The sequence below is a fragment of the Tenrec ecaudatus genome, chromosome 1, assembly GCF_050624435.1.
Source record: "Tenrec ecaudatus isolate mTenEca1 chromosome 1, mTenEca1.hap1, whole genome shotgun sequence".
Lineage (NCBI taxonomy): Eukaryota > Metazoa > Chordata > Mammalia > Afrosoricida > Tenrecidae > Tenrec > Tenrec ecaudatus.
This window is the reverse complement of record NC_134530.1, coordinates 256,033,988-256,106,076: the sequence shown is the minus strand read 5'-3', so window position 1 is coordinate 256,106,076 and position 72,089 is coordinate 256,033,988. Positions and strand designations below refer to the sequence as shown.

The 72,089-nt window shown below is 43.7% G+C and overlaps 1 protein-coding gene and 1 pseudogene across 5 annotated transcripts; one reads left to right on the top strand and one right to left on the bottom strand.

The window, feature by feature from the left end:
* Positions 1-13,514: 13,514 nt before the first annotated feature.
* NQO2 (N-ribosyldihydronicotinamide:quinone dehydrogenase 2) lies at positions 13,515-56,073 on the top strand. 5 transcript variants are annotated; one of them, XM_075531575.1, is made up of 8 exons: positions 13,618-13,785; positions 24,149-24,289; positions 27,149-27,271; positions 27,643-27,807; positions 50,669-50,799; positions 53,054-53,167; positions 54,128-54,229; positions 55,354-56,073. In XM_075531575.1, the coding sequence occupies exons 4-8, from the start codon at positions 27,768-27,770 to the stop codon at positions 55,513-55,515; spliced, it is 549 nt and encodes a 182-aa protein (XP_075387690.1). In that variant the 5' UTR covers positions 13,618-13,785; positions 24,149-24,289; positions 27,149-27,271; positions 27,643-27,767; the 3' UTR covers positions 55,516-56,073. The 5 variants fall into 5 exon arrangements, with proteins under 5 accessions (XP_075387682.1, XP_075387690.1, XP_075387687.1 ...); XM_075531572.1 differs by having other exon boundaries at positions 27,149-27,280; XM_075531567.1 differs by lacking the exons at positions 13,618-13,785; positions 27,149-27,271 and adding an exon at positions 13,515-13,611.
* On the bottom strand, positions 49,563-50,171 carry LOC142426075 (ubiquitin-fold modifier-conjugating enzyme 1 pseudogene; annotated as a pseudogene).
* Positions 56,074-72,089: the final 16,016 nt, after the last annotated feature.

Sequence of the window (72,089 nt, the reverse complement as noted above, 5' to 3'; positions counted from 1 at the left end):
GGATTGTGATACGCGTTGTATGAGCACCCAATAAAATGTTTTTTAAAAACCCCAAAACCAAACCAAAAAATCTCATACCTGTGAGTGTTGCCTCTGAATTCTGGGTAGCCATCGAAGTAACCGATTGAACCAAACTGAGAAACAGAGAATGCCATGAGAGGGATGGTTGGTGTCAGAATAAGAAAAAGGCTGTGGGGTGGAGGCATGTCTGATCTTTGCTTCATAGGCATTGGCCAGGGGGTGGCGCTGTCAGTGATGCTGCTGCCCCATTGGGGAGTTAGAAGTCAGGTGATGTCCTCTGAGCCACTGTTCAAGTAGTTAACGCTGCAGTGTTTCCAGGGAACAACAGAAGGTTCCCATGGACAAAGGACATAGAGCAATCGCCAAATCAGCAACGTTACAGCCATGGCAATTTCCTCATCTCGAATGCCCTAGAGCAGCGGTTCTCAACCCTCCTCATGCCGTGACCCTTTCATACAGTCCCTCATTTGGTGGTGACCCCCAACCATAAAGTTATTTTTGTTGCTACTTCATCACTGTCATTTTGCTACTGTTATGAATCAGGAGACCTCTGGGAAAGGGTTGTGTGACTCCCCAGGGGGTCACAACCCACAGGCTGAGAACCACTGCCCTCGTATCTCCTCCGAGAAATGGACGTAGGCACTCTCAGTGATTCGTGCACAAAACCAGCACAAGTCATGGGTCAATTCTGAGGACACAGCCCAGAAGCAGGAGAGGTGTTCAGCATCCCCTGAAAGACGGCTTAGGGAAAGGCTGGGCCCTGCTCAGGATGAAATGCCCCTGAGCTCACGCTAAAGGGCTCAGCCTCCTTCCAAGGTGCTCTGGGCTGGAGCAAGAGACAAACCTGCCTTCGTTTCTCAAATATCTCAGCAGAGCATGGGGGTGGTGGCTTCAAGGGTAGAAAATAGCTTTCTGGGTGGTTGTTCCAGGTTCTCTCCACCCGACAGAGTGGTCAGGAGCCAGTGATGGAGAAGATTCTGCTCCCCCAATGTCTTCTCTTACTTAAACTGGGATGAGAGAGCTAGAATTGGGGTAAATCCATGGTCCTCAAATATAGCTCTAACATTGCTCTTTTCCTGCCTTGCTGGAATTCCTGGACAGATCAAGCATATTGTTCCTTCTTCCTCTCCCACAAAATCACGCCTGAGTAAGTCACGATGATGGTCAAGGACTGAGAAATGCCACCTGCCCGTGCTCTTCTGCTCTGCTTCCTGTTGTTTCCTTTGGATCGCCTTTTATTGACTTTTCAAACCACAAATTACTTCTTCACATTCAGATGCTTAGCATTTTTTAACCTACAGCCCCCACCTCACTGCCTCCGCCTACTCACAGTAAACTCATATTCTTAAAGCCCCTCCCTCACTAGGTAACAAGCCAAAAGACCACATGAAACAAACTAGTTATGAATGTCCCCTAACTTGTTTGAACATCTATTGTGCTCACACTGCACCAGGTCCCTGAGGAGATGAGAGAGAAAATAAAGTAAGCGCCTTCCTTTCTGAGTAGGCCAGATGGATATAATTTTTAAACATCATATTTTCAGTTTATATAGGGAGCCCCGGTGGCATAGAAGTTACATGTTGGGCTGCTAACTACAAAGTCAGTAGTTCAAAACCATCAACTGCTCCTCAGGAGAAAGATGAGGCTTTCAGCTATGAAGAGTTAGAGTCTCAGGAACCCCTGTCTTATTGGGTAGCCATGAGTCAGGATCAACTCAATGGCAACAAGTGTGGTTTTTGTTTACAGAGGACAGTGGCTCTAATGGAACTGTGTTCACTACCCAAACCAAACTCACTGCCTTTGAGAAAATCCTGACTCATAGCAACCGTCTAGGACAGAGCGGAGCTGTCCCTGTGTGTTTGCTAGACTCTGGACCAGCGTAGAAGGCCGGAAGGAGGGAAAAGGGCAGCTGTGGGCACAGGATGATTCACAGCCCTCTCGGTGGAGCTGAATCGTATGGGAGGAGAGATTTTCCAGTTGGAGGGTGGTAAAAGGATATGCTAGACAGCAGAAATGAATGTGCAAAGGTGTGTTTGTGAAAGGCCTTGTAGTGGCCAGAGTGAATGTGCTGGGAGGGTGGGGTAGAGGCTGTGGAAGGGGAGGGGCCCTGAGAAGGTTGAACAGATTTGAATGGGTAGATGAAAGGTGGACTGGAAACTAGTACTTGGGCCCTTCTAAGGAATTTGAAAGGCTTAAGTCCTGGAACTCGAATCATTTAACAACTGGTTGCTGCCCTAATGACTGTTTAAGTCTAGAAAAATGATATACCGACAGGTAGTTTATTATCTCATACTAGTGAATACTTAAATAAGGACAATAGAAGAGGTAGACAAAACTAGGTTATGAGTTCAAAAATATGAATGTAAATATTAAATAATACTTAACAAAAAACCCATACAATCACAATTTAAGAGATTTCCATATTACATCTTGTTTGGCGTGCTCACTTGTAATAGTCTTCACTTTTAGCTGAGCATCGTAGGCTGTGTGGTTTATCCTTAACCATCTTTTCACTGTAGGAGTACGTCCCCATTCCTTTAGAGGTAGGCCCACTAGACCACAGTCCTTCTGTTTGACATTTGAAAAAGGTGACTTCTTTTTCTCTGATCATATGATGTTCATCTTTGGAAAACCCCTTTCCCCTTCTCGGTGATCCTGACAAGATTGTTAGCTCTTTGACCACATTCAGATTGCATCACACACTCATGATATCCTGTGGCTATTTGGGGCATGGCACAAAGCTGAAGCGAGTGACCGCGTGTCACCTTCGTGTGAGTTGGCACTTTTCCCCTTTATGTTACGTCTTTGTTGACTGAAGCAAGAAATTCAAAGGAATAGAAACGTTGTATTTCATCGAAAGTATTAGTGAGTTTTATGAAATGAGGAACTATTACAAGCATAATTCCTTCTATTTTTCTATAGCAGTGGGCAGAATGAACTTTACTGGGAGCCCTTAGAAGGCAATTGCTGTGTGGATGAAAGTTCACACGAGTACGAGCTGTAAATTTGTGGTTTTCACATTGGCCTGGTCACCCACCTTGGACAGAACCCCGAGGACAGATGCCATTCTAACAGCTGGCCGGGGTTTGGGGCGACGGACCTGTGGCTAGCAGCCCGTCTCATAAATAAAATAAATGTTTAAATAAACTCAATTATCTAGTATTTTAATTATCCCATCCGTTCCTGAATCCTCACTTCGAAATGTAAATTTGACAAAATTTGTCAATGTGATGTGGCCCGCGTGAATCTTGCCTGTTGCACCAAATGGCCCGCGTTTTAATTGAGTTTGACCCCCCTGGTTTTGATCCATGCCCCAAATATTCCTGTACTCTTTGATTCACAACACAGCGAAATAGCAGTTTGGGCACCTTCAAGGGATTCAGAGCATGTTCCTTTTAAATGCTGAGTTTGGGGAACAAAAAGAAATTTGAAGGAGCAACATCCGAGCGATAGTGTAGGTGGGGTATGATTCCACAGGGACATTCTTCCAGGATAACCCTTGCTACTCTTGAAGAATGAGCAGGTGCATTGTCATGGTAGAAGAAGATTCCTCAGTGAGTGCAACTTTCCTGGTCTTTTTCAATTCTCTTTAAACTTCTTCCCAATCGCCCCCCGAACCCCCCCGCCCCGTCATGATCTTTTCTATGCCCTTCAAGGAAATATATGACCCTTTGGGGAGTACACCAAAAAGTCACCCTAACCTTCTGAGCGGAGCACATTGAGGAGCTCTTGTTCTGCATCGCACTTCGTGGCTGGAACCAACTGGGGACACAGGCACTGGCTCAGAGGACACCCCATGCGCTCAGACCACTAAGACCTAAACTAGAGCTGGAGGAGGCCAACTGGTGGACAGTCTGTGGTCACCGAGGGGCTGAGCCCGGCCTTTTTCTGCTGCTCATGTTTCAGTGAATTGTTTTAGACCTTACCAACTCCACCATGAATAAACACTAGGTAGAAACAACTAACCAAGAAGCACAGTTTCTTTTTCCTAGGTAGACCCGTAACGTACAGTAGAACCCCAGACCTCGACGCCACTCTGTTCTAGAAGGAGCGCCGAGATGTGATGCAGTCGAGTCCTGAATCCATTATTCCCATAAGAAATAACTGAAAATGGATTAATCCATTCTTGACCACCAAGTTTTTACCCTAACCTTGCATTTTTATACAAAACGTTACACAGACATTTCAAAGTTAAATAACTTCAGCGTTAAATAATATCATTTAAATAAGAAACATAACATTTAGAAAGTTTTTAACAACTACAATATGGCCCATACCTGGAGATTGATGAGGATCTGGATCTGTGGACAGGGGTGTGGAGAGGAGCAATGGAGAAAAAGTCATTGTTTGGAAGGGAAATCCCCTTGCATAAAAATCAACTGGTCGCTGCTTTCCAGGAGTTCCTCCCTCCCCCCTTTTTTTGCCTTTTTTTCACTAAGACTTGGCTGGTTTTCTGTAAAAAACAAACAAATCTGTCTCATGTGGTCTGCTGTTGGCATATCCTTAACTGTTTTCAAAAAGGGTATGCTAAATTATCATCAACAATATTGATAACACAATTAACCAATTTCTTATCATGATGACTCTTTTCTGTAGGCAACTGGACATCCCCTTAAGGAAGGGTCGTCGGGAGGAGACAGCCAGTCCGGGTGCAGTGTAGCAATGATGAAATATACAACTTTCCTCTAGTTCTTAAATGCTTCTCCCCCCACCCCCACTATCATGACCCCAATTCTACCTTACAAATCCGGCTAGACCAGGGGATGTACACTGGTACAGATAGGAACTGGAAACACAGGGAATCCAGGACAGATGAACCCCTCAGGACCAGTGATGAGAGTGGCGATATCGTGAGGGTGGAGGAAAGGTGGGGTGGAAATGGGGAACTGATTACAAGGATCTACATATAACCTCCTCCCTGGGGGACGGACAGTGGAGAAGTGAGTGAAGAGAGACATCAGATGGTGCAAGATATGACAAAATAATAATAATTTATAAATTATCAAGGGTTCATAAGGGAGGAGGTGGCCGGGAGGGAGCTGGAAAAATGAGGAGCAGGTACCAAGGGCTCAAGTAGAAAACGTTTTGAGAATGATGATGGCAACAAATGCACAAATGTGCTTGACACAATGGATGTATGTATGGATTGTGACAAGAGTTGTATGAGCCCCCAATAAAATGATTGAAAAAACACCCAAAACTCTTAGGACACATGTTTTTTTTTATCTAAAAACAATACAAAAAGACACAAAAACTAAGAAAATTATAGCAAAACACTTGGAACACAGCCTCAAAAGGTTTAAACAATGCACACTAACAGCGCCAACTAACGCTGAGTGACCGAAACACAAACTGCTTTTGTTTACCAAAATCATGTGCGTTGAATTTTCTCCACATTTCGTGTAGAAATCCGATTCTATCGAGTACCGATGCAGCCAAGTACCGGGGTTCTGCTGGACTCCGCACCTGGCACCAAGCAAGGTCCGCGTGTGCTTTGAGCAGTCATTCCCGTGTCATTCACTGCCCTGGAGTGGATTCCGGTCACAGTGACCCGCTGGGTCAGGTTGGACCTGCCACATGGGTCCACCTCTGGCACATTGTGCTGTTCACTTTGGGGAGGGGCAGGGCACCGGTTGAAAGTCTGCTCTTGTCTACACCTGTGGAGGCCCCTCAGCCTGAGGGTAGACTCCTGACCCACTATCTCTGATTAAGGCCTATGACACAACACACAGAAAACATCTGTCTTGTTAAGATGGGTGGCTTTGATTTTTTTTAAAGTTGTTTTGGGAAACAAAATCAGGGCTAAGGCTGGCTGTATAATATCACAACTATGTAGGGAAAAAAAGACAAAACACATCTTAACAGTAGCTGCTTTTTGGTAGTATGTTAGAGTGTATTCTCCTTTTTATATGTAAAAGTTTTAAACTAATACACGTATGAATGTGTGTGTGTAAAAAACAACACTTAAGTATTATTTTCAAAATATGCTTGTTTCACTATCATACCACCACCTCCAGGAGGTTCCCCAGGCTCTGCTGGTTCAGAGAATTGGCATCCTCTTCAGATCAAGCATGACAGCGATGAACAGCATCCCCATGTGGCCATGAGGAGGAAGTGCAGGTGTCGACCAAGAGGAAGTTGGACAGCTAGCCAGCCATTCATTGTTCTTACTTTCTAAACCCCTACTTTTTAAAAACGCATTTTTAAATTTTGTGATAATTATAGAATCACAATCAGTTGTTAAGAAATAATTCATAGAGATTCCATATACCGTTTAGTCATTTCCCCCAAGGATAACTTCTTGCAAAATGACGGTAAATTATTGCATCTCAGGTTTTGGCATTATCACAGTCAAGACCCAGCAGCTCCATCCCTGCAAGGATCCCTCATGTTGCTCTTCCATAGCTCCAACCACCCCCCTCTCTCAGGCCACCCCAGTCCAATATAAGTCTTTACATGTTAATGCTTTGGGCTGCTGGTATGACAGTGATCCAGCCACACTCACCGAGCGGTCTGTCTACCATTAATTAACACATCAGAAAAAGCATGTGGAGGAGAGGCCAAGAGCCCTGGATCTCTAAGTTATCCAATGAAAGGGCAGCTGAGTGGGCTGGGCACACCTATAGGGAAAACAGGGCACAGAGCCCATGTACAGCCATCTCCTGTGGCCAACCACAAGCTGATCAGCCACTCCCACAGCACAGGGAAATCGCTGGCACTGGACATTGGAGGAGATGAGCTTCCCACTATGTCGCCACCCTCCCCCCCCCAGGGGAATGGAGGAGTGAATGGCACCCAACCTAGTGCACTCATCAGCTGGTGGTAGTTAGGTTTGTTGTGCCAATCTGGTTCATAGGAACATGTGGGTGGAGGTTAGTCAGGTCGAAGTTTGATTGGAGGGTAAATAGATGAATGGTTCTGCAAGGCCCACCCCTCATCTCTCTTGTTCACTGGTGGTCACACCAGCCTGATGCTGCTTTAGCTAGTTCTCTGCCTAAACCTGTGCACTGCACTACCTGTGGGCCAAGACAAACCCATGGATCATGCCACTAGCGCTTGAGGCTCCTTTGAGACCTGCTTCGCCATGCTGCTGGTACATACATTGCTTGAGCTTCAGGCTGGTGGATCCTGCCACCAGGCTTGAGTTTGAGATCCCATCAGGGCCTGCCTCACTAAGCTCCCAAGCTACTGACTGTCACTGACCCACCCTGTTAACTGCTGCCTGTGGGCAGACTCTTCCTGCCTTGCCTAAGGGAAGCCTACACTGTCTGCTTCCTGAACCTTGGACCTGGCAGCCCACATGAATTGAAGGACTTCCAGTACAGTAACTGTTCCATGAAAGTGAGTTGAATTGAGCCCTCTGTACTGTTGTGTGGACTAATTAGATGTTACATTTCTCTCGTTGTATATACCTATTCATATATATATATATATATATATATATATATTTATAACACAGCCCTCTCTCCACATCCCTTGGCTATAAGTGTGGACTGAAAGAGGGGTGGATCAAGCAGGAACAACACACAGCACAGGAGGGTAACCAAGCAGGGACTGAATCACCCCAGATCCTGCATGACTCCCTGGTGCCCACAAGAGGCTATGGCCCACACAAATGTACAAGCAGAGGCTCTGGCAACTGACTTCATCAGATGCTTCAAACCCTGGGAGTACCTTGAGGCTGAAGCAGTGGTGAGGACTAGTTGGCTCTTTTGATGTTTCCTCCCTCTTCCTCCTTTTGTTTTGATATACACTCAGCTCTGCTCAGGGTCTCTGTGACTCAAAATGCTACACTCCCAAGGAGATACCATGGGACAGAAACTTGATGGCTAGGTCGGGCTCCACCTCTGCCTTCCCCCAGGTATGTTTAGTTGACATAAACTCTAATCACAGATACAGAAGAACTAATCAACAGAATTCATCAGCTTGACCGCTTGGAGACATATATAGAACATTCCGCCCAATAGCAGTGCAAGTACATTCTCTTCCAGGTCATGTGGGACATTCTTCAGAATAGACCATATCCTAGGGCACAGAGGGAGCCTCGGGAAAATGAAAAGATATCACAAGCCATTTACTCATATTGCATTGCTGTAAAATTAAATATCAACAAAAGGAAGATCCGAGGGAGAAGTTAAATAAATGGAAATTTAACAAATCCTTGCTTTAAAACTACTGGGTAATTGAAGAAATAAGGAATTAAATTTTAAAATCCTTGAAACAGAGGAGAATGAAAATAAAACATACCGAAACCTTTGGGACACAATAAAAGCCGTGTCAGAGGACAATTTATAGTAATAAATACATGCACCAAAAAGAAGAAAGAACCCGAGTCAATAATTTCACCCAACATCTTCAACAATCAGAACAAGAGCAGCAAAATAAACCGTCAGCTATCAAAATAAAATGAATTATAAAGATTTGAGTGGAAGCAAATGAGTCAGAAACAGAAAAGCAATAGGAAGAACCACAAGACGGGAAAGTGGTACTCTGGAAAGATGAGCATAATTGACAACCCCCTGGCAATCTTAACAAAGGAACAGGAGGGGGGAAATGCACATATCACAACAAGCAATGACATAGGTAACACCATCACAGAGCCAAATGAAATAGACAAAATATGACAACACAATATTATGAAAGACCATACTCCAGCAAATTTGAAAACCTAAGAGAAATAAATATCTAGAAGCACATTATTTAACTAACACAAATTGATGTGGGAAAGCTCAACAGACTCATAATAAAGAACTATTCAGATCCTTGAAAATCTCCCAACAAAATATATTCTAGGACCAGACAGCATCAACAGGAATTCAGAGAAGACTTGATACCAATTCTATGCAAACTGTTCCAGAAACAGAAAAAGAAAATTCAGCAGACCCCTGAATTCATTCTACAAATGTGCACTACCCTGATACCAAACCAGGCAAAAATATTACCCAAACTACCAAAATTGGAAATCACAGACCAATATCTCTTCTAAGAATAGATGCAAACATTCTCAACAAAATCTTAGCCAATAGAATTCAACAAGATATTTAAAAAATAGTACATTATGACCAAGTGGGATTCATGCCAGGTATGCAAGGAAGCTTTATCATTACAAAAATAACCAATCTTCAATCGTATAAAGGAAAGCAATTACATCATAGTTTCATGCAGTGGATACAGAAATTGATTCAGAAAAGACATTCAACAAAATTACACACCAGTCCTGATAAAAACACTCAACAAAATCGAAGAAAAATTACCCAACATAATAAAGGCCATATATATAAAAGCAACCTCTTGCTCATGGGGAGAAACTTACAACCTTTCTTTCGTGAACAGGAAACAGACCAGGTGCCCTTTGTCATTCTTCTTATTCAGTCCTGTGCTGGAAATCTTAACCATAGCTATTAGCAAACACAAAGAAATCAAAGGCATCCAACTTGGAAAAGAAGAAATAAAACTCTATTTACAGACAGTATCATTCTATACCCAGAAAACCTCAAAGAAGCAACAGGAAAATTGTTGAAAATAATGGAAAGATTTGGCAACACAGTAGGGTGCAAGATCAACATACAAAGATCTTTCAGTTTCCTACATTCAGAAAACTCTAAAAATGAAATAAAAAAATAAAATCAAACAAGATCATTAACAATATCCACCTAATTAAGGACTTAGGAATAAATTCAACCAGAGAAATGAAAGAATTACACACAAAAAATTCCAAACTACAAGAAACCAAAAGGGACTTACCTAAATGGAAGAAGGTTTCATGTTCACAGAAGTGAAAACTTAACATTGTGAACATGTCAACACACCAAAGCAATCTATCAATATAATGCATTTTTTATCCTTAATCCAGCATAGTTCTTTAAAGACATAGAAAATTAATCACCAACCATATGAAAATGAAATGAAAGAGACCCAGGATAAGCTTAACTAAAGAAAAGCAAAGTAAGAGACTTCTCATTTCCCAAATTCTTAATTCTTAATTCCTGTTACATACAGCCACAGCAGTCAAAACAGGCTGCAACCGGTACAACAGGAGATCTGCAGACCAGTGGAACAGGATAGGGAACCCAGAAACAAACCCACCCACTTGCAGACAACTGGGGAAGAGATTGTTTCCTCAACAAATGGTTCTGGCAAAACTGGATTTCCATTTACAGAAAAATAAAACAGGTCCCATACCTCACTCAAAAAAAAAAAAAAAAAACACAACAAAACTCAACATGGATTAAAGCCCTAAGGATCATCAATGCAAAGATAGGGACAAAGATAGGGGGTCCTAAATATATTGTCATAGACAATGGAAAAAGACACACACAGCAGAAGACAGAATAAATGACTGGTTCCTCCTAACAATAAGACATGTACGTGCATCGCAAGACTTCACCAAAAGAGAAGAGGACCCATAGACTGGGGGAAATTATTTGTCAATGATAAATTAGAAGCACTCACATCAAGTCGATTCTGACCCATAGTGACCCTATATGATGGGGTGGAACTGCCTTTGTGAGTTTCTGAGACAGTTAACTCCTTACTGGAGTAGAGAGCCTTGCCTTTCTCCTGCAGAATGGCTGGTGGTTTCGAACTGCTGACCTTGCGATTAGCAGCCCAATGTGTAACCACTACACCACCAGGGCTCCCATGGTGTTTTAGACAGAGACTAATTTCTAAAATCTATGGACATTTTCAAATTTTCAACTGGCAAAAGATAAATAATCGAATTAAAAATTGGGCAGAGGGCATATATAGACAATTCACCAAAGAGGATACTCAGGTAGCTAACAAACACGAAAAAGTTCTATTTGCCATCGAGGCTTGAAAATCAAAGCCACGATGGGTGACATGCCACCTGACTCCAGCCCTGAGAGGAAAGTGAAAACACAACACAAAGTACCAAATGCTAGCCCGAGTGCGGAGCAATTGGAACTCTCACACTGTTGATGGGGCTGCAAAAGAAAGCACTGTGTAAAGCAGTAAGGCACTTCCTCAGCCAGTTGGGACTAGAAATGCCACAGGACCTAGCAATTCCTCTGCTTGATATATGCATCTCCTAAAGAAAGAAGAGAGCACAAACACATACGCGCACACCCATGATCTCACAGCACTGTTCATAATAGCAAGGAGTTGGAAACAACCTGAATGGCCATCAGTGGAAGACGGATGAGTACACTTTGGCCTATCCACACAATGGAATACTACGCACGGATAAGGAGAATGGTGACACACTCACCATATGGATACATTTGGAGGGCAGCGTTATCCTGGGTGAAGTTAGTCAATTACAAAATGACAAGTATTGCTATGAGGCCACTGGCAGGTACACAAATCAAGATAAAGGGTTTCATGACAAAAAAGAAAGATGGATGGTTATCAGAGGTGGGAAGGGACTTGAGAGAAGAGGTAATACAGGGCAGAGAGTAGCTAGGCATTAACCTCATAGAAGAAAAGATAATATCCGACAAGAGAGAAATGAGCGGAAAGGGTGAGGGAGGTGCAGGAGGTTCAAGATTAGGGGTAGGGGGTGTGGGGGGGTTCAGAGGTGTTAGAGTTGTTGAACACAAAAATGATCTGCTATATAAGCCCCCACCTAAATCACAATTAAAATGGTTTTGTAAAAAGAAAGGAAACAGTAACATTGTGCTTGTTGGTGATGATGTTTCAGATGGCTCATACAATTTGACAACCAGTCATGCAATATGAAATTACAAAGTTATGATGGAGTTACACAATTATGTACATGAATGATGTTTTTGGAAATAATGTTTATTCGTATGTTTCAGATATTAAATTATTTGAATTTTTTTAAGACAAGAATGTTCTCTAAGACTGTACATGAGTATGACACTGTGTGTACAAAGATTTGTCTTCAGGTAATTTTTCTCCCAAGTTGCTTTTTTGCTGTTATTCGCCAAAGCCTTCTTGAGACACATACAGTGAAAGAGAGAATGTGAGAGGAATAGGGTAATTTCACTCTCAGATCTCTTCACAATATCATGTGCAAAAACCGATGGCCAGAGCTTTTTCTCTGGAGAAGGTTTTCTCCAAGTTTGTTCCACAGATAGAGAGGTACCGGCTCCCTTAATATATAGCCCATAGTTATCAAATATCGAGACTGTTTTGTAGTTAAATGTAAACTTTACATGCACATTTATGTTGCTATATTTAAACACATTTATACATATTGCCTTATATGATTGAAAATCTTATTATCAACCATTTTTAATAGACTTCATTTAGGATCATCACAACCAGTGTTTTCTCAACTGATGAAAATCATTTGTACCGACCGATTTGTATATCTGATTCATGCAACATAAAATTTATTTCTTAAAACATTCACTTAATTACTATTATATTATGAAAAAACATGGAATGCTGTTACACATTTATTAATTTTTTAAAATCTTTGAAAAATGCATTTGTTAATAATGAGGAGTCTGCTTATATTAAAAATTCCCTGGCCCTTTTCAGCACGATAATTGTAGTTGACATGCTATAAATGACATCTTTTAGTATAAGACTATGAAAAGTAATCTTCATATTAAAATTCATATTGATATAATTTGAGAGAAGTTTTACAATATTTAAAAATTAACTTGTGGAGTGTGTACCAATTACCCAATTTATTGATTGCATTTGTAAAATATTTATATTGACGAACTACTTAAATTCAGTCTTCACAACTAACTGAATATGTATGAACACATTTTTTCTCGCTTCTCATACATTTTTGACATGAGATCCAAAAACAAATACAATCTGCCCAAAACATTTTTCAACATATCCCACGAACTGAAAACCTCATAAAACAACAAGAGAAACTTCATGTTTACCATGGAATTTATGTGAGTTTCTTGAAGAAAAGTGATGTTGAAATGAAAAGCCTCTGGGAAACTGAGCAGTATTTAAGAAGCATAAAACCGATATTTTAAAAATAATCAAGATGTTCCTACCAAAATAAGCAGATTGTGATGATTACCAGGTATCGGGGAGAAGGGACGGGAAAGGAAACAGTAAGCAGACACATAGACAGGTGCTACCTGGATGAAGTGCAGTAATATTCTACAAGAAGGTGTGGGGGGGGACAAAAGAGGGTGTGGGATGAGGGGGGACCAGGGAAGCCATTGGTAGGTTTGATCAATTAGTTAAGTTGTCGAATGATGATGTGTAAAATGAGTTGATACCACGAGCTCAAATCGAAAGAATGCTCTGAAAAGGATGATGGTAACATAAGTACAAATGTGCTTGCTACAATTGATGTATGGATAAGAGCTGCCAAGAGCCCCCAGTAAAATGATTTCTATAATCGCCCAACATCACTCTCGGGAGATTCTCCCAGGTGGTTCGCGTGACATCTCCGGGCTCTGTCTTTCACAAGGGCACCCCATGGACATGGACAGGAGCAGGCGCCCTTGATTGGGCCCCTTGGCTCCAGGCTGTCTGGGACCGGTCTGGCCCGGCGGGGCGGGGCGGGGGGCGGAGCCGGCCTGTGTCATCACCAGCGCCGCCCAACTGCCGGGCTTTTGGGTCCCCGGCCGGCTCGGTGGAGCCCAGATCCCAGGCGATCCTCCCCGCGGCTGCTTCTGCTGGGTGAGTGCTCCCCTCAGTGGGACTGAGAGATTGCAGGGGTCGGTCCCAGGCGCAGGAAGGCACGGGCTCCGTGGTTTCTGCTGCTGGAAACCTGAACCAGTTCGAAATCTTCCTGGGGCTTTTATTGCCCTGGTGGTGGCATAGTGGCTTAAGAGTTGGATTGCTAACCTCCAGGTAAGCAGTTTGAATCCACCAGTTATTAAGGGGGGAAAAAGGGGCCTCTACTAATTAAAAACTTTAGGGGCTCAACAAAACAAAATTTAGGGGCTCAAGGGGCAGTTCTACACTGTCCTGTGGGGGATCCCTACCTTGGGATCCACTTGATGGCAGTAACGGACTCATTTTACGAGTTGGGCACAGTTCCCAGGAATCTGTTCTGACCTTGGATGTCTGGGCCGTGGTGGCCGCAACCTCATCAGTGAGGAGACCAGGCTGTGTCTGAGACTTGCTTGGTAACAGGGTGTCCTGGTCAGACCGGAGAGTTCTCCCTAAACCAGACAAGGGCCACAGTGGTTCAGACCAGGCTTTTTCAAGGGTTTTGTGGCAATCTATAACAGAACAACAACAAAAATTTCAGTTGCTTTGTATTTCATTTGGTTTTAATTTTGGTGGCGATGTGCAGTGTGCACAATGAAGCGCCCAATTTCTGCAGAGATTTTCCAGTGAAATTGATTACCTACTTCACTTGTTACCTGGTCTCACCTCAATCTATTTGGGCACATCACACTCTCTGCCGCTTCAGGTTCTCATCTGTGCTTCAGATTCACTTGCCAAGTAATTCTCTCTAAGTGTTCAGTGCTTGAGGCAAACATTCTTTGCACTAGTTTACTTGTTTCGTTGAATGATGGCTCGTGGATTAGTTTCTGTTCAAGGTGTAAACTTTATTCCAGGGCAATAGAATTTGGGGTTCCCCCAGTGCCAATAGCTCCAGTAGGTCTCACATGCATATAAATGTGAATGTGTGCTCCCTGCTTTCCCTCTGATCAAATCAGGACCCCTCCTTGATCACAATGTTCAGCCATGGTAGCTAGCTGGACACCATCCCTTTCTTCTGGTCTCACACTAGAGAGGAGGCAATTACATCTGCAGTTCATTTCAGTCTCCAAGCCTGCGTTTCCTTTTTCCTTGGAGGTCAATAGAGACCAGCTGCTGTATCCTGGATGGCCTCTTGCACGTTTTTAAGACACTAGAAGCTACGCGTGGAACTAGGACGTAGACAAGGAACGCTGAAAGCAATTTGAGGCTAATGGACTGAACAGACCCAGGACGCCAGAAAACTAATCTGATGGAATGTTTAATCATAAAAAACCAGTATCAACAGAGGTGGCCTTTTAAATCACTGCTTCCCAGAAAGCTGTTGCCCCTGTTCTGCTCGGACCCATCGTAACCACTTGTAACCATCGCTCTCTATATAATTACATGTGGTTGTCATTTTATAGAGGAACTCTGGTGGGACAGTGGGTTAAGCGAGCTGTTGGGCTCCTAACTGAAAGGTCAGCTGTTTGAATCCCCAAGCCGCTCAGCAGGAGAGAAAGAAAGTAGTTGCTTCTTTAAAGCTTACTACCTCAGAAACCCCATGCAGCGGTTCTCCTCTGTTCCATGTTGTTGCTAGGTGCTGTCCGGTTGGTTCTGACTCATAGCAACTCAACAACTAAGCAAACAACCGTATGCACAACAGAGCAAACAATATTGCTCAGTCTGGCATCCCCACAATTGTTCTTATGTTTTAGCCCATTCTTGTAGCCACTGTGTCAGTCCATCTTTCGAGAACCTTCCTCTTTTTCGCTGCCCCTCCACTTTCCAAGTATGATGTCCTTCTCCAAGGACTGGTCTCTCCTGATAACATGTCCAAAGTACATGAGATGAAGTCTTGCCATCCTTGCCTCTATGGGACATTCTGAATATACTTCTTCCAAGATAGATCTAATCTATTTATTCCTTTAGCAGTTCATGATATTTTCAATATTCTTCACCAATACCATGGTTCGAATGCATCATCTTTTTTCATTCTTCCTTATTCATTGCCCAACTTTCACATGCATACGAGGCAATCGAAAGTACTAAGACTTGCATCTGGCACACCTTAGCCCTCAAAGTTACATCCTTGCTTTCCAGTACTGTACAGGAGTTTTGTGGAATAGATTTACCCAGTGCAATGCATCTTTTAATCTCTTGACTTCTGCTTCCGTGAACATTGATTGTGGATCCAAGCAAGATGAAATATTTGACAACTTCAATCTTTTCTCCAGTTCTCATGATGTTTTCTATTGGTCCAGTTGTGAGGATTTTGGTCTTCTTTACATTAAGTTGTAACCCATAGTGATGGCTGAAACCCTTGACCCCTTCATCAAGCATGTGCCTCAAATCCTCACTTTCAGCAAGCAAAATTGGGTCATCTGCATAAGAGGTAGTTAGTAAGCTTTCCTCCAATCCTGATGCCAAATTCTTCTTCACAGAAACCAGCTTCTCTCTGATTATTTGCTCAGCATGCAAACTGAGTAAGTGTGGCGAGAGGACAACCCTGGCACACATCTCTCCTGATATTGAGCCATGCATTATTCCCTTGTTCTGTGTGCACAACAAGCTTCTCAGGAGCACATGAAGAGTTCTGGAATTCCCATTATTCTTAAAGCTCTCCGTCATTTGTTGTGATCTATCCAGTTGAATGCCTTAGCATGGTCAATGAAAGACAAGTAAACAGCTTTTTAGTATTTCTACTTTCTAGTATCTCTACTTTCAGCCAAGATTCATATGACATCAGTAATCATATCCTTTGTTCACGCCCTCGTCTGAATCCAGTGGAACCCTGTCAATGTATTACTGCAAGCATTGTTGGAAGATCTTCAGCAAACTATCACTTGCATATGATATCAACACTGCTCTAGAACTGTGCATTCTGTTGGACCACCTTTCTTTGAAATGGGTACAAATATGAATCTCTCCCAAGCAGTTGACCAAGTAGCTGTCTTCCAAATTTCTGGGCATATATTAGTGAGTGCTTCCAGTGCTCCATCAGTTTGTTGAAACATTTTCATTATCATCCCATCAGTTCCTGGAGCCTTGTTTTTGGCTAATGCTTTCAGTGCAGCTTGAACTTCCTCCTTCAGCATCAATAGTTCTTTCTCATATGATACCTCTAGCTGGTTGTTTGTTTTGTTTTTGCATAGAGAGTCTGTATATTCTTTCTATCTTTTGATGATTCCTTATCATTCAATATTTTGTCCACAGAATCTTTCACAATCACAACTTAATTAATGCTTGAAGTTTGTGTTTAGTTTTTGTAGTTTAATATATTCTGAGCATGTTTTTTTGGTTTTCTGACTCTAGGTCTTTGTACATTTCATTATAATATTTTACTTTGTCTTCTCCAGCTACCCTCTGAAATTTTCTGTGCAGATCTTTGACTTCGTCATTTCTTCCATTTGCCTTAGCTGCTCTATCATCAAGAGCCAGTTTCTCATCTGACATCCACTTTGATCTTTTTTTCTTCCTTGCCTTTAAAAAAAAATTAAAAGATCATTTTATTGGGGGCTCTTACATGACTTATAACAACCCACACATCAATTATATCAAGCATATTTGTACATATGTTGCCATCATTATTCTCTAAACATTTACTTTCTATTGAACCCTTAGTATCAGTCCCTCTCCCCCCCTTACTCTTGTGACCCCTTGATAAATTATAAATTACTATTATTTTCATATCTTACACCGACAGCTGTCTCCTTTCCCCCATGGCATCTGTTGTTTGTCCCCCTGTGGGGGTCGGGGGGTGAATACGTGTTGATCATTGCTATCAGTTGCCTCTTCCACTGCTCTCCCCACATTCCCTCTACCCTCCTGGTGCTGCTGTTCCCATTCCTGTTCCTGGATTCTGTGAGTTGTGAGCTCTTATCTCTTATCTGTACCTATGCACATGCTCCATTCTAGCCCAGAGTGGAAGGCAGGACTGACCTCATGATAGTGGGGGTGAGGAAGCCTCAAGGAACCAGAGGACTATTGTGTGTTTCATCGGTGCTCTACTGCATTGTGGTGGACTCATCCCTTCCCTGTGACCCTTCTGTGAGAGGATTAGCACAGGTCTGAAATCTGTCCACTACCCCAGGGTATTGCCTCATAGATATATGTACATAGGCCAATCCCTCTGTTTTTATGAATTAATGTGTTTACATATGGGCACACCTCTGTTCATACCTCTATCCAGAGCTTTGCTTCCTAGATCGTTCCTCTGTTTCCTTTTACCTTCTTGCTGCCCCACCATCATGCTTGCCCTTCTTCCATCTCTTAGCAATTTCTCTCAGTTAGATTGCTGTTGCTGCAACACCCCCAAGATCTCTACATCCTCCTAGTTATTCCCCTGTCTACAGCATTATTTGCTCACCACTCCTTTCTCCCGCCTCCTAATCCCTCCAAGTCCCTCTGGAACCATCGGTCCAGTTGCTTCCTCCTCAAGTTTGCTTCCCATGTCTATCTTATATAAGTAGGCAAACCAATAATAACAGAGACCAAACAAAAGATTGAATAAAAAGAGAAAACAAAACAAAAGATGATAACTAGCAAACAAACAAAAAAGCAAGCATAATTCCAGGTCTGTCTGCTGACCTTTATGATTATCATCCCACGGGTCCTGGGGGAATTCCAGAAGGTGCCCCTCCTAGTGTGAAGTCTATTTGGGGGTTCCTCAGGGGGCTTTGTGGCTTGGCTTTGCTCCCGTTGCTGATCCGTTATGTTCCCTTCTTGGTTTGCCCTGCTGTGGGGTGTTCAAATTGGACTAACTCTCTGCCATGTGTCCCCAGTATTTCCCTCTGTTTCAGTGTGCTTCACTGGGGGGTGGGGGGGCATGCCTCAAGCTGTTGTCAGCCCTCAAGTCCTCTCTGTGCCTTAGCAGCTACGTGCAGGGACGTCATCCTCCGGGCTTGATGCACCGATATGGGATCTAGACTGTCCCTCTCTTTTCCCTTCTTTGTTTGCTTCCATATGGGTGTGGCAGGCCCGGCCCTTTCTCCAACCTGTAGGTTTACATATTTCTAGGAAGGGGGTCAGTTTGGCTCTGATTGGGCCCAGCCCTGCAGTCCACTCTTTTCAGGCGTTGCTCCACGTGGCTACATTGCCCTCAAGGATTAGTGCGCCATGGTGGCCTCTGCAATTACACTCCCAATGTAGAGGCATAACCAATATTCTCCCCCTGGGTGAGCTAGTGCCTTGTTTTCCCCATGCCATCATCTCCCTTGCGCCCATCCCCTGCCCCCTCCCATTCCGCTTTTTGTCCTTCTCCCATTCTGCTTTCCCCGTCTTTGTATTGGAATAACGTGTACTTCCCGACCCCCATCTGACTGCGTGTACTTCAACCTGTATAGTGTGAGATAAGTGACTCTTCTTGGATACCCACTGTGCTGATTACACTTATCTCAGGGGACACATGTTGTACACATGTTGTGTCCTTTTGTGACTGGCTAACTTCACTTTTCATAGTTTCCTCCAACTCTTCCCACGAATTGATATCCTTTATGTGATTATCAGTGCTTTTTGCAGAGTACCTCATTATGTATATGTGCCAGAGATTTCTTAACTACTCTTCTATTGATGGAAATTGGTTTTTTGTCCAATTCTTTGCAATTGTGAATTGCACCGCAATAAACATTGGAGCGCAGACATGGGGTCATCATTTATTTCTTACCTCTTCTAGGTATATGCCCAGTGGTGGAATAGCTGGGTCATAAAGTAGCTCAATTTCCCTTTGCTTTAAATATTGCTGGGTCACTTTCTACAGCGGTTGTACATACCTACACGGCCACCAGCAGTGGAGGAGAGGTTCCTATATCGCCACATCCCCTCCAACATTGTTGCTCCCTCATTTTATGATTTGGTTTATCTTCAAGGTTGTTAGATGGTATCTCATGGTTGTTTTAATTTGCGCCTTGAGGTCAATTTTGTTGGATATTAGGGTTGCAAACCCTGCTTTTTTAAGGTGCTGTTTGCTTGGTATATTTTCCTCCAGCCTTTTAGTCTTAGTCTCTTTTTGTCTGTGAGCTTAAAATGTGTCTCTCGTAGGCAACAGATTGATGAGCTATGTTTTTTGAGCCAGTGTGCTAGGCTTTGTATTTCAATGGATGAGTTGAGGCCGTTGACATTCAGAGTTATGATCTGTGGAGTCATCTCATACCTTTTGTGCTGTCATCTCATACCTTTTGTGTTGGGTGTTTTCCTATCTCCCTTCATATCAGTGTGCTCTGTTTGTATGGGGAGCTTCATTCTTGTCTTCTTTCCCCTCTGAGGTCATGTTATATTGGTAATTGTATTTGGCACGTTGGCTTCTGGGTGGAGTTGGGCTATATGGTGTTCTGCTGCTTGTGCTTGGTGGATATTTGCCTTCTGACTATAGTGAATCAACAAGAATTTTCTGCAGGGTTGGGTGTCTCATGGCAGTGTTTGAGTTTTTCCTTGTCCTGGAAGACTCTTACCTTACCATCTATCTTAATAGATAGTTTGGCAGGGTAGAGGATTTGGGGGCTGGCATTTTTTCCTTTCAGCTTTTGGCAGGTGTTACTCCACTCTCTCCTTTTCATGTCTTGTTCAAGTAAACAAATTATTCAGATATTGCTCCTTTTCATAACATCTGTCATTGATTTCGGGTTTTCTTTTGCCTCTTTTATTTTCTTCTTTGACTGTCTTTCTCATTTGTTGAAGTCTGTTTGATTGTCCTTGAGATCACTGGTATGATTCTCTGCCTCCTCTAGTCTGTTGGTGATTTCTGTGATCTTTGCTCTTGTATTTCCATTTGGTGCATGGCCTTCATCCCCTCTATTGTGGACTTCATCTCCTCTATCTTTGTGTCCCTATTCTGCGTTGCTTCCCTCATTTCCTGTATTACTCCAAACAGCCTTCTGGAGATTTCTTTTTGTGGCAGATCCACATCTGATTCTTCTGTGAGCATCGTTAGCACCGCGGTTGTATTTTGGGGTTTTTGTTTTCTTCTTAAAAAAAATCATTTTATTAGGGGCACATACAACTCTTATCACAATCCATTCATATACATACATCAATTGTATAAAACACATCTGTACATTCTTTGCCCTAATCATTTTCGAAGCATTTTCTCTTCACTTAAGCCCTGTGCATCAGGTCCTCTTTTTTCCCCTCTCTCCCCACTCCCCCCTCCCTCATGAGCCCTTGATAATTTATAAATTAATATTTTGTCATATCTTTCCCTATCTGGCGTCTCCCTTCACCCCCTTTTCTGTTGTCCGTCCTCCAGGGAGGAGGTCACATGTAGATCCTTGTAATCGGTTTTTGTTTTCTTATTGAGGATATTGCAATATGCATGTTTTATTGAGGATATTTCAATTGCTGTTTGCATGTCATTTTGGAATAACTGGGCACCATGTTTCTGGAAGACCAAGAGGCCCTGAGTTCTTTCTCTGTGTGACTGATAAGAGTGTTTTCGAGTACTACCTATGGCCTACTATGGTGGTGTGTTGGACTGATATGTAGGTAGGGTGCCACAGTGGCTTAGTGGCTGGTGGCAGTAGGGGGCCTCAGAGTCTGAACTGGGGTTGATGACTGTAGGTATACCACTAGGTCAAGTTGGGGCAGGCCTGCGGCATTGGCATGGGTCTTGTCTGGACTGTCAGGCCACAATTTTCAGCCTTTCAAAAACATTCTGTCAAGCCCAAGACTGGTTGGGCCTGATTTTTGTTATGCTAAGAACCCTAGGCTGAGCTCTGGAGATTAGTTTATGGCTACCTTGTTATGTGAATGCAGTGATTCTCAACCATCCTAATGCTGCGACCCTTTAATACTGTTCCTCATGTTGTGGTGACCCCCAACTGTAAAATTATTTTATCGTTGCTACTTCATAACTAATTTTGCTACTGTTGTGAATTGGTGACCCCTGTGAAAGGGTTGTTCGACTCCAGAGGGAGTCAGGACTCACAGGTTGAGAGCCGCTGTTAATTGATGCTAATGGTCAGAGTGCTCCAGGCTTACATTAAAGTTACACAAAGGACCGACTTGACAGCCGTGAGGTGAATTGCCTTTTTGGGGGGGTGGGGTGGAGTGTGATGTGGTGTGTTATCATTTTACACAAGTGAGACCATATAAAATTTGCCCTTTTGTGTGACTTACAAGGAATAAATAACAGCTGCGTTTAGCTTCAATTTTCATTAGAAATATCAATCAAAAAACACACCAAGGAGAAACAATATTTAATAATATATGCTTCCAGCAGAGTGATTTAGGGTGTTTAAAAAATGATGGCTCAATTTATGACCAAAAAATAGACAGGTCTATAAAGGGAACCATAACCCTGATGAGATATACATACCTTAGAGAACCAACCTTTTGAGATCAAAAGGACAAAGTTCTGAGGGTTTGGAAAGGAGGACGGAAATAAGTGGAATAAGTGATGGTGCTTTGAGGGGATTGCAAAGGATGAGTTCAGTCAGAATGTGTATGAGTTGTTGAATGAAAGCTGATGATCTGCTCTGAAATGTTCAACTAAAAGTTAAATATTCACCACCACCATCACCCAAAAATAAGTGAAAAGGAAGGAAAGGGCCCATGGGCTCACAGACAGTGGCGCAGCACTGAGAGAGTCTATTCTGCCCTTCAAGCAACAGGCACGGCCATCACGTGCAGGCAGGCATGTGAAATAAAGTGCACACGTCATAAAACTCACCAATGGCTGATCGGATGAGAAGTGTCAATAAGGCCAGCCATTTTGAGGTGGTAGCTATAGACTAATGTTTCCCAGGGTTGGTGATACTGGTCCCTGGGGCATGGGGGCAGGGGTGGGGGCATGGGGCGGGGAGCACTGGAATGATCCAGGGAGGTTGCAAAAACAAATACCTCCACTTTATCCTGGATTGTGGGCTATCATACAAAGGGTTTTCATTGCCAGGGGGCAATCAATAATTGTTTCCCCTGAAAATTGAGAGTTAGATCAAGTATGTTTGGGAACCTATGATGTAGACCAGGGGTGTCAAACTGGCGACCCGCTGGAGTCGCATGTGGCCCCCAAGGTAATTTTTTGTGGCCTACGATGCTCTGAAATAAAGTGAAAATAGAAAAAAAATTGCTATGAAGGAAATAGCACTTAGGGGAGATCAAGGCAATACCGTGCACACAATTCCATCATTACATTTTATTTCACATCATCGTGGGTCACAAAATATTACCTCGGGGGCTGCATGCAGCCTGCGGGCTGCCAGTTTGACACCCCTGATGTAGACTAATAAACACGTGGCTCTTTCTCCTATGAAGGTGAGTAAGTGCCTTGAACAGAGGAGGGAAACTTGGCCGACTTAGAGAAGGGAGAACAGGGTGAAGGAAGGGCCCTGACAGAGAGTCTGGAGACCTGGGTGCGAGTCTTTTCTCTGCCATTTTGGGCCTCAGTTTCTTGTTCTGTACACTAGAGGAATTGGACTAGACAGGTACCCCCCGATTTGAATGCCTCGTGTGGCCAGGACCATGATGTTGACATGTAAGCTGGCCTGAACAGAAACAGAATGGTGATTACTAGCGGCCTAATGAGAGTACTTGGTCTAAATTAAGATGGCTGTAGGCATATACTTTGAGGTTTCCAGGGGAAGATACTCCCCACGTTTGGAGTGACAATCTTCAGCACCCGGAGACGTCCTGGCAGAAAGCTGCCATGCAGTAGGTAATTTTCTGGCCAGAGAGTGTATTGATTCTTCTCATTCTAGTCCTAGAGTCAACTTCAATCACAGAAATGAAATGAGGGTCTTGGTCTCTCACGTAAAAGAAGTCTGGAGGTTGGAGATCCAGAGTGCTCCTCCCGATTTTAGAAAGCGTTAGCAATCCAGGTGTCCCATCATCCTTAGTCCATGACCTCTTTCCCAGGACAAGCAGTCTACCAGAGCCATGGTCACCGTTTCATAGTTCAAAGAACAAGGTGAGTGTCAGGGCTGGAATCCTATTCCTCCCAGCTGAGTCCGCCTCCGGAAGAGGCCCCACGATGCGATTTCTGTTTACAGCTCATTGGTACCCCCAGCTCAAGGGAAACTGGAGCCAAATCCCTCTGACTTGCAAGTTTCTGCTATCCCCATTGCCCTGGGAAACCATGTCAAACATTTCTGGGTGTCCTCAGTGGGAACCAGGTCTAAACCAGCTCCCTCATTTTCAGGTGAGGAAAAAGACCCCAAACAGAACTGGGACAACTGGAGGCCTGGTAACATCACCTCTTCTCTGTTCACCTGGCAGGTGCCTAGACTCCACACTGCCCTGTGTGTGGTTACCCAAGGGCAGAACTTGGGGAGTGGGAAGAGAGTAGGGGCACCGGGTCTCTTTACCCAGGGCCTTTCTGAGCAGCTTCATTCAAAGAAGTATCTGAGTTCTTTTCAACTGAAAAGTTTGGTTTGGACCCTGGCTTGGTTTTTCCTCAGCAGCCTACATTTCCAGAGACTTCTCTCTTGAGAAGCCTTTTTCTGACATGTTTGCATGACATCTAAGAAGCGACAGTGTGACCTGGAGCCAGCACCTGGATCTCAAGCTCTGCCTGTGCTTGTTTCTCTCCCAGACTGCTGGTCCCTGCCAAGAGAGTGACTCTCTTCGAAAGCTAAGGGCCACCGCACCTTACTGGCCTTGCTGCTCAGAACCAGCAGCAGACCCTCTTTGCAGCCTTCAGAGAAACGTGATCCATCTTTCCAGAGGATGGCAGGTAACTTTTAGCTATGGTGGAGTTAAACTTGTCACAATTAATAAGATACCGAACGCATTGCTTATTATAAAAAACTCCAAATTAACACGGAAATCTTGGGTATACCATGTATCACTATCTGGAATCCCCTAGTTTTGTATTTTTGTTTTGTTTTGTTTTATTCGTCACCCCAACCCCATTTGAATACACATTCCTTGAAAGTGAGCACCAGGCCTGCTTCCCCTGGAATAATTCGCGGGTCATAGTAGGTGCTCAGCTGAATGAACGAGCCCCAGCAATGGTCACAGAAAAATACATGGAGACTATTCCATCATTACTTTTATTTCTGTTCATGATAAGCACACACACACACACACACACACACAATGCTGCATCTTCTTTTTTTTCCACTCAGCAATTGAACATAGGAATCCTTTCTGTCGCAAAGCCTGCGCAAATCCAACTTGTTCCACACACTAGGGTGCAGATTAGGGCTGTCAGCTTGAGTGGGACAATTCTTCGCTGTGGCTGGTGTCCTGCCTATTGTGGGGTGTTGAGCAGCATGTCCCCTGGATGACAAATGTGTCCCCGGTTAAGAAGTGTTGGTATTGAGATTTCATTTTTATCTGTTCTCCTGTTAAACAGTCTGTAGACTTCCTTAGTAGCAAATGAATCCAAAGAGTTAAAGTAAAAATGTTCATCATTAACCTAAGCTATCAAAGTCAACCTTTATACTCACCTGAATGCCCTGACGCTGTTTACTTCCAACATTTTTAAACCAAGACGTTAACGATTTAGCGTTAGAGGCTACCCAGGCAAATTTAAGCTGCCCTGTTGGAAGAAGTACAACCAGAATATGCCGTAGAAGCACACATGGTAAGACTTTGACTTACATACGTTGGACATGTTATCAGGAGACGGCTCCCGGAAAAGGATGTCATGCTTGGTAAAATAGAAGGGCAAGCAAAAAGAGGAAGGCCCTCAGCAAGGTGGATGGACCCAATGCTGTAACAGTGGGCTCGTACGTGAGATCGCTTTGAGCATGACACAGGACTGGGCGGTGTTTTGTTCCATTGAACACAGGACAGCTATGAGTTGGCGCTGAGTTGGTAGCACCTGACAACAGGTGAAATGCATACATGATAGAATGGGGCTTTCTTAAAGGGGGGAAATCTAGTGCAGAGGCTAATAATGTTAATGATACAGCCATACCTGTAAGACCCAAGTCTTCTCTGAGCCCTTTATCAGGAGGCAGCCATCAAAACCTTTGCGGTAGGCCAAAGGCAGAGCTATGGGAAAATAGCGCTGATGGCAGACATTGATCTTGACTCCTGTCCAAATATCTTTTGGATAAGCTTATAATATTAGCTCAAAAGTACAAGTCAAGATGGCTAAGCTTTGATTTAACATATTATGGTAGTGCATGAGAAATTGAATCGTACCTTTCTTGCTTTCACTGATAAAAATTAGCCTACGATGGGCTCAAAGTCAGTGTTCTCCCAGTTTCTTCTCTTTCGACACTTAGCAGAACCAGATCCCACAGTGTATCTTGAGCCGCAGAGGCTCTCAGATACAGGGGTAGTTGTTTAAACTTGCTATGTGATCGCTCACAACTGGCAATGGAAACCACGGTGGTGAATAGAAACTGCTCAGTGGGGTTCCCCTTCAAGTCGCAGCTCCTCCTGCAGATTCCCCACGTGGATGCACTCTTCGTGCTCCCCAGTCCACACAGTGCTCCTCTCCGTGCTCCGTGCTGTTTCTCAGCAGCTCCAGCTCGACCACTACTCACCTAGCTGCCTTGTACCAAGTCTGCTAGCTCAGGTGTTTCAGCCCAGACTGCACCCTGGTTGCTACTCTCTGTCAGTGCTGCCTGCCTGACTGTTCATGTGCCGTGTGTCAGGTGACTGCAGGTGTTGCTGAGGCTTTTCTCTGCTGCATTGCTAAGGCTAAGGGTGGAGGCTCTCCAGAAGTTCTGCTATTGACTTTGGAGCCACCAGCTTGCCAGGAAAGTTTTACACCCACGATGGCTGGTTCCTGGTGGGTGGTTTAGTTGATGGTGGTTCCTGCTGAGGCTGATGGCTGGGTCCAAGGCTTCCCTCCTCTGTGCTCCCAGGAAGGGAGGTGCAAGCTCCTCCACCCATTCACACTGGAAATCATCTGAATCTTCAGATCTGAAGCCATCGTATGTTCGCATAGCTGTAGTCTATGCTGGTGCTGTAGTGGTAAGTATTGGGCTGCTAACTGCAAGGTTGGCAGTTAGAGACTACCAGCTGCTCCATGGAAGAAAGACAAGGCTTTCTATTCCAAGTCCCATTATGTCCCAAAGAATGACAATCTCAGAAACCCACAGGCTCTAGTCTGTCCTAAAGGACCGCTGAGCGTTGGAACCAATGGCAGAGTTTGGTTTTGAGTTTTGGTCATCGGTCCAGATAGGAGGGTGTGGTGACTTCCCTCTCTTATACTCAGATATGTACCTGGACTTGGAGCCTGAGGCCAAGAAGACCCTGTGCCTGCACCTGAGAACTGTGCTCCCATGGCAGTCTGCTGTGTTCTCTGCACAGCTTTCCCAGGGGACTGGGGTCCAGACGTTGACCCTCTCTTCTTTTAGCATGTCTACCTAGATTTTCTTCTAGGATTGCCAGCTCATTTCTCTGACGCTTGGTCTTGGTGCTCATAAATTCTCATTCATGATGTTTCCTTATCACTGGGCTTGCCCGTGGCATGGGGGCTCCAACCTCTGGTGCTGTCCCCTCCCTGTGTTTGCTCCAGCACTCCTCTCCCCACGCCGGACATTCCTACAGTACAATCCGCACCACGCCCCCGCTTCCTGAGCTTCCACGACTCAAGGCTGTGTGGTAACCAGGTGCCTTTCTCCCCCAGGCCTGCAGAGTCATACACAGGCCTTGTCCACCTTGGGACTTCATCCGGAGGAAAGCTGATTACTCAGCCTGTGGCCTCTGTGCTACGCCTGTCTTGGTCTCCCTGCTTGGAGGTGCTGGGCTGGTGGGTAAGGTGGGATGTCCTCCAACCTTGTTTGACCTCTGTCTGCCTCTATTGCTGATATTTCTTCTAGCCTTCTTGTGGCGGGCCGTGAGGATGTAAGTATGGCCCCTGTCTTAAGGATTTAACTGCTTATTCTTTAGTAGACATAATTTGACCAATCTGATTTTTGTGTATTAGAAAGTTTGAGTCATGATGAGGTGGGATACAACTGGATTTTAAAATTTCTCATTATTTTTACATTGTTACCCATTCATAAGATAGGTATTTCTAAGCTTCAGCTTCTGATGGACCAAAATATTGGATTTCCGTCTTACTTCTCATCGAATTTCAACAGAGGAATTGCTCTTAGAGAGAAACATTTTCTTCTCTAGGAAAGAAGGTATTGATTGTCTATGCACACCAAGAGCCCAGGTCTTTCAATGGATCCCTGAAGAAGGTGGCGGAGGAGGAGCTCAGCCGGCAGGGCTGCTCAGTCACTGTGTCTGATTTATATGCCATGAACTTTGAGCCCAGGGCCACAAGGAAAGATATCGATGGTGAGTCATGGGATGCTCAATCTTTCACATTCCTCTTTAAAAAATAAACATGCTTTGAAGAAAGCACATAATTGGATGTGATATAAAAGCCTCCGACCAAGAGTAACCAGTGTGTCTCTTCCCTGCCCCCATCCCTTTGCCCTGCTTTCCTGGCCCATGCTAACCAGTGGTGATACTCCCGTCTCTCTCCTTCCAGAGGCAGGCCCTGCTACACATGAAGTCACGAGTGCGTTCTCCGTTCTGCTGTTCACATAACACTGGTTATATTTTACACATTACTTTCACATTGCCTTCTTTTTTTACTCTTGCAAAGCATACCAATTCCTCACTTATCTATTGTCTTGTGATCTGACATTTCACATTTATTACACTAGTGAAAAATCTACTGCTCAATTAATTTGCAGAGGAGCAACCTGTGTGTGGTAGTAGCAAAGGCAAGGTGAGAATAACACGGGCTGTAGTTGTTAAGGGTATATGTCAACACGGCTGGGCCACGATGCTCAGCCATTTGGCTGTTATGCAATAATGTAGTTTGGCAGTTATGTAATCATGTAGTCATCATCCATTTTGTGAGTTGATGTGGTTATCTTCCTTTTTTGCATAATGCCAATTTTGGTACATCCACCTGCTATTTGGAGCCAAACCATGTTGGTAAGTGAGGAGTGGGTATACTCCATTGCATGGAGATAAACACTGACGTAGCTTTTACTAAAGGCTATTTTAGGTTGTTTTTGATATTTTGGTGTAATGATTAATCATAGCCATATTCCCTTTCTTATTATGCAAGTCTATCTAGAAATAGAATTACTAGTTAAAGAGAATGTGCATTTTCTTCTTCTTCTTCTTTCTTTTTTGGTGTCAAATTGCTTTCCATAAATGCTATACCAGTTTATACTTCTACCAGCAAGTTAAAAAGTGCCTCTTTCCTCACACTGTCAATAACAGTGTGAAGAATTTTTTTTGTAATTGCTTGTCTGACAAACTGAAAAGAAAGAAAGAAAAAAGAGCTCTCTGTGAAGTTATACTTTGCTCTTCTCTCATTATAAGTGAGGTTTAGTGTCTTTATCTAGATTTAAGCATTACTTACATTTTCTTTCCTATCAGTGATCTGTTCCTATCCCTTTGTTCATTTTTGTGTCATCTTATTGGTCTTTTTTTCTTTTCTTTCCTCATTGACTTTTAAAAGCTCTTTCTGTATGAGTGGGTTTCATAAGTTGGTGAGAAAATTATATTTTCTATGAATTCAATTTTCCACAAACTTAAATCTCCCCTCATGTTAAAAAATTAACATTTGGTGTGAGAACTGCAAATTCTTTTCCCCAAAATTTTCTTTTACATTGACACTACTTTTGGTGTTTTGTCGTGTGCGTGTGTGTGTGTGTGCAGTATTTTATTTAGTTGGCTTTGTCAGTATTTTTATTTGATGATCTGTCTTTTATGTCATAAAATATACTGTGATTATAAAAAACACTTATAGTGTCTTCTGCTATGTGACAGGTTTTACTTTTATGCATGTACATATTTTTTTCTATTTCAATTTATTTTGGTGCATAGAGTGAGGTATGGATACAATATATATTCAAGTACCTATTTAATTGCCTCATCACCATGTATAGAATAATCCAGCTATATTTATTGTACTTAATCAGCAAACTTCACTAAATACTAAATTCCTATACACACTTGTTCCTATTTTGTTTTGTCTATATAATTATGAACCAGTACCCCAGGTTTCAATTAGTTTGGCTGTCATTTGATAATTATAGAGCCAGGTCATCATAAAATTGTGGTGTCGCTGTAACCGAAATACCACACATGAATGGTTTAACAAATAGAAATGTATTCTCTCACATTTTAGAAGGCTAGAAGTACAGATTCAGGGCATGTACTCTATGTTGAAAAGTGAGGATGTCATTTTGAGGACTAAGGTACACTTGACTCCAACTATGCATTGTCAGCCATTTGGTATGCATGTGAAAGTTGGACATTGAATAAGGAAGACCTAAGAATCAATGTACTTGAACTTTAGTGCTGGTAAAGAATGTTGGAAGGACCATGCTCTGAAAGAAAACCAAACATATCTTTCTTGGGAACATTGTAGCCAGAATGTGCCTTAAAGGCAAGGAAGGCAAGACTCTGTCTCACAGACTTTGGGTATGGTATCAGGAGAGACCAATCCCTGAAGCAGGGCATCATACTGGGTAAAGTAGAGGGGCATCAAAAAAGAGGAAGACCACCAAAGAAATGGATTGATGTGTTGGCTCAAACGCAACTACAATTATGGGGATGGCACAGGGTTGAGCAATGCTTCATTCTGTTGTACATAGATCTCTATGAGTTAGAACCTAGTCGACCTCACTCGATGGTTTTTGTGAACCTTGTTCTATCTGCATGTTCCTGGCCAACAATGACATCCACTGATAATCTGGAAGCCTGTGTTAATGCGAAACAACTGTGTGTGACTCCCCCAACGTGTGAATTCCAAATTAAAATAGATATTGATATCTATGCACTGCATGCTGTGTGCCTCCTCTCTCATATCATTTTCTAATAAAATTTTCTAACTTGGAGTCAGTGAACTGACTCTCCAGCTCCAGGGCACAAATCCTTATTAGAGATAACAACAGTGAAAGGTTTCTTTTTGGATCTGGAGAGCTGAATGTCATGGATTTAATTTTGTCCGTCATGGAGTTATTCTAACACATAGTGACCCCGTGAACAACTGAGTGAAACACTGCCCAGTCCGGTGCCGTCCTCACGATTGGTATGTTTGTGCTCCTTGTGGCAGTCACAGGCTCAGTCTCTCTTATTGAGGATCTTTGCCTTTTTCACTGACCCTCTGCTTTGACCGAGCATGATGTCCTTTTCCAGGGACTGATCTCTCTGACATGTCCAGCGTATGGGAGACATTCTAAAGAGCACTCAGGCTCTACTTCTTTCACAACATTTGTTTTTTCCTCTGGCAGTCCATGTACTTTCAATAGTTTGTGCCAATACAATTCAAATGTGCCTATTCTTCCTCAGTCTCATTTATTGCCAACTTTCATATGCTTATGAGGCGATTGAAGTGAACTTTTTAGAATGATTCTCAGAGTTATCTTGGGGTTCTTCGGGGAAATACCATATCTGCCTCTGAGTAATGCAAAACCTTATAAAAATTCTAAGAAGACTGAAGTAGGAGTCAGGGGAACATGGCATATTAGGCCAACTACAGTAAGTAAGTTAGTTTATAGAATTTTCACCTCTGGTCACCCAGTGACTCTTGGAGTCCTCCCCTACCCTGACCTTACCCTGGGCCAAGTTCAATATGCTACAAGGATTCTGCCCTTCAGACTAACTGCCACATAGGCAGACCCCACCCTCTGCTGGTTCTTACTGCTCCCTGTGGATTCATTTATTCCCTAGAAGGGTTCACAAAATATGTGGAGACCATTACCTAATTTCACAGAGACCTATTTATTACCATCAGAAAGCAGGGTACAAGTGCAGAGATCAAGCAGGTGAGCATCGGGAGAGGTCTTGCATGAGACTTCTTTTGTCCCCAGGTTGATGCCACTCCTCCCACTCATGATGCTGTCACCAATCCAGGAAGCTAAACTGCTTCTATGTTCAGGGCCCCTGATAACAATGTTGATGCATTATTCTAGCCTCAATGTGCAGTAATAATTAAGTGCTTCGTTGCATATGAATCATAGATTGAACTAATGAAATACAATTGATTGAATTATGCTTTCTTCTCTTCCTAGAAATTATTTGCCAGGTATGATCTTTAGGGCTCCCATTATATTTGCATATGCCTAGCCCTTTCAGGCACCTCGATTGCTCAAGAATCCCAAGGGCAACCCTCAAGAGCCAGAGACTATGGCCAAATTAAGTGTTTGCCCTATAGCTTCCTCCCACCCCCCAGATTATTTTGAAAATGTTGCACATATTTGAGATCTTACATAACTCTTATTAGCTGGTTGTTGTTTCTGTATGTGATGATGATTAATTTCTCTCTCTCTATCTCTGTGTATGTTTATCCAGCCACTTAACTAATGACTTTACTATTTGTAATAGTTTTCAGCTGATTCTGTCTTTCCAGACACACAGTCAAATCACTTACAAATAATTCAATTCAATCTTTTCTACTATTTAACACCTCTCATTTTGTTCCATTGTCCAACTGCATTAACTATATCCCCAGACATAATATTTGGTATTCGTGGGGATTACCAAATCCTTTTATTGTCATAATGACAATACTCATCATTGCTTTTTAATAATTCAATCATTTTCTCTTAAAATACAGCGAAGACTTGGAAAATGAAGAATTCCAGGATCCATTCATTTTAAAGTGGGTAAAATAACGTAAGCACATTGTCAGAATTATTTGAAAATATAGAGGCTGAGAAGGCTCAGTGTGAGCTTCGCACAAGGCAGATTGTGTATCACCAGCAGATTGTGCATCACCAGCAGCGTACAGGAAGGAGGAAGAAGTGCCTGGTTTGGGTATTATTATTTCTGGGTTGTCCTCATAAGACATTGCAATTTGTGAACATCATTAGAGCTGATCCAGATGAGACAAACACAGAGTATCCCAGGTGCTGGCAGTGTCCTAAGGACCAAAGACAATGACCAAGGCTGAGTTCATTTAGCAGGACCAGCAGTAGACTAGTGCCTATGGGGTAGAAGTTCAAGGTGTTCCATGATTTGCTCTGCAGCATCTCACAAAACTAAATAGCCATCAAGTAAATAAATATCTCTTCAAGATGTGGAAGCTGTAATCACTGACATTCAACGATGTGGCTGTAAAGTTCACCTGGGAGGAATGGGTGCTCCTGAACCCTGCTCAGAAGACCCTGTATCAGGATATGATGTTGGAGAACTATCACAACCTGGTTTCCATTGGTTATCTAGTTGTCACCCCAGAAGCTTTCTCTCCATTGGGACAAGGAGAACTGTGTTTGGCATTAGAAACAGAAATCCATAAAGATGATGATCATTTGCTTTAGCACTTGCCATGTGAAAGCTGCATGGACAGAATGGAACAATGCTATAAATTGAATACATTGAAAAGTATCATTTATCAGCACAAAAATAATTTTCCTCCAAAGGAAACTTAGATGTTTGGATTACATGAAAAAATTGTAAAATCAGATTTAATTTTTCTGAAATTAAATCAGAACAGAAGCAACGAAACACAGAAGTCAGTTGTGCTCTAGGAAGCTGAGGAAACTTTCCTCCACATTGAGCAAGAGCAATTTTGTATTGAAATGAAATTCCCTGAGTGTGAACAATCCAGGCTCGTGAAGTCACAATGCATTCAGCATCAGGAATCTGATGAAATGGAGAAACTACACCCAGGTGATAAATGTGGGACAGCCTTCATTGAGGAGTCTTTGCTCTATGAGCACCAGATCATTCATATACTAGAAAAGACCTATGAATGCAGTCACTGTGGGCACAAACTCAATAAAGTGTTCAAACTCAATGAACATTATCAGAACTCTCACGAAGGACAAAAGCTTTATAAATGCTTGAAATGTGGCAAAACTTACCACGGTAAATCATACCTCAAGGGACATCAGGAAACACATGTGGCAGGGATGCCCTGTGTATGCAGTGAATGTGGGAAACGCTTCACCAGGAAGAGTGATCTCACTGCTCATCAACAAACTCATACTGGAGAGAAACCCCATGTATGTGGTGAATGTGGCAAAAATGTCATTCAGAAAATACATCTCAAAACCCACCTACAAACTCATACAGGAGAAAAAAACCCTGTATGTGGTGCATGCGGAACAGCCTTTAACTGGAAGAATGAGCTCACTGCTCATCAGCGAACTCATACTGGAGAGAAACCCCATGGATGTGATGAATGAGGGAAAGCCTTATTAGGAAGACTTCTCTCACTGTTCATCAGCAAACTTATAGTAGGGAGAAACCCTAGTATGTGATGAATGTGGAAAAGCCTTTCTCAGGAAGAATAAGCTCATTGTTCCTCACGAACTCATCCTGGAGAGAGAGAACCCCCAGGTATGTAGTGAAGGTGGCAAAGGCTTCATTCAGAAAGCACATCTCAAAACTCATCCATGAATTTATACTGCAGAAAAACCTTACATGTGGCGAGTGTGGTTAAGCTTCCAGCCAGCAGTGATGCCTTAGGCACATCAGAAATTTCACAAAGGAGAGAATCCCTTTGCACGAATTAAATGTCAACCATCTTAGATGTGGAAGTCAGGTCACGGTGAACATGAGAAAGTTCTCAACAAGAAAACCTTTCATTGGAGTTAGTGTAACAAAGCTTTCAAAACAAAGGAAGAGGTGAGGTGCTTGAGTTTAGCCTGGGACGAGCGTGGGAACAGACAATTGTAACTTGCCATATGGGGACCCGTGTTCTGCACTGCTGTCCCTCTACTGACATGGCCCACGCTTGGGGGGAGAGGACCTTCCCGACTTCCACAGAGAGCATGGGTACCTCATTGCTCTACCAGCTTTCAGTGCCCGAAAGAGCTGAACTTGTGTTTCTGGATCACAGATGTACCAAGCAGTAGAGTGCCCATCCAGATGACAGTTGTGCCTGCCCCATCTGCATGCTCTTTGTTACCCCCAGGAGACAGCACAGAAATACCATAAAATAAGAATAAAGAAAATAGAAGATGTATGGGAACAATTAATCCAGAAGATGAATTGACCACAGCAACCTCAGCCACCACAACCCTGAGGCCAGAAGAACTAGATGGATCACAAGAGGATCCTAAGTCGAGAGGGAGAAGAAAGTGGAACAAAATCTCAAATCATAATATCGATCAGGCTTACTGGTCTGATGGCGACTTGGAATCTGTAGATTGATTTTGGCCTTTAGCGACTGTTCACTCTTGGACCTGTACTCACTCCTCTGACTCAGCTTTCAGCCCAATAATATATCGACTTGGAGGGGAAGAATAACATCCAAGAGTAACATACACTCCCTAGAACAATCAACTGTTCAACGTCAAAGGGACAGCATTTTCTTATGGATCAAAACTCTTCAAAGCAAGAAGGAACAGGAAAGAAGGATGAATAATATAAAACCTCAGGGAGAACGGAAGTGGGAAGAAGGCTGTTAGATCTAGGGGACTGCAATCAATGTATGAATTGTTGAATGGAAAACCAATTTACTCTCGTAAAGTTTTAAATCATAAAAAGTTAAAAAGGAATTATTTGAAAATATAAATGAGCATAGGCTAAATAGTAGAAACTTCTTATCTACACACCAGAACCAAAGAAGCTTGGCTTTTGAGTGTGCAGTATTTTATATATTATTCCGCACATTAGCAAAATTACACATTCATGAGGCGTTTGGAAACACTAATAGATACAGATGTAAACGGATGCCCCAGTTTAGTAGGCCTACTTTATTCTCTTAACTGTGTGTGTGTGTGTGTGTGTGTGTCTTAAACAGAACTTCTCAGTCTATTGAATGATAACACAGCTTTGGACCGAAGCATGCCTTCCCACAGCTTGCGTTGTAAATCCTTACCTCTATGCTTGTGGCTATAATCCTACTTCAAAATTGGTTGTCTTGAGATATTAGTATGTGTATAGGATTAGTATAAAGTGGGTCCTGAGCCAATGTCTTTTGAGATACGAAGAGATTAAATAAGCCAACAGAGGAGATACATGAGGTCATATAGGTGCCAAGATGCATGGAGATCTCCAAGAGATCAAGATGAAAACCCAAAGGGACAGAGATCTTCTTCTAAAGCTGACAGGAAAAAGCCTTCCTCTAGAACTAGCACCTTGCATTCAGACTCCTGATCTATAAACTATGAAAAAATAAATTTATTTTTTATATAGGGGCAGTAGAGTTAGCCTGGTGTTAATCAATATCAGAAATGTATCATGTAGCATGTTCTGAATCTGTAATGCTGAAAACTGAAATATAACAGTCGCCCTTGCCTCCCCTGTTTTCAGTAAAATTCCTTTTAATCTTAGTCAGCAGGTCTGGGTAATTAAGACCACCTGTGCAAGCAAGGTCTTTGTGATCAGCAAGGAGGCCTGCGACCTTAGGGAATAAAGCAACCCCAAGGATGTCTCGCTGTCCCCTGTGAACAGTGCCTCATCAGTCCCCAATCCTGGGTATTGTGCATTGTAACAAACCTGGAGCTTGCTACATAGTTTAGAGTATGTAGTTGCTTGCTTTTTACGGAATTCCTGAAGCAGTCTGGGACGTGAAAACCCTACTGTTTTTTTCTATCAAGCATTTGCAGAAATAAGCAGAATTTCTCGAATCATGCTGGTCTCTGTCTTTGGCTACAGTGTCAGGTATCCCAGACATTACCCACCAGCACCAGTTTTGTTAAAACCATCCATTGGTGGTGTTTCTGTTTGAGCGATACTCGATACTTAAGACACACAGCATTCTATGCATGTGTTTCCCAATGACTTATCTACCAATTCCTAGGTTGATGTATATTTCTGTTGTTTCTAACTTTTAACTTCAAACAAGTATCTTTCATGACTTTGGATTTCCTGCCTTGCTGAAGAAGGCCTCTCAGATCCCTATATAAGCATCCTCTGACATGTCCTGTAATATTAGACATCTTTGCTTTTAAATTTTCTTCTTTCATCTATCTAGCATCTAGAGTCTATTTCAGTCACACTGTTCCTTTTTGCTAGTTGCTCCCATTATGTATGTTGAAAAATGAACCAATTGTAAAATTAAAAGTTGCTTAATTAGCTCCAAAGATTCCCAAATTGGGAAGCACTGAAGTGAACATTCCACATGACACGGCAAAGAGGGAGCATAAGCAAACATCTTTTTCACGCACTAGGCAGACCTGTGTACAGAGTTGGGAAGAGTACTGTGTACATTCAGTAGGTTGACATTCAGCGTGCTCTTGTGAGACTCATTGAAGAAGAACTTTTATTGGTTGGCTATTCAGCCCAAGTCACAGTTTCCTCGGTTCCAGACCTGGTGCCTTCCATTTCCGCAATGTTCTGGCGAACCCCCTTCCGCGCAGTCACAATGGGTCATAATAGACAGTGGCAGTGAGTAAAAGACTAAGTGTACTCCTAAGGAACACGTCTTCAGTCACATACTGATTGCAGAGGCATGTTTAAAATGCTTTGTTACCATGAACGCATGCCTGTGTGAATGGGAACCCACATGCCAATGCTTTGTGGGTTATCTTCATCCATTCATATAAGTAGTTACAGCATTTTCAGCTTTGGTAAGAACCGTGGTATTTGGTGCTGGTGGGTGCTGTAGAGTAGGTTCCAACTCAGCAACCTTAGCACAATGGGACGAAATGCTACAGTACTTCCCTGCCCCGTGCCATCTTCACCGGTGTCACGTGCGAGTCCATTATTACGGCTGTTGTGTCATACCATGTAGTTGCAGGTCTTCTTCTTTTTTGCTGACCCTTTTCCAATCATGATGTCCTTTTCTAGAAGGGCTGGTCTTTCCTGATAACATACCCAAAGTATATGAGATAAACTCTCTCCATCTCGCTGCTAAGGAACATTCTGTCTGTACTTTCAAGACAGTTTTATGTGTTCTTCTGGTAGTCCACTGTGCTTTGCCTCTTCCTTGTCAATAGCATGATTCAACTGCGACAGTTCTTTGGTCTTCCTTGCTCATGGTCCAGCTTTCATTGCATAAGAGGCAATGGAACACACCATGCCTTGGGTTAGGCCCATTTTAGTCCTCAAAGTGCTCTTTGCTGCTCTTCAATATGTTAAAGGAGTCCTGAACAGCAGACTTGCCCAAATGCAATACTTTGTTGGACTTTTGGACCGCTGCTTCCACGAGTGTTGATTGTGGACCCAAGTAAAAGGAAATCGTTGACAATGCCATTTTAATCTTTGTCTATCATGATTTTGTGAAGGTGTTTGTTTTCTTTATATGGAGTTGCAATCCATATTGAAGGCTGCAGTCTCTGGTCATAAGCCAGTACTTTAAGTCCTCCTTGCTTTCGGCAACAAGGTTGTGTCATCTGGAGGGTGTTGATGAGCTTTCCTCCGGTTCTGATGCTGCGTTTCTCTTTATAGATAGCCCAGCTTCTTGGATTATTTGTTCAGCATGAATATTGAATAAGGATAGTGAAAAAATACAACCCTGACACACACCTTTTTTGAGTTTAAACTATGCAGTATCCCCAGGTTCCACGTGAGAACAATGAAGTGTTCTGGAATTCCCATTGTCCTCATTGTGATCCATAGTTGATTTTGATCCACACAGTTGAACGCCTTTGCATCGTCAAAACAAGTAAGCATCTTGCCATTCAGTGCTTGCAGCCAAGAGCCATTCAACATCAGCAATGCCGTTCTTCTTTCACATCCTTTTTAGAATCCAGCTTGACTTTTTGACAGCTCCCTGTTGGTGTACTGCTATAGCCATTTAAAAACTACCTTCAGCAAAATTTTACTTGAATGTTGATATTAATGATATTGTTAGGCCATTTCTATATTTGTCTGGGGCACCTTGCTTTGGAATCAGCACAGATATGACTCTCTTCTATCAGGTCTTTCAAATTTCTTGGTAGAGTGCTTCCAGAGCTTCATCAGCCTGTTCTAACATTTCAATTGGCATTCTGTCAATTCCTGGAGTCTTATTTCCCACTATTACCTTCATTGCAGCTTGGACTTCTTCCTGCAATATCATGGGTTCTTAAGATGGTTGAACATTGACCATTACCAATTGAGTCTTTGAGTCCATGACAACTCATAGTGATCCTATATAGCAGCTGTTCTCAACCCATGGGTCGCGAACCCTTTGGGGATCAAACAACCCTTTCACAGGGGCCACCCAATTCATAATAGTAGCAAAATTATTATTATGAAGCAGAAATAAAAGTAATTTTATGGTTGGGGGGGTCACCACAACATGAGGAACTGTATTAAAGGGCTGCAACATTAGGAAGGTTGAGAACCATTGCTCTATAGGCTTTCAAGACTATAAATAATCACAGGAACAGAAAGACTGTATTGGTCTTGGTAGACTATAGAAACAAGTGCATGGATACTCATATGTGGATATGAAACAGGTTTATATATATGAACATTTTAATATTGAGGAAACATTCCTGCCCAGTCCAGCTCAAGTCCACAAGTCTGATATTAGCCCATATGTCTGAAACCAATCTATGGGATCCTCTTTACACTCATGAAACACATGCAATGGCGCTGAGTGCAGGAAGATCACAAGCTAGTGGGTAGGAAGTCATGTGGATTCAGTGGTGTTGTAAGCATCTCAGCATTGGCAGGGGACTCCAAATGGCTTCTCTAGCTCTCAGGGCTGCGCATCAGGGTAGGTTCATGTGGCTTCTCCTCAGGGATGTCTCATAGGGAGTGAGCCTTGTGAGTAGAGAGTCTCCAAGGGAGTCAGCAGAGAAAGTGTCTCCCACCTTCAAGGAGGAAGTACAGGAGTTCCCAGAACCCTCAGAAGAAGGCCATGCTCACACAGAGGCCTCATTAGTTATATCTGGAATGACAGGCTAGACTCCACCCCTACACTCTTAATCCTTAAATTGACACTAGAGTATATAACTATTACAGACCATCTCTTGTCAATTTTACTTTCACATCACTCTTTAGTCATATATAATTTTCAAACAAACAATAATAAAATCATATTTGTTCCTAATAGGGTAAAATAAAAATGCATACAATTAAAAATATGCCACCCTAATTTAAACATAACATTCTATAAGTGAGCAAAACAAAAATATCCTATGCCTAACAATTGCAGTTAAGTAACACCTACACCTTAATCCTATAATCCTATGAATGTATTCCCCCATGTATGAAAGTTTGTAAGCCAACTACTTCATGCCTTTATTCCCTCAATTTTGGGTAACCAATTTCTACACTGACCACTTACATCAACCCAGTGCTCTGAGGAGACAATTATATCCTTTGATGTGAAGAATCTTCATTCCAGTTGGAACCTTATGAAGTCTGGTGAAAGCAGATCAGGACAGGCCAACCATAAAGTCTGCAGCAATATGTACCAGTTCACAGGCTCAAAATCTTCTCTTCATCTGGTCAGGTTCTGGTCAGCTCAATGTGGGCTGCCTCACTTAGCCCCACCAGGGTGCCCATTGGTCACCTTGCCTTTAGACCATAAACTTGTCACAAATTCTCAACAAGCCTAGCTCCCATGTGCTAGTTCATGAACTTCAGACCAGTAAACCCGCTCTCTTCTTCTCCTCTAATTCCTGTCAACCAAGGGTGTCAGTAGCCAGACTCAACCATCTCTCTCTCTAGTGCTGCTTTTCTCCCACTTCCATTCAACAAGTGGATCCAGGTGGTCACCAAATAAGCACGTCAGGCTGCCACAGGCTCCCTTTAAGGTTCAGTCCTAGAGAGGAGTTTTCTTCATGGTTCCAGATTTTTTTATAGCTTCTGACAAAAACCACTAGTCTAAAATTCAAATATCCAAAGAGTTCTTTGTTTACCTTCAGTCTGTCAACAACAGCCCCTTAGGCAAGACTCTGGAGTTCAACATCCTGAGTACTCCAAAGCACTGGGTGGGGCTTATCTTCTCAGAGACTTCTTTGCAGGTGTGTCCTAAGCCATTTAAACATTCATATTTTAATGGTTCAAGGCAAGTGGGCTTACAAGCTCTCTAATTTTATACTTCCCAATAATCATTTATATCAATGGTAATAAGCAAAAGAAATCAGTATAAACAAAGTAGAATCAGATACTAAACTTAATTCTTAAAGCAGTCCAGTTCAATCCTTATTTGGCTTATCTAAATCCTTAGCTAAGCTGTTATATTTAAACAAAATATGGGATTAGGCCTCTGAGAGCATTGCCAGATGCAGGCATTCTGTCATCCAATTTGACCTTCTGTCAGCACTTTTTCTAACCAGCATGGTCTCTGAGAAACTCTAGGGGTGATCTCTACCGGTTAACTCAAAATATACATTAATTTTTGCCATTTCACAGAGGAATAACCAGACTGAACCCAAACAAAATGATAAAAGCTTTAACTTCCCATGTTCTTTCCAGAAAAATGTATGGGCATACCTGATTTCTTACTAGCCAGAGAAGAAAAACCAATATGAGGTGGAAGCCAAACAACCTTCCACTCTTCATCTTCATGATTTATTCCTCTAGTATCCCACTCCCAAGGTACCATAATGTGTTAGTCTGGTAGACTAGAGAAACAAATCCATGGGCACTCAAGTCCAGATTAAGTCCATAAATATGATATAAGCCCATATGTCTGATACCAATCTATAAAGTTATCTTCAGACTCACGAAACACATGCAATGGCGCTGAGTGCAGGAAGATCACAGGCCAGTGGGTGGGAAGTCTTGTGGATCCAGTGGTGTTGTAAGCATGTCAGCACTGGCAGGGACCTTCATGTGGCTTCTCCAGCTCCCAGAGCTGCACCAGGGTAGGTCCATGTGGCTTCTCCTCAGGGATCTCTTGCAGGGAGTGAGCCTTGTGAGTAGAGAGTCTCCAAGGGAGACAGCAGAGAAAGAAAGTGTCTCCCACCTCCAAGGAGGAAGTACAGGAGTTCCCAGAATCCTCAGGAGAAGGTCATGCTCACATAGAGGCCTCATTGGCTATATTTGGAATGACAGGCTAGACTCCACCCCTAGACTTATATAACTATCACAAAGACTCATCTTTCTCCTGTGGAGCAAACTGGTGGGTTTGAACTGCTGACTTTGCAGTTAGTAGTTCACTACCACTACAGTCTATAATCATTGCAAATATTCACTGCCATTGAGTCAATTCTGACTCATGGCAACTCTACATAACCATTAGAAGTCCTTAAATAAGATCCATCAGTTAATAAAGCAAGACATGGATTATGTAAAGGAACATCTTTAAGATTAGGCCTAAGAACTAATAGCTTTTTAGTCAAACAAGGCAATGTTGGTTTTGTCATCAGTCAAGGTAAGAGAATAGCAATGCCAAGTGTTCTTTTACAGTACAGATGAATGTGTGGAGGGAATAAAATAAGAAGTCGATAACAAGTGAGTCGGCAAACAGAAATACCGATGAAGGCAGAATTTAATAAATGATCCTACTGACGGTGGGAGGAGCAAATTTAACTAATCTCCATCACAATGCCAGTGGTGGTTTCGAGCAGCTTTGACAGCAGCTCTTCCTGCTCTCAAACAAAGAGAATAGTCTCCGGCTACAGTATCTAATTGGAAATGGTCTTATCCAATAGATAGTTTTTTTCAATTTCTGTGTCATTATGTAAGGACTTCGAAGGCATTTGTGTTTCTTACATGAACTAGTAAAAGAGTTGTCCGAGGTAGTAAGTTTAAAGCTAGGGAATGGTTAGAGTCCTCTTAGGTTCATGAAGTATCCTATTTGTTCAGGAGACCATCACAGGATGCTCTGGGCTCTGATTTTTCAGCAAAGCGTGGAGTAGTTCAGCGATGAAATAAAATTTGGAAACCAGTTGCTGCAGCACCTGCAAAGGCTTCAGCAACTCTTTGCTGGGTTTTTAGTTTTTGTATTTGGCAAGGGATGGCTGTAAACTGTTTGAAGTATTTTGCGGGTTTAATTAGATTCTCAGTGAAGTTGGAATATTACTTAATTGAAGTTTGCTTTTAGGAGCTTTTGTGGTGTAGTGGGTCAGGTGTTGGGCTGCTAGTTGCAAGTTCAGCTCCTGTAGTCACTCCTTTGGAGAAACATGAGGTTCTTTGCTCTCATCAAGAGTTACAGCCTCAGAAACCAAAAGGGGGCAGTTCTGTCCTGTCCTGTAGGTTCACTTTGAGTCAGAATCAACTCAATGGCCGTAAGTGCGTTAGACACTTTATGTCTTCTGGCAGCCAAGCAATTAAGCAAATATATAGAGTCTTCTTCTTGACCTGAGGGATTCTTGGGAGAATGCAGTAAATCATACCGAATAAAAAGAAAATTACTTAAAAACAGTAGGTCCTCTCCGTCAGCTTTTAAGACACGGCAGAAATAGCTGGGAGATTCAGCAAAGCAATGAAGCCTAGGATGGTCTAAGTATATTGATGTCAGTCCCAATGGAAGGTAAATAAAGCTCGACTCTCTGGGTGCACCAGGATACGACAGAAAGCACAGAATAGGCCGACTACAGTAAAGACCCTAGTAAAGGGAGGTATTTAAGACAACAAAAGGTGAGTATTTGAAACTTGGCAATTGGAGAAGTATCAGGTGATTGATGATAAACAAATCAGATGATTGAACAAATTTCTAACTTTTGAAAATTAAGCTTCTTAACTGGAAAACTTGGGACATTACATGAGGTAGTGCGAGGTATTATTAGCCTTTCCTAATGAATTTTTCAACTACCGGGCTCACTCTTGAATTGTTTCCTGACATAGAGAATCTTAAGAAATCCCGAAAAGTGATTTTGTAGGGTTAATTTGAATTTTTATTGTTTCCAAATGTGCATCAGATATTCTTCCTAAGTCTGTGGAAGAAGTACATAAGGTTGGTGATACAGAGAATACTAATGTGTTCTCTTTTTCTAAAATGTAAGTCTCCTTACCCGAGGTCAAAGATGTTAAGTCACATAAGATGTCTTTTGGGAAGTCTCCAGAAATTGCATTTCACCCTTTTAATCAAAGATTACAGAGTAGTCTCGCTTAATAAATCTCATCATAAAAGATTCACTGGTGCAGTGAAAGGGAAAGCAGTGGTTTTCAGGGAAGGGTGGTAAGGACACTGGTCTACATTGAGGCACACATCATACAATGTTAAAGGCCCCACAGCCGCAATGAGTTTATTAATCTGAGGACGACAATATGTGGGGCGTCTGGTCCTGATACCAACAGTATTTTTTAAAGAGGTGAAGTCATCCTCATTCATATTCAAGGTGGTTTTTCATTTAAGAGTAAGGCAAAGTGCAGCCCAGTGAGTCCCTCCGAGCTCCAGCAGTCGGCAGTGCTTTGGTGAGTTTTTTGCCTTATTTATCAGTGTATGACAGTGTTTTTCTAGCATGTAGGCATCTCACATGCAGGGCACATTCTAAAAGAGGATGGCATAGGATTATTAGCTGTCAAAGGATGTTGCCACTGTTGGCGCTGCAGGACCATAGTCCAATTTGGTGGTTGAGATTTACTGGTTTGGAGAATGTGAGCCATATTTTGCAGCTATGTTAGTAAGTTAATCAGAAATTTGTCTGTGGGTTCTTTGTAGCCTTTGCAATTCTTCTGCCTTCTCTCTCATTCTAATCTGCCCCCCTTTTTTATTATGTAGGATACTGATGTAGAATATATCCAACATTATTCCAGCCTGATTAATATGGCAGGAAACCCATTTCCAAATGAGATTGTAGCCTCAGGATTAAAGGTTAGGATTTCCATATAACACTGTTCTTCTCTGACAACTCATACATTAAGAATTGTTTGTCAACCCCATAATTCTATGCATCAATTCTTCTTACTTCCTGTTCATTGTCCACCTTTCCCATATGCAATGCCACTGAAAAGATCATTAGAAAAGTCCTTGACCTTCATCAGTAAGTGCTTTATTTTTTTAATAAATCATTTTATTGGGGGCTCTTACAGCTCTTATCATAACCCATACATCAGTTGTTATCAAGCACATTTTTACACATGTTGCCATCATTTCCACAACATTTTCTTTCTACTTGCGCACTTGGTATAAGCTCCTCTTTTTTCCCTCCCTCCACCATCCTCTCACCCTCATGACCCCCTGATAAATTATAAATTATTATTATTTTCACATCTTACACCATCAGCCATCTCCCTTCACCCACATTTCTGTTGTTTTTCTCCCCTGTGGGGGGCGGTGTTGTACATCAATCATTACGATTGCTTCCTTCTCTCCCCTTCTCCACCCACCTTCCCCCTACTTTCATGGTATTGCTACTCTCAATATAGGTCCTGAGGGGTTTATCTGTCCCAGAGTTTGTGTGTTGAGAGCTCTTATCTGTAGCAGTGTACATACTCTAGTCTAGCTGATTTGTAAGGTGAAACTGGGGTCATGATAGTTGGGGGGAGGAAGCATTAAAGAGCTAGAAGAATGTTGTATGTTTGGTTGGTGCTATACTGCACCCTGGCTAGCACGTCCCTTCCTTGTGACCCTTCTTTGAGGGGATGTCCAATTGTCTACAAATGACCTTTAGATCTCCATGCCAACCCCACTCGTTCACATGTTCACATTGATATGATTGTTTGTTCTGGGTCTTCTGATGCTTGATACCTGATCCCGTAGAAACCTTGTGATCACATGGGTTGGTGTGCCTCTTCCATGTGGGCTTTGTTGCTTCCCTGCTAGATGGCTGCTTGTTTAACTTCAAACCTTTAAGACCCCAGATGCAATGTGCTTTAAATAATCTTGACTTTCAATAAGTGAGGTCACCTATATGCACTCACATATACTCAAACCCACTGCGGCAAAAATAAATTCCAATTCATGGCAACCCTTTAGGACAAAGCAGAACCACCCCACAGGCTTTCCAAGGCTGTGGTCTTGAGAGGAGACTCCACACTTTTCTCCCATGGAGCAGCTGGTGGGTTTGAAATATCAACTTTTCAGTTAGTAGTCAAGAGCTTAAACTACCCCTTCTCGTCCTAATTGGATGACTTGCTTAGCACACAGGTGGAATGAGTCCGGGGAAAGGCTGTCACACCTTCCCTGATTTGACACATGCAGAGACCCTCCCTTTGTTCTGTCTTGATAGTGAGTGGGCTCTTAAAAGCTTGTGAAAAACCATCTCAGGTGCAACTAATGGCTTCTCCCCACCCAGAGCAAGGAAGAGTGGCACAAACCAGAGACTACAGTTAATCCAAGGGATGAATGGACCCCACCAACACCAGCCTCCATGGGGCCGTGGCCAGAAGAATGAGGTAGTGCTCAGCTACCACTGCCAATCTCTCTGGAAGGGACCACAATAATAGGGGTGAGGTAACAGGCAGTTTGGATTGATCCAATCAATAAATCATGCCCCACTCCTTTCCCGAAGCTTGTACCCTGGGTGTAGGGACGTGTACAGCCCCTACTTACCAGGTTATTTTGGAAAATATAGAACGACTTCATTGCTTGGGCTATTTTCAGAAACTGCCCTACTGCCATCAGTCCCATTCCAACCTGGGGGACAGAGTGGGGCTGCTCCACAGGGCTTCCGAGGCGGTACGTCTTTACTGAAGTGGAGGGCGTCATTTCCCGCCTTGTAATGCTCTGTCTGGCCTTGCATGAGTGGTCCAAATGAGTCACCCTGGCAACTCGCGACAGAACTCCACAACAGGTTCTATGCCCACCCAGCCACCGACTGAGATGGTGGAATGGGGGCCGACTTTTTTTTGTACATATTTTTTGTGCATATTCCTTCCATCTTCTTTCGATGCTTCCCTGGGTCATTTGATATTGTGTCCATGGAATCCTTCTGAAATTCAGTGGGGCTTGATTTTCTCCCTCCGCTTGAGAAATGATGAGTGTGCTCTTCCACTGTCCATGTCTTAGACATCTCATCGTAACTCTGTGCTTTGTCTGCTAGAGCTTTCCTTTGAGATCTTCTATTTAGTTCTTTTACTCGGTCTTTTTGTCAATGAGTTTAAATGTCTTCCACCATACATTTTGATCTTCTCCCACTCTCCTTTTTTTTTTAAATTACCATTGACTTTCTTTATGCATGACGACCTTTATGTTATTTTACAATTCTTCTGGTTTTCAGTAATTTGTTTTTTAAAAACAATTTATTAGGGGCTCATACAACTCTTATCACAGTCCATACATATACATACATCAATTGTATAAAGCACATCTGTACATTCTTTGCCCTAATCATTTTCTTTTTTTTCTCCTCTTTTCTTTTTTTACATTTTATTAGGGGCTCATACAACTCTTATCACAATCCATACGTATACATACATCAATTGTATAAAGCACATCCATACATTCCCTGCCCCAATCATTCTCAAAGCATTTGCTCTCCACTTAAGCCCCTTGCATCAGGTCCTCTTTTTTTTCCCCCTCCCTCCCCTTTCCCCCCTCCCTCATGTGCCCTTGGTAATTTATACATCATTATTTTGTCATATCTTGCCCTATCCGGAGTCTCCCTTCCCCCCCTTCTCTGCCGGTTTTCAGTTACTTGTATTCAAATCTATTGTTCACATGGTCTCTAAATTTAGGTGGGATGTACTTTGGCAGTTGTGGGCTTGTTTAATTTCCTTCAGCTTCTACTTGAACTTGAATCTAAGCAGTTCAAAATCTGTTCAGCAGTCAACTCATGGTTTTACTTTGATTGATGCTATTGAGCTTCTCTAGTGTCTCTTCCCACAGATATCGTCTATTTAATTCCAATGTTATCTATTTGGCAAGATCTACATATATAGTTATCAATGTGTTGTTTAAAAAATGGTATTTCCAATAAGTCATTGGTCTTCAGATTTCTGTCATGTGATCTGCAGTCTCCTGCACCAAAGCTATATTTTTCAACTGCTGATACTTTGTGTCTAACTTACTAATTCCAATCACCAAAAGTTATCAAATCTATATATAGGTACCATAAAATGTAAGAAACCAAAACCCCGTTGATCACTTTACCGATAAAACACAACCTCTTAGCTATAGCATTCTCATAGGTTTCATGTAAAGACAGAGCTTTATACACAGAAAACACGGAGCGTACTCTTGGAATGACAATCAAATATCTATAGAACACTGAATTGTCAATTATTGATTTGTTGAAAGTCTATTGACCCAGCACTCATCCTGGCTTTTCTGTGACGAAAGAATGGTGTAGTTGCCCAGAGCTTGAACATGGGGCAATCCAACCTCCGAGTCCTCTTTGCCACTTAGGACTCTTGGGGCATGAAAAAGTCACTCCTCCTTCATTGGGCCTTGTTTCTCTCCTTTGTTGTTGGGAATGACCCCTATCCCACTGGTTGTCATAAGGATCACAGAGTCAGGGAGGTGGAGCGTTGAGAGTACTTTCCGTAGCACCCAACAAATGTTCCATGAATAACACCAACCAAACCAATTGCCATCACGTACAATCTGACAAACGGTGTACAAATGAGTCGGAATAAAACTGTCCCCATTGGTTTTTTTACTGATTTTTTTTAATGTAAATCACCAGGGCTTTATTCTCAGGTGTCGCCGGGTGGACCAACAACATCCCAGTTAGTAGCTCAGCTTGTTAGCTGCTGGCATCATCCAGGGACTCCCAGTGAACCTGTTATCAACACAAATCAATGCTTTGTGGATAATTTGGGTTGCCCCTATTAAGGGGCAGATGAAAATAATTTCTCTGTGTTAATTGCTGTCAACCCTGGCCCCTCAATGCTTTTCCTGCCTGTTCCCATTGCGACTGCCAGATTCCCCCCTCATACCTCTCTGGGCTACCAGAGCCCTGCCTCAGGTTTTTCCTGGAATCCCTGTTTCTGCACAGAGCCTGACCTATTTCTCTCACTTAAGACTCATAGGGCTGCCCACTGGTGGCGGGAAAAGTGTCGACTCCTTGGCAGGCTCGCCTCAGCTGCAGCACTCCTGTCATTCAGCTTGATGCCACAGCGCGATCCTTCCTGCGAGCCTGGTGTGTGGACCCCTGCCCACCTTTGTACAGAATACTTCCCATGCCCCAGAAGGCCTAGTCAACTCCTGCCCAGGCTTATGAAGCTCTCTGTGGGCACCTTTTCCCCAAATGAGCCATGCCACCTCCTGGGGAGCACTAGAGGATCACTCTCTCAAACTCACTGCCCAGCAGTCCATTCTCACTCCTACCTACCAGACCCGAGAGGGCAGAGCAGAACTGTCCCTGTGGGTTTCTGAAATGATAACTCTTTTGTTAATCATTTTATTGGGGGCTCATACAACTCTTATCACAATCAACGGTAACTCTCCCCCCCCCATGAGTTTTGTTTCTTTATTATTTTTTATTATTGTTATTTTAAAATCATTTTATTGGGGGCTCATACAGCTCTTATAACACTCCATATTTCAATTGTATCAAGCACACTTGTACATATGTTGCCATCATCATTTCCCAAACATTTTCTTTCCACTTGAGCCCTTGATATCAGCTCCTCATTTTCCCTCCCTCTCCCACCCTCTACCTTCGTGAATCCTTCATCAATTATGTATTATCATTGTTATTTCATATTTTACTCCCTTCACCCACATTTCTATTATTCATCCCCCTGGAGGGGGTATACATCTAACCTTGTGATCAGACCCCCCTCTCTCCCCCACCCCCCTACCCTCATGCTATCACTACTCCCACTACTGTTCCTGAGAGGGTTATCTGTCCTGGATTTCATGTGTCAATAGCTCTTATCTGTACCAATATATGTACTCCTGTCTAGACAGGTTTGTAAGGTAGAACTGGGTCATGATATTGGGGTGGGGGAGGAAGCATTCAAGAACTAGGGAATGTTGTATGCTGAAATGGTAACTCTTTATGGGAGTAGAAAGCCCTGTCGTTTTCCTGCAGAGCAGCTGGTGGTTTCAAACTGCTGACCTTGTGGTTAGCAGCCTGCAGAAGTAGATACCTACCCTGTATCCTGGATTAAGTCTATAGTACAAATGTTTTTTGGTTTTTTTTTTTCACCAGCAGAAGCAGCTTTTATTGATGGGTTAGCTCCACAAACAAATGGAAATCAACTTCGAATTAAGCCCAATCCCTACAGATTCTGACCTTGCTCCGCCTGGGAAGGCGCTCTAAACTGTCTTTTTGGTTTCCAAGGCCCACGTCGTTCCGTCCTCTGTGCAGCTTTATTTCGAAGTCCAGCAGCAGTAAGGTCTTAGTTCTTTGCAGGTGTCCCCTACCACCGCCAGCAGTGCTGCAACTACTCCGCAACAGCTAGGGATGGGGGCGGGGAGCGGGCAAGGGGGCTGAGTAAGAAACGGGACCCACAGGAGACAGAAGACCTCGCCTATCAAAGGCCCCCCTGTCCTGTCTCCGTGACTTGATCCTTCACTGGCTGCACTTCTCTTTATGCTGAATCACGCCCTTCTGAATCAGATCCGGGATTTCCACAGCCAGCCACAGACCCAGCCCCAGAGCCATGAGGTGAGCTAGTCCAAACTTGGGTACGTTCCTGGCCCACAAAGGCTTAAAGTGATCAGTCAGGCATATTTTGCCGCCTCTGTACATCTTTGCAGTCTTTCCATCCAGTTCAGGAATTGCAATTTCTGGAGCAGTAGTTGGATATGTGATAGGAATGTCAAACTCGATGTCAAATTCATATTTCAGAAGGTCATGGATGTACCAGCATTTCCCAAACCACCTCGTTCCTTCTCGGTTGGACTCCAGGCGGAACCAATCATTGTCCGCATTCTTGTTGTTCTCCACATACCGGATGAGGGACTGATACTCCTCTTTGAGGCGCTGCACCCACAACTCACGGTCTCGGGGCCCGGCGCCCGTCTTCAGCACGGGGATCTCGGACACCACGCACCGGGTGGCCTCGTCCGCCATCCAGTACAAATGTTTTTAATTGCCAAGTGGGTGCTGAGTTCTTGTTTGTTTCTGAAAAGGGAGTGGTAAGCCAAATAATTTTGGTCATTTATGCTTCCGGATATCCTTCCACTCCAACACAAAAGAATTGGACTTTCCTTACTCAGGACACCACTGGATTGGTCACCCCCCCAAAAAAACTAGACACAGCTCTGCACCTTCATTGTTGGGTGTGAGGCTTCTCTGGGCACAGCATTACACTAGGTCAGTGAATAAGCATTCTGTACCTTCATCATATGATCATTTACCTAATTCTCCCACGGGATTTTCTTGGAACCCAGGCATATAAGTAAGGACAGCATCTTCCTCTTCTATTCCATAACCCATGTGCCAAAGCCTGCTATGGGCCCAAAGACTGTCTGCTGAGTTACCCTGAGGATCCAGGTAGCATACAACTTTCATGGGGGTTTGCAATGGATGCTCACTGGGGTGAAACAATGTGGCTCCTTCCTCCCCAGGTGCCTTCTCTAACCCTGAGTTCTTCAGCTATGCGGTGGAAGCCTATGAAGCCAGCAAGAAGAAGTCTCTGGCCAGAGATATACTTGATGAGCAGAAAAAGGTTCTGGAAGCTGACCTAGTGATATTTCAGGTTCATGTTCCCTCCGATACATCTACTAAATTAGATCAACACATGTACAGACTCGTTCTAAAGAATTAACGTCCTGCTCCTCAAAGTGGTGTTAACGTTAGGCACATTTGAACACATCTCAATCCTCTATTTGGATAAGGAGCTGCTTGTAGCTGATAGCGCCTCTATACAATTGTGGGCCCTTAAGTACGTAGTGTGGAACAACTGTCCTCTAACCCAGTGGCCCGTGAAATGTCTCTGTCTTACAGATCTGGTTGCGTTCCCTCCCTGTATGTGCAGGGGCTGCCTCAAAGCCCGATTTGTCTACACAGCATTTGTCAAGATAATTCTGGCCAAAGCACCTGCTCCCTGAAGTTCTCTGGTCACCGAGAGGAGCACCACCTGCCCTCTCTTCTCCCTGGCTCCTCACAGGCCCTCTCCCTTGTATTTGTTCACACATTGTCCAGGAAGCTGAAGCCTCAGAGAGGCGAAGCATCCCCGGAACATCCCACTAAACCACAGCTGTGGCTTTCACTTATCCAGATCTCTGGCTGCAGTAACTGAGCAGGTGTGAAGCCTTGTGTGTGATTGTAAGCCGGGGCAAAGCAGACCCATGTGCCTTTGAGGGAGTATTACAGCTAGGAAAAAGAGGGACTTTTTATAAGGGCTCCGGTCACGTGCCCCTGAGCTAGACAGTGAGATAGGCCATGGCGGGGCTCCTGGCCCAGCTGGAGCTCACAACCCTCTCTCCTGGGACTTGGATCTTGACTTCACAGGTCAAGCCCTGCAGTTACTAGATTCATTCAGTCCCAAACCAGCACCTCCCAAGGAGTGGATCTGATTGACCCAGGCTGTCTCTTGCTTCCATCCCTCCTTGAGGGCAAGAAGTGACTGGGAGAGCAAGATACCATTTTGCTGGGACTAGCCTTACTTGTGGATGTGAGGAGTAGGGTCCAGTGGGTCAGGATCCGGAGGCAATGACACATCCTGATGATGAAGGTCACAAGCCCTTCATAAAGGGACCAAGCACACTTGGACAAGAGGGTGGACATACCTCCCCTTCTTGGCCCTGAACGGGCTCTCTCTGAACCCCTCCCTTCAGCTGTCCCTTCCTTTACCAAATGACCTGGAGTGACTGACCTGGTCACAGTACATGGATTTCTTTCATCCTGGTGACGCAGAGGGAGCGGCAGTGCCTTGGCCTAGGTGACCAATGGTCATGCCAGGAGAATGGATTCACTGGTGACCTTTGCTTCTCACGGGCTGATAATCCTAGCAGAACCATTCTTGGGGCCTTTCTGTGTGACCCTGGCCCCAAAGTCTGTCAGCCTCAGTGGATCCATGGAAGCAGGCAACTGCAGTGAGCCCAGGCCTATTCTTTCTACAATACTTTTTCCTTTTCGCCACTCCCCTTCTCTTCTCCTTCTTCATTCCCTTTGTCCCGATCCTTTGCCCACAAAGTCTGCGTTCTCTGTTGACTGTCTCCTTCCAAATAGTAGACCTTTCCTTCATTACCGTGTGCACCATTGTTACCGTGGTCACCCCTCCCAGACCCTTCCTGTGCCGGACCCGGAGCATGCCATGGAAGGCTGTGGGGAGTAGCTATCCGCAGCCCCACTTGTCCGGACAAAGAGGTAAAGCGAGGTCAGGCAACTCACCAACATCCCGCAGCAGCAGTGTGTGGGGCCGGGATTCCGCCAAGGTGTCGGTTGAAAGCACTAGGAACCAGGGCTTCTTCTGGCACCAGATTAGCATCTGTGTGCATCGCCCTTTATCGATGATGCTGTTGAGTAGTGTTAGGACTTGGACTTAACCCAGAGACAACTTCAGGGAGATCTTAGTGTAGCTCATCAGAAGGCAAGGTGTCAAAGTGCACAGATTCTCAGAACCAAACTCCACCTGATTCCCAAATGCCAGTAAGGCCCTTCATGCCCCCACCCCCTCCCCCACCCCCCAGCATGGGCAGAGGCCGTACTCCTTCTTACACTACCGTTTGCCCTCTCTTCTTGATTGGCTCAGCGCCATCATCCACCAGGGCTTCCCACCCCTTTTCTGCATGGTCAGGGAGCAAAGCCAGAGGGCTTTCCCTGGGGATTCCCAGTCACCTCCACTCCATCCATTGTCACTGCACCCACACCAAATAGCCCCTGCCTCACGCTGTCCACCGGCCCAAATGCCAAACCGGGACCAAGCTTTGTTCTGAATGATCAAATAGGATCGAGGCGGGGAGATCTTAACAGTCATAGCTCTTGTTTCTCCCTGTGTCCCACCCCAGTTCCCACTGTACTGGCTCAGTGTGCCAGCCATTATGAAGGGCTGGATGGACCGAGTCCTGTGCCAAGGGTTCGCCTTCGACTTCCCTGGATTCCATGACTCTGGTTTCTTCAAGGTATGTGGTTTGGGGTAGGGACAGATGTGGGGCACGCGCATGCGTGTGTGTGTGTGTGTGTATGTGAGAAAGAACGTATGGGATGCGTGAGAGCGTGCGTGAGCATGATTTTGAGTGTGTGTGTGTGTGTGTTGGGTGGTTCACCAGGTTGTGCTTATACTTGTTTATTGCCACTCTGATTGCACAGTAACGTGTGCAGCGCCTCACACGCCAGGCAGGTATGCGGTCCACATGGTTTCTGAAGGCATGGAGCCTTCGCTCTACTGAGGACCTAGACAGGTCCGTGCCACTTCCATGCACATCCAAGAGGGCACGGGGCCAGGTGCTGGGGCAGGTAGAGGTGTCCTCACAGCAGGTAAGAATGACTCCAGAGTGGGGGGTGTACCCATGATGAAGCACCAAACCCAGGCTATGCTCAATCTTTGCTGTGGGATTCAGGCTTCCCCATGGCTGAACAGGGCAAAGGGAATTCCGCCCTGTAGGGTGGGATCTTCAGGAGCCCTGGGAGCTGCTCATTGACAGGGAGCTGTGGGTTTATTACTGAAAGAAGTTCTTACCAATAAAGAATTGCTTTGAATTTAAAAGGCCTCAGAAACTAAGTGTGGTCTGAATACCCCAAGGCTCCTCTCAGACTGTGCGGCGGTGCGAATGGACCAGGTTCTGCTCACTCCTGGTGGCGGTCTCCCAGGGTGACTGCTTCAGCCAGACCCATGTCACGGATGGCTCCCCTGAAACCTGGTGCCTGTCAGAAGCCTTAACATGTCCATGTTCACAGAATCACTACTGTGCCTCTTGCTGGGTTGTCGTTGTCACCCGAGGCCGCCTGCCAGAGAGATTACATTTGTATCTGTCCCTGGAGGGAAGTGACCACAGATGCTCCCTCCTAGTCACAGTAAAACCCTCTGACCGGGAGCACGGCCCTGCTGCTCTCGAGCGCACACGTTGTCTTCTTCTTGGCAGGGTAAGCGGGCACTCCTCTCGCTAACCACAGGGGGCACTGCTGAGATGTACACCAAGACTGGCACCATTGGAGATTATCGGAACTTCCTCTGGCTTTTGCAGGTAAGTGGAACACACTTGGCTCCTTGGCATGGGACTACCGTACTCTGCTGCCCCAACTCTCCCCTCACTATTCAAGTGGTACTTTGTGTAAGTCCAAACCTTACCATTCGGGCCCCATTTTGTCTAGAAGAATTATGTCCGTGTGAATGAAGACCTGAGCATGAGGGGGGCCTTGGGGAAAGATGAGTCTGTTAGGGGTGGGCGGGTGGGCGTGAGGCTCAGTGCTCCCGCAGGCACATGGGGTGGGGCAGCCTACAGTTCAGATGTTGCTCCTTCAATCTCTGCCATCGTCCAGCACCTAGCGCCCATGTCCTCCTCATCACCACCCACCTCTAAGACTCAGGGACTGAGGGTCCGGCTCACCAACCCCTGGGGCTCTCTTTATTGTCTCTGAAGAGACTGTGGGAAACCATTCACAAAGTTTGTCTGGGGATCAGGGAGTCCTCCTGAGCACCGTCCCTTCTCGAGGACAGAGCCAGAGGTAGAAAAGATGGGTGTCAGCTCCAGGCCAGGGCCTTGTATGCCTTTCCCCAAACTTTGAGGAGACCTGCAGCCCAAGGTGAAGTTGGTCTCCAGGTCCAACTTGCTCAGGACACATTGAATTGTGGGTACTCCTTCCCAGAGCCCACAGCGAGAGGGGTTCATAGTCGGGGACACACAGGGGACAAGTGTCATGTCCCCAGGGAAAGGTGGTCTTTGACAGTGAATTCCGATTAGCACTGCTCGGCTGAGGGAAAGGGTACTGCCTAAACCTCCTTTGCCTTAGGCCATCAGTCAAGTTTCAATTCTTCCAGTTTTACAAATATTTCTACTTTCTCCAGTTTTCAGAAGCACATGCCGTAGAAGAGTGGTCCTCAACCTTCCGAATGCCGCAGCCCTTTCATACAGTTCCTCATGTTGTGCTGACCCCCCACCACCATAAAATTGTTTTCGTGGCTACTTCGTAATAACTGTAAATTTGCTACATTATGAATCAGGTTACCCTGTGAAAGGGTCATTCGACCCCCAAAGGGGTTGCGACCCGCTGCTGTAGAAAAACATGGAAATGGGAACTATCTAAACAGCCAGTCCTCTTAGCCAGTGGGTTTGCTTCTTAGCAGCTCTTTCCTTTCGTTGTGTTTTAGTATGGCGTCTTGCATTTCTGCGGATTTGAAGTCCTGGCCTCACAGATCAGTTATGCTCCTGGATTGGCAACAGAAGAGGAACGAAAGGGGATGGTGGCATCCTGGGCTCAGAGACTGAAGAATATCTGGATGGAAGAGCCCATCAACTGTACACTGCCTTAATACTTAGGGTCCGGACATTTCTGTGCCTTGTGTACAAGATAAGAGCAATATAATACAATACAATGTAATACAGATACAATGTAACGAGTAGATGCTGCTACAATAAAATCAAATGACAGCAAGTCACTGGATATATTTAAAGATGTGCATGAATGGGGATCATTAGGGTTTTGTATCACCAGATCAAATACTTTAATAGCTGATTTTACTGACCTCTATTGCTAGATCAGTATCATTTTGTACAAGGCTTTCTTTTCTTTGCTATCTAATGTCTTTCCATTTCTATATTGTCAGTCCATATGGATAATTTTACTTTCATGTAGTTCTCATGTTATGGAGCTAGGTTTGTTAGTTTTTCGTTTTGTATTTTAAATCAAGATTTTCTTTTTTTTAATAAGAAAATTTACTCGGCTCATAGCCACTCGTTGTATGCTATGCTTGGATTTATCTTCCACATTTCTTGTTCTCACTTGCATGAAGACTAATGTTTTAATTGGATAGTAAATTAACATACATTGAAAATTAGTAAGCAATGATTAAAATGGACATTTTTAATCAGATGGCATCTCATCACTATGCACATGTCTCTGACCTATTCAGCACCAGTGGGCCATTCTCAAAACATCAAAGGCAAAAACATTTTTAATAATGACAACCTGCTTGTGGTACACTTGGGATCATCCAACTTCGGGGTATGGAGACAACTGTTGCTTATAAGTTGTTCTATCACACACAACATTCTCCACTTCTCCAGCTGCCAAGTTCCACAATTCATTGCCGTGACCACACAGCACTGCCAGGCAATCTTCTGATTAAAGGATAGATTGAGGAAGTTAACAGGTAATAATACAAGTGATAAATGCTCAGGGTAGAGTTGCTCAGTCAGGCCACGTGACTAAACTTTGTCAGCGCTGCTAATGAGTGTTCAGAGAGCGTGCCCTGCTGTGAGTCTCAACCTCAAGGTGCTCAGCTCCAGCCCTGTGGGCCAACACACCCAGCTGCTCTATTTAAGTGCTCAAAGGCACGCCACTCCAAAAGCCAGCACCCATCCCCAAAGCATTCAGCTTTACTTGCTTTGTGGGCTGGGAAGATCTGTGCACTCTGTCTCATGCTCTGGCTCATGGTTCTGCCACTGCTGCTTCTCTGCCCCTCCTTTGATGTCACAGTGGGCTTCTTGATCAAGGAGACTCACTGTACAGAGATCTTCAGGTCCAGAGGCTGGGCTCCACTCCCAGCACTTGCTGGTAGTGAGATCCCCCTCATGCTTTGCAGAGGACTCACAAGTCACATTGAATCCTACTACAATCACTCAGAGGTGAATCCTATCAGTATTTACCCTGACCTCATTCAGAGTCATACAAGCAAAGGTTGTTTGGTGGGAGTTATAAGGACTTTGACTAGAAAAGCCATTTTCACTAAGCCCTCAAAATACAGAAGACCTGAACACCCTTGTCCTGATCAATGGAGCTGCCTGCCTACCTTGTGAGGTTCAGTGAAGGGGACTTACAACTGCCTTTTTATTAAGATGCGCCAAAATGCACTGTTTAAGTTATTCGCAACAGAAAGGATGGGTCATTTAAACTCTGTAAAGACATTTTAGCTCAGTCAGAAATGGCCTCAACACTCCCCATAGCCCTCAGGATCTCCTGGGCTGACAAGAGGAGATGGCCTGTCCCTAGTTTGGGAACACAACGGGCTCAAGGAGGCCACATTCTCACCACCCAAACAGCACAATCCACAGACACCTGACCGCTGCCTCCTGAGAGGAGTCAAATGCACATTCTAAATCTACAAAGGAAATCAAATGGCCTGCGCAATGGACACATCTGCGGAGGAATTCTTTAAAAAACAAAGATGTCACTTTGAAGGTTCACGTGATTTTCAATAACTTCAGAGGCAAGTGAAAGCTGGCCAGTGATGGCTAAGGAAGAGCAAAGAAGAGTCGATGACTCTGAATTATGGTGCTGGTGAGGAATATTGACTACCCCATAGAACGCGGGAAGAAGGAGCCCGTGCGTGCCCCTGAGACGTCACCTCACAGACTTTGGTCCTATCTATTATCAGGAGAAGCCAGTGGCTAGAGGAGGCCATAGCGATTGGCTGGCCAAAAAAAAAAAAACACCTTCAGCCAAATGGATTCACATGGTGGCTGCAACAATGGTCTCAACATAGCAACAGTTGTGAGGCTGGGGCAGGAGCAGGTGGCTTAATTCATTCTGTTGTACATAGGGGCAATCTAAGGAAGAAATGACTCAGTCACCTACTAACAAGAAGGAAAGCCCAGCACGCAACCAGGGCTGGGCCACAACACATGAGGGGCACCATGGATGAATCCAGAGGACACACTCCCTCTCTTGCGTTGCTTGAATCAGGTCATTCTAGCCGAAGCAAACGCACTGCCATCGAGGGGATGTTGGCTTATAGCCACCTTATAGGACAGCTTGGTATGGCCCCTGGGGGTTTCCAAGCTGAAACTCTAGACATCAAGGCATAGAGCTTGAGGCAGTTAGACCAAGGAGGTTTGCAAACGGGCCGTAGAAACCGCCAAGGGAGGAAAGAGAGGAAACAGACTATTACTCCCAACACTCTGCTCCCCGCGTCCTGGCTCTGGTCCCGTGGCTTCTATAAATCAAGGATGTCCTTGGCCTTGAGCCTTCTTTTCCCCCTGCTCCTTCCCCTCCCTCTAAGCCTCCCACTGTGGCCTTCTTGTCTAATTAGCGTTTTCCTTGGGGGGGGGGGAAGATAATTGTTGATCCAGGATACCCTTCAGCTATTTCCCTCAATGACAGCATCTTGCAAAACAGTAAATATTGTACCGATAGCTACATCGTCCCAGTCAAGACAGAGAGCTGATTTTCCGCCCGCCCACGCCCACCCAAGACAGCCATTAGTCTGCCAAATGTCTGTCCTGTGGTCATTTCGAGCTGGTTGTGTCCGTGGACTTACACAAATATGCAACCCAGGTCGCTGACTTCCCACCCCCACCGCCACTGATGCTAATATCCTGAAGAGTCGTGAAGGGTGTGCCCTTCCTTGTATTAGTTCCTGCTTGGTTTCCATACCCGTGCATTGCAACCTGGCTACGGCCATACAAGGAGCTCTGGGGCGGTAGCGAGTGGGCTGGACTTGATTAATAAGTGAGGTAGGTTAGTTAGTTAGTTAGTTAGTTAGTTAGTTAGTTAGTTAGTTAGTTAGTTAGTTAGTTATTAGTTAGTTAGTTAGTTAGTGTGAGCGGCCTAACTCGCTATGATGCAATGGTTTCAGTGGGTTACTGACCTTGGGCTAGAAGCAGAGTGGGCACATAGCAGGGGGGCGCCCCCGGCCGCCCGGCGGGGTAGCACAGGGTTGCTAAAGCCTGAAGCTGCACGGAGACTGGCCAGTTTCAGGGAGGGAGGCGTGGCTGGGCAAGGGGCGGGGCGAGGGGCGGGGCATGAGTCCGCTCCTGGCGTGGTCGCGAGGAGGGGCGGAGCAAGCGGCATCGCGAGGCCCAAGGCAGTGCTCAGGCCGGTGGTCTCAGTATGTGTGGCCAGAGTCCATCCAGGTTGTGTTTGCTGGAGTCCCACCACGAGAGTCCCTTCCGCGGGGTGAGTTAGCACCGCACCCACATCAGGGGAGCTGAGTGGGTCCTTGGTGTCCAGTGCCCAAAATGCGGACAACTCTGAAACCTTCTGGTATTGGTTCTCGTTGCCAGTCTTACGTGCTGGGCTGAGTTCCCAGTGCCTAGCACGCGGGGTCCATTTCCTCGGTCCGGGCGGTGGAGGGTAGAGGGGCAACGCCTTGAAGAGGTGCCGGCGTGAGATCTGAGCGTTCTTCCTTACTGTGAGGTAGGCCAGTGTTCTTGGCGAGTCACAAGGATTTTGTGGCAATCGGGAAGAACACCTAATCAAAAACCAGCTCCTTTTCCCCTTAATTTACTTTTGGTGGCGAGACTCAGTGCACTCAACCAAACATGCACCCCACCCGCTCACGATTTCTGCACAGACAGTTCCGTGGATTGCCACCGTGGCTGCAACATTGGGTTCAGGAATAGGAGCAATTGCACAGCGTTGGGTTTGTTGTGCAGAGGGTCGCTGTGGGCCGGAAGGGTCTCCCTGGCCCCTAACAACAGCAACAGTTGGATGGCATTGGTGACATCGCCCTGTGTTACCATTCTCATGGTCGCTGCCCAATTGTTACAGCACAGTTTTTAAAAATCATTTTATTGGGGGCTCATCCAACTCTTAGCACAATCCATACATACATCAAGTGTGTCAAGCACATTTGTACATTCGCTGCCCTCAACACTCTCAAAACATTGGCTCTTCATTTAAGCCCTTGGCATCGGCTCCTCATTTTCCCCTCCCTCCCTGCTCCCCCTCCCTCATGAACCCTAGATAATTTATAAATTATTATTATTTGTCATATCTTACACTGTCCGATGTCTCCCTTCACCCACTTTTCTGTTGTTCATCCCTCAGGGAGGAGGTTATATGTAGATGCTTGTAATGGGTTCCCCCTTTCCATCCCACCCTCCAGATATCACCACTCTCAGAACTGGTCCTGACGGGATCATCTGCCCCGGATTCCCTGTGTCTCCAGTTCCTAGATCCTCTGGCCTAGCCAGATTTATATGGTAGAATTGGGACCATGATGGGGGCGGGAAAGCCTTTAGGAACTAGAGGAAAGTTGTATGTTTCATGGTTGCTACACTGTACCCTGACTGGCTCGTCTCCTCTGCAACCCTTCTGTAATGGGATTTCTAGTTGCCTACAGATGGATCTTGGGTCCCCAATCTGCACTCCCCCTCATTCACAATGATTTGATTTTTTGTTCTTTGATCCCTTCGATCCATACTGAAGTCTGCAATCTTTAATCCTTATCAGCAAGAGCTTCAAGTCCTTCTCACTATCAGCAAACAAGGTGTGTCATCTGCACATCACAGGTTGCTAATAATCCTTCTGCCAATCCTGATGCCACATTCTTCTTCATATCAGCCAGTTTCTCTGATTGTTTTCTTAGCATACAGGTTAAATAAGTATGGTGAGATGAGATGGTATATCCCTGTCGCACACATTTCCTGATTTTAAACCATGCAGCAGTCCCTTGTTCTGTTTACACAACTGCCTCTTGATCCAGGTACAAGTTCTACAGGAGTACAATGAAGTGTCTGGAATTCCCATTTTCCTTAACGTTATCTCTAGTTTATTATGATCCACACATTGGAATGCTTTAGCATAGGCAATGAAACACAGGTAAACATCTTTCTGGTATTCTCTGCTTTGCGCCAAGCTCCATCTGACATCGTACACTTGTTCCACGTCCTTTTCTGAATCCATCCTGAGCCTCTGACAGCTCCCTGTCAATGGTCTACTGCTATTTTTTAAAATAATCTTCAGCAAAATTAATTGCTTGTGATAGCAACTATATTGTATGTTGGCCCACTTTCTTTGGAATGGGCACAAATATGAATCTCTTCTAGTCAGTTGGCCAAAAAACTGTCTTCCCGATTTCTTGGCATAGATTACCGAGTGCTTCCAGGGCTTCTTCGGCTTGTTGAAACATTTCAGTTGGTATTCTATTGATTCCTGGAGCCTTGTTTTGGGCCCATGCTTTCAGTGCAGCTTGAACTTCTTACTTCAGTACTATTGATTTTGGCTCATATACTGCCTCCGGAAGTAGTGGGATGTTGACTAGTTCTTTTTGGTACAATCTGTATACTCTTTCCATCTTCTTTGGACGCTCCCTGCATCATTCAGTGTTTTGCCCATGGAATCTTTCAATATTGCAACTTGAGGCTTGCATTTTTTCTTGAATTCTTTCAGGCTAAGATATGCTAAGAGTGTTCCTCCTTTGAGTTTTCTAATTCCAAGTCTCTGAACATTTCATTATAATATTTGGTTTTATCTTTTCGAGGTTCCCTTTGAAACTTTCTATTGAACTCTTCGACTTCATTTCTTGCATTTGCTTTAGTTACTTTATGATGATGAGCAAGTTTCAGAGACTCTTCTGACATTGGTTCTCTGATTCATAGGTGTCCTTTCCCCCCTACCATTTCAGGAAAATAGGGTATATTCGGTGAATAGGTATATTGGGTGGCTTCTTTTAATCTTTTGAGACTCCAGACCCTACTCATGGACCTACGAGGTAGAAACTATGATGATGACTTTAGGCCCACTGACTAAATAGATAAACAAAGTCATGACTCTAAAGCTTTGAACTAAGAAACTTTGAAAGCAAGACAACTAATGCCATGAAATATTTACCTGTACCTAAGTCATATCAAGCGATGCTATCCCTTTATTTATTTTTAGTCGGCTGTTATACTTTTAGGAATGCTGGTGGCACAATGAGTTAAGCACTGGGCTCCTAACTGGAGTTGGTGGTTTGCTCTCCCCAGCCTCTTCTCAGGAGCACATCGAGGCAGTCTCCTTCTGGAAAGATATGCAATCTCAGAAACCCTACGAAGCAGTTCTACTGCATCCGAAGAATCCTATGGACCAATGTCAATCTGAGAGCATTAGGTTTATTTCGTTTTTGTTGTCATTGTTAAAATTTTATGAAGCACTTTTTTCCCCTGTACATAACTTAGTCAAGTTGTGTAGTTAGTCAACTATGTTAGTCAATTATGTAGCCATTGCCCTTAGTTGCAAATTTTCTCACCACCTGAGACAAAAACTCACTACTTTCCGGAGAGCGACTACCCATTGTGTGCGCTTGTAACCATTGGTCTCTATATGATGACATGCTGTTGTCATTTTCTGAGATCGTGTTTTAGTCCTTTAGTGACTGACTTAGCTAAGTCAAACAAACAACTTCCCACAAGATGGCACACTACCACAGAGGCACGAGAGACCAAAGGAGACAGATACGAATGATCAGTCTGGGACCCTGAGCTTCAGAGGAAAGCAGAGAGAAGTGGACTGAATGCCAAGCAGGAGAAGAAGCTGAAGAACTGAGCTGAACAAGGAGATAAACTGACTGAATGGACCGTGAGCTGGCCTGACCCAGCATGGCCACATGGAATTTTGCAAGCACCTTTTGCTCAGAACAGCATTGTTAGCTCTACTTGCTTAGAACCACCAAAGGGTCTACACTGGTTGCTGGTGACCAGGAATGTGTAACCTTTCTCTTGCTCCCCACGCACTCCTGGTGACCAGAAGGGTGGCTAGCTGCCACCTTAGCCCAGCTGACAACTGATGGCATGCCCTGCACATCCCCTGCCACCCTGAAGTCCGAGGCATGCCTTTGCGGATCAGGTGCCAGTGCGCACTACCCCCATGTCTGGAGGCTCAAGCTCTGCCTCCTCAGACCCACAGAAGATGTCGTGCTGGGTGGGTGGCCTGTTCCAAGCCACCCCTGGGTGGGACAGAAACTTCTCCAGGACAAGGTGTGCTGATCCTAGCCACCCTCTTAGTCATAGAAACTTCTCCCAGTACCAAGTGGCCGGCCTTTAGACTCCTTCCTAATCCCTAAACCCAGCCACCCTGTGGTCCAGGATGAACACTTTCCAAGACTCGTTGCCCTGACCCCAGACACCAGCTATGCTGACAGGATCTCCATCGCTGAGCAGGTTCCTGTTCATTCGACCTCCATGACCTCCTTGGCCAACAGACTGGGTCCCCTGCCTCCAACCAGTATTCTTTCTCCCCACCCCCATTTGATTCTTTCTCTGTTTTCCTTTTATCTATTTCTCCTTGCTGAGTTTCCCCCTTTCCGAGTCTTTTATTTCTCTCCGTTGTTTCTCTTTCTTTAGTCTCTTGGTTCTCTTCCCTGGGTTTAATTTTCCTTTCTTTTTGGTTATGCATTTCCTTTTCTCTTAGTCTTGTTTGCTTCCTTCACCCCGACAGAGTTGATTTTCTTTCTTTTATTTTTAACAATTATTATTTGTTTTGGTTTTCTTTCTCTCTTATTTTTTCTTGTCTCAAGCCGCAGGAGACAGTAACCGTGTCTAGAGTGTCCAACCACATCCACACTTCCTTCGGCCCCACTCACTAGTTGAGGGTTACCATTTGCTCCTGTACCACCAGATCAAGGATGCATCGCAACCAACACCAGCCTAGCTCACCCCACCCCAATGCACGACATCAATAATGAACAGAGCCTTGCACACACACTCCCACCTTCTATCACACCCAGCAGGAGGCAGGTGGGGCATGCCTAAAAAGACACCAGCATAAAATGATCAATTAAATACAAATACAGCACCACCACGATGTTCTGGAGTCAGTAGACAATCCAATTCACACCAAGAAACAAAAACAGGAGCTCAAACAAACGACAAAACATAGAGCCAGAAACTTTCCTGAGGAAGAAGTAGCATTGGAACTAGCTGGTAGGAATTCAAAGGAATATTTAGGTGTTTTCAATGGGTTGAGAGAATGACCAAGAAAGGAGCAGGTGAAGCGAAAGAAAACAGACAAAATGCTGCAAGAATTCAGGAAAACGCTACATGAAACAAAGAAAGGAAGTCACATAGGGCAATAGCTAGGAATCCAGAAGATTAATGCTAATATTTTAGAGATAGATAACATTTAGAGAGCAAAGGACTATAATTAAATCAAGGTAAAATAGAATTAGTGAGATCAAAGACAAGTATCTCCAGACTGATCAGCAGGACCAGGCAGCATTTCTTCTCAAAGACATTTGCCAACAACGTCTTATGCCAATTGATTATGTTCTGCCATGAGATGTGTTGCCGAGCCTTTAAACCCAGAAAACAAATCTTGGAAGGTGATTAGTTTCATTTGGGGAGTATACATGTTTATACAGTCACTGAATATATTTTCCTCTGCCCACATGTTTGTTTGCACGTGTGACTACAGATTCTTCGGCAGGCTCTTGATTTCCTGTGAGGATGGCACAAGACCAGCAGAATTTGTACCAGGTTGCTATGAATTGAAACTGACATAACAGTACCTGAGGAACCCTGATAGCATAGTGCGGACGAGTTCAGCTGAGGTCCACAGTTCAAAATCACCAGCCACTCGGGAGAAAGAGAGAGCTTTCTACTCCCATAAACTGTTACAGGCTCAGAAACTCACAAGGGGAGTTCTACGTGTCCTGTCCAGGTTGCTATGAGTCAGCATTGGCTTAATGCCAGGGAGTTTGGTTTGGAATAAAACGATAGTCCTTCTTTCCATCCTCATTTGTGTACACATCTACACCTACCTGTATACTAGCATTCCTTCACCCATCTACATATTCTTAAATGTTTGTTTTAATTTGATGGTGTTGTGCTCACTACTCCACATTCAGTGCCAGTAACACACACACACACACACACACACACACACAACCTCCCCCAAAACAAGCCTCTATAATCTAAAGTATATTTTCTCCTTCCCCTTGCTTTTCCTGGTAACCACCAACCAATTTCTCTCTCATCTCTATATACACACATATATATGGAGATGGATCAATATTCTTATATATGTAACTTATTTCATTTAGCATATTTCTTCCAAATCCATACATGCTTTAATATATTCTGGCGAATTACCATTGTTCTTTATGGTTGTTCACTATTCCATTGCGTGTGTGCTTCACAGTTTTCTTATTTATTCATCCACTGATAGGCACTTGAGTTTTTCCCATTTATTTGCTATTTTGCATAAAGCAGCAATGAACATACATGTGCATTGGTGCGTTCATGTCATTATTCTTAGATCCTAAGGTTATGTACCAAGGAGTGGGATTGCTGTCATAAAATAGTTCTATTTCTAGTTTTCTTAGAGACTATCACACTGTTTTCCAATGTGAATATACCATTCTACAGTCCCACCAACAATAAATAAAGGTTTCAATCACCTCACATGCTTGCCGACTCTTGTTGCTATCTTTTTTTCTCTCAGTACCATTTTGTTGTTATTGTTGCTAGGTGACATGGAGTTGGCCAACCCATAGTGACCCTATACTCAACAGAATGAAACAATGCACGGTCCTGTGCCATTCTCACAATTGTTCCCAGGCCTGAGCCCATTGATTCAGCCACTGTGTCAGTCCATCTCATTGAGGACATTCCTCTTTTTACTGTCCTTCCATTTGCCAAACATGTCTTTCACCAGGGACTGGTCTCATCTGACACTATGTCCAAAGTATGTAAGATGAAAGCTTGCCATCCTTGCCTCTAAGGAGTTCTCTGGCCTTAATTCTTCCAACACAGACCAGTTTGTCCTTTTAGCAGTCATGGTACTTTCAATATTCTTCTCCAGCACCACCATTCAAATGCATCGATTCTTCTATGGTCTACCTTATTCCATGCCCAACATTCACATGCATATAATGCAGTGGAGAGCATCATGGCTTGGGTCAGGTGTACCTTAGACCTCATAGTAACACTTTCCCTCTTCAATACTAAAGAGGTCTTGTGCAGGAGCTCTTGTCTACCACTTGTCTGTCAGTTTATTGTACTGTGGTGGCTTGTGTGCTGCCATGATGCTGGAAGTCATGTCACTGGTATTTCTAATACCAGCAGGGTCACCCAAAGGGAACAGTTTTTGTGCAGTTTCTGTATGAAGAACAGACAATGAAGAAGGACTTGGCTCCCCACTTCAGAGGAAGAAACTGCTGGAAACCTTATACATAGCTTCGAAGCATTGCCAGTGCCATCTGAGTTGGGATAACATGGTGTCTCATTGTAGTTTTGTTCTACATCTTTCTGACAGGTAATGACCATGACCGTTTTTTTTCATATATTTGCTTCCCATTGGATCATTTTCTTTGGTAAAGATTCTGTCCTTGGCTCATTATGTGATTGGGTTTTCTTGTTGTTGCCATAGTTCCCTACTGATTTTTAACGATCAGACCCTCATTGGAGAAGTCATTTCCAGAGATTTTTGCCCGCCAAGTTGAAACATTGTCTTTTTCTCCATTTTTCCTCTTTTGATGTTTATCATTATTGTCAGAGAAGACGCTTTATATGATTTCAATATTTAATATATGTTGAGAATTGTTTTGTGTCCCAGCTTATCATCTATTCTGGACAGTGATCCAGGTGCAATGGAGAAGAATGTGAATTGCTTTGATGCTGGATGGGGTGAGCTATATATGTTCTTAGATCCAATTGGCTTTTAGTTTTATTTTGGTCCTCAATGTCTTTAATGATCTTTTTAGAAGTTTTGTTTATAATCAAATGTGTTGTGTTGAAATCCCTTACTATTAAAATGAGTGGTCTATTCTTTCATATTAGTCAGTATTTGTTTTAAGCATTTGGGCACATTGCTGTTGAGAGTGTGTATATTTATATTTGTGATGCCTTCTTGCTGAATTGATCCTTTATATTATTATGCAATGTCCTTCTTTAGCACTTGTAATAAATTTCTAGTTAAAGTCTATTGTATTTGCTATCAGTCTACCTTGCTCTTTTTTGCTTACTGGTTGCATGGAGTCTTTTCTCGATCCGTTTACTTTCAGTCTGTTGTCCTTAAAACACAAAGGATGTTTCATGGTTTTTTAAGATTCATACTGCCATATTCTTTTTCATGGCACATTTAGGACAGGTATACAAGTATTTAAGGTATTTAATGTCTACCTCACCTATTTTATTGTCTGTTTTTTTTTAGTGCTCATATCTCTGTGTTTTGACCACTTTTTAAACTTTTAAAAAAAAGTTTACACTTAGCTACTTTCTGGTGATGAGCCTTTTTGCTTTCTTTTCTTCAGAAAAAATGTTTTGTTATTAATGGTTATCACATATATTACATTATACAAATTACAATATCAATAATGTTTAACCTAGGACAGCCATTAATACACAATCTCAACATAATGAGTCTAGTTCTGATATACTCTTCCTACTGCCATTTCTATTTGTTTGTTTCCATTAACATTGGTATATAACCTATATTCCATAAGTACTTGGTGCATATTTCTGATAAGTGTGATATTGTTTATTTCTTTATTTTATCTTTTGATAAATCATTTTATTGGAACATCTACAGCTCTTATAACAAATCAATTGTATCCATCACATTTGTACATATGTTGCTATCATCATTTTCAAAACATTTTTTTCTACTTGAGCCCTTGGTATCAGCTCCTTTTTCCCCCTCCTTCCCTCAAACTCTCACCTTCATGCCCCCTTGATAAATTAAAAATTATTATTATTTTCATATCTTATACTGTTCGCCGTCTCCCTTCACCCACATTTCTGCTGTTTGTCCCCTGAGACGGAGGACGGGGGGTTATCTGTAAATCAATGTGATTGGTTCTCCCTGTCTTCCCCTTGTCCCCTTCCCTCCCTCTATTCTTATGGTATCGATACTCCCATTACTGTTCCTGAGGGGTTTATCTGCCCTGGAATCCACGTGTCGAGAGCTCTTATGTGTACATGCTCCAGTCTAGTCAGATTTGTAAGGTAGAACTGGGGTCATGATAGTGCTGGGGAGGAAGCTTTAAAGAAATAGAGGAATGTTGTGTGTTTCATCGGTGCTTTGCTGCACCCTGGCTGACTCATCCCTTCCTTTTGACTTTCTGAGAGGGGATGTCCAATTGTCCACAGATGGGCTTTGGGTCTCTACTCTGAACCCTCTCATTTGCATGGATATGGCTCTTTGTTTTGATCTTATGATACCTGATCCTGTCAACACTTCGTGATCACACAGGCTGGTGTGCTTCTTCCATGTGGGCTTTGTTGCTTCCCTGCTAGATGTCCACCTGTTTAACTTCAAGCCTTTAAGACTCCAGACACTATATCTTCTCATAGCCGGGCAATATCAGCGTTCTTCACCACATTTGCTTATGCATCTATTTTGACTTCAGTGATTGTATAGTGAAAGTGAGCATCACAGAATGGCAGGTTCTAAGAACAAAGTGTTCTTGTGTTCAGGGAGGACTTGAGGAGAGGCCCAATGTCCATCTGCTACCTTGATGCTTCACATAATAATATATGTACATACACCTATATACCTACAATTATATATTAATATATTTAGATGTCTACATGCCTATATTTATACCTCTATAAATGTCTTTTACTTCCTATTTCTTTCGTTTATTTTCTTTTACTTTCCTCCTGTACCACTATCATGTTCGACCTCGATTCAGCTCTCAGTAATTCCTCTCAGCTACATTTCACTTGAACAAACACTGCCAGGCATTCTACACCCTCCTCAACATCAATTTTAGATCTCTTGTTGTTCCCTTGTGCCTGGGTTTGTTGGCTCCCTCCTCCCTTTCCTCCGCATGTCTGCATCCCCGGACCCCTCAGTCCTGTTGTTTTCTCTTCAAGATTGTTTATCTTGTCTATCTTATATAGATAGACATGAAAAAAATAAGAAATTTTAAAAAGGGAGGAGGCTATAAATAGTTCTAGGTTGGTCTGCTGACCCTTCTGTGTGTTTTCTGATTGAGTCTGTTGAGGTGCCAAGTCCTGCCCTCTGAGTGTGACGTCTGTTTGGGGGATTTCTTGGGGACTTCTTTGCTTTGGTTCTCTTGCTGCTCTGTTGCATCCCCTTTGAGTTTTGCCCTGGGATATTGCTTATTTCTTGCAAACTTGATGTAGGATTTAATTATTGAATTAATTATATGAAAATATCATATCCTTGATCCTTGTAATGGCCTATAAGAATTCCTGGTGGTGCAGGATGTTAGGCATTGGGTTGTTAACTGCAGGGTCAGTGGTGTGACCCACTGTCCACCTGTGGGAGAAAAATGAGGCTGTCTGTTCTTGTAAAGATTTACAGTCTCAGAAAATCTAAGGAGCAGTTCTATTCTGGCGATAAGATGGCTATGAGTCAGAATCAATTCAAAGCAAGTGGGTTTGGATTTTGATTGCCTATACTGTGGCATTTTTAAAAGATCTTGCTCGCTCTCTCTTGCCCATGCCCAGATGTGAGCATTTATTTAATGCTCTTACCTCTACATTTGTAGTACTCCCTTGTTGCACTGGTGTGGTAGGGGCAAATGCCCAGTTTCTGTTTGCTGGCGCATGGCTTGCTATCCCCTGTATGTTTGAATGATAAGCCTACTGGCTAAAGAATTCTTGGTTGGAATTTTTGCTTGATTCTATCTGCTTGATTCTAATTGAGGTTTTTTTCTCTTGCTTTGTCTAATTCTCTTGCTTAATTCTTCAGTTCCAGTAGTTCTCCCTTTCCCCCTTAATGAGTCTCTCATTTTGTTCCCTCACACATTTCCTGATATCCACTAGTTGTTCTGTGTGCATTTTGCTTTCTTTAAACATATTTGGCATTAGAACCGGAAATGAGAAATTCTCTAAATGAGAATTTGCCTCTTCTTCATGTTTAGTTTTTGATTTGTCCCCCATCTCCTGTAATTTTGTTAAAAAATATTAAGACAACAAATGGCTCACTCTGTGTAACTTGAAAGTTTATATACTGTGTGTGTGTATGTGTGTGTGTGTGTAAAATGTCCCGATTGTTCCCAAGTGCCCAGCTCCCAATGGAACGCTTTCTCCATGAGAGAAAGCTGTGGACTGACAGCGCTGGGAATCCCTCAGAGCAGCTTTGCTCAGCCCCACTCTCCGGGTTGCTGGTACCTTATCCTGAGAACCACTAATGGGCATTTTTAACCTTTGGGGGTTGTTTGTTTGTTTTAAAGTGCTGATTCAGACATCCTGGATGCTTGATTTCTGGAATTCAATATCCCTGTGCGGAAGAAGGGTTTAACTGATAAAAGACATTAATGTGAAGGGGGTAGGTGGGTAGTCGGGGGATTGACTTTCTCGTGGCTGACTGTGGAGGACTGTCCATCTTTCCTCCTGTCTCCAAGTAGACAGGGGCCAGCAGTTTCCCTCTGTGTTGCCCACTTCCTGATAGATTCCCCTTGCTCTGCTCCCTTTATCGTTCCTTCTGGTCCTGTGCCCAATTGTCTTGGGTCTCAGCAAGACTGGACAGCACACACCTGCCTCGTCTTCTTGCCTTTGCCCTCTCCCAGTCGTTCAGCCCATGAATGCCTATGATCAATTTGTACCATCTAAAAAAATACACAGGCGACCTCCTCCTCAGTGTGACTTCTTTCGTGTATTCCCTGTGGGGTTGCTATGAATCAGCATCAACTTGATGGCCGTGAGTGAGGAATGTAGGCATTTACCAAGTCTGTCCCCAAATGGCTGCAAGCAGTTCACATACTTGATGTTTATCATGTAGCTTATCCCAGGTCCTACACTCCCCTGGTCCCAACCCACTCATGTCTCCAAACCTCTGCTGCCTTCCAGAGTGCCGAGGTCTCTACGTTCTTGTTTGTCTTCATTGTTCAATGGGTTAGTTTCTGGGAGAGTAAATGGGCTTTATCCGCTCCCTTTGCCATCTTGGTCCAGCACCGGAAGCCTTTTGCTGACATGTTTGAGTGTCATCCAGGAAGCAGAGGTGAGTTCTAAAGCCAGCCTATCTGACCTCATGGCGCCTTCACCTCTGCCTCTGCTGATTTTCTCTTTCAGGTTTGTGGACACCCACAGAAAAACTGGCTACCATGAAAGCTTTGGCGTGCCACGCTGAGTCATCTTCTGCCTGGCATCCTTCTTTTTGCAGCATTCAGAACAAAATCACTTATCTTTCTAGGACACGGAAGGTAACTATTAGCTATGGTGTCATCAACTTTTTAAAATTAGAATTTAATCAGACTCAATTCTATTTAATTTGACCTAATCTGAATATAAGATCCTTGAATATTGTACCATGTCTAATTGGCTCTACCTCCCCCAAACCCAAAATGAAACTCAATGCCATTGAGTCTATGCCAACTCATAGTGATCCTATAGGACAGGGTCAAGCTGTCCGTGTGGGTTTCTGAGTAGAAAGCTCCATCTTTCTCTCTGAGAGTGACGGGTGGGTTCAAATCACTGACCTTGCAGTTAGCAGTTCAATGCATAACCACTATGCCACCAGGGCTCCCTGGGAAATAATAGGTGCTCTAGGCGTAATCATAGTTGGATTTTTTTAATGGAGTCATTCTGCAATGCAGTGAAATACTTAAAATAACTCATATAACCATAATGATCAGAGTTATAAGACTCTTAAAAGCAAAGTTTTTGTAGCCCCCCACCAAGTGTCTCTTTTCCAGATGCATCTGGGTAGCAGCAGCACCTCCTCAGAGATCCTGATAAGATTCATCTGTGACTGATTGTTGAGAGTGTTCCTTGTGATGGTAAATGCATGGAACTCTAACAGAGGGATTTATGTACAAGAGGAATTGAACATTGAGAAAACATCCCAACCCAGTCCAGTCCAAGGCCATAAGTCTGATATTAGCCCATATGTCTGATACCAATCTATAAAGTTCTGTTCAGGCTCATGAAACACATGCAATGAAGCCACATGCAGGACAATCACAAGCAATGGGTAGAAAGTCTTTGGATCCACTGGCATTGTAAGCATCTCAGTGCTGGCAGGGGTCTCTCTGTGGCTTCTCCAGCTTCTGAGGTCTGGTTGCGTCCATGTGACTTGTCTTCTGCAATGTCTCCCAGGGAGTGGCAGAGAGAGAGGTGTCTTCTGCCTCCAAGGAGGAAGTACCAGAATTCTCAGGAGAAGGTCACGCCCACAGAAGTCTCATTGGCTATCTCCAGATTGACAGCATAGACCCCACCCCTACACTCTGAATCCTTAAATTGACACCAGATTAGGTGATACCACAGTCACCAT

Excerpts from the sequence above, each read along its gene's own strand:
- NQO2 (XM_075531567.1), top strand. Across the intron at positions 27,808-50,668 it reads CACAAGGAAAGATATCGATG|GTGCCTTCTCTAACCCTGAG; the intron begins GTGAGTCATGGG and ends CTTCCTCCCCAG. Across the intron at positions 54,230-55,353 it reads ACTTCCTCTGGCTTTTGCAG|TATGGCGTCTTGCATTTCTG; the intron begins GTAAGTGGAACA and ends GTTGTGTTTTAG.